Below are 64,950 nucleotides of genomic sequence, written 5' to 3' on the forward strand. Positions count from 1 at the left end.
TAGGCACAGACATAGTTTGCTTTCTTTTTTTGCAATGCCTGCAGCTGAACTGTTGCCCTTCCCTAAAGCAAGAATACATACTATAACAAACCTGCATCCAGAACATTAACCTGGAGCAGCAGTGGAGGTCCCCTGCCATTCCTAGCCTTATAGCTCTTACAGCTCTTCGTGTCTTCACATTTTTCAGTCCTTTAAAAACTTGCTTCTAACATGATTCATTTTCATTTTGTTCTTAGTTAAAAGAAATGAGTTGATATAAATATGGGACTCTGGATTTTATTATTTACCGAACAAATGCATTATATAAACCAATCTTCCCCGAACTTTTGATTAACTCTCAGAATTCCCAGCCAGCATGGCTATTATTGAGAATTCTGGCAGTTGAAATCCAGACATCTGGAGAGCAACTCAGACTGGTAAACAGCAGCAATGACAGACAACAATACAGACTTAACTCAAAGCAATCAACAAATTGAAAGGATGTAAGACCAAAACAGTCTGGAAATCGTTCTTCATTTCTAGACAAGCCTTTAGCTCTACATGGTAACTTCAAGCAAATTTGCACCAAACCCCTGAAGAAGTAAACAATCTACAGGTAGTCTTCACTTAACGACCATTCATTCAGCAACCGATCGAAATTACGATGGTACTGAAAAAATAGCCTCACAACCTGTGCCTGAAATTACGACTGTTGCAGCACCCCCGCAGCCATGTGATCAAAATTCTGAGGATAGTATAAGCTGAGAAGATAGCGTTCTGAAGGGAGCCACATAGAAGGAACTATTGGCGGAGAAGCTGGGGCCAAAAGGGATTCACAAAGGCAGGCAGCCACTTCGGCCAGGCAAAAAAGGCAAAGGTAGGTGCGGGGAACTGGGATAGGAGGCAGTTGGGTGAAGGAATATAGGCTGGGGAGAGTGGAGCTTACTATTGGCAGCCTTGCGCCCGTGCAGGTGGAACAGGACACTTCGTGCTGCGCAGGTGGGCTTTCTGCCCCTCAAGGCAGGGTGCAGGGCTTCCAAAAGGGCAGAGATTGGGGGAGATAGGCAGGGGGAGTTGAATGCAGTGTTCAGGGCTGGGAGGAACCAAGCCCGGAATGGCGTGGATTGGGGTGGCTGCTCAGGTTAACAGCAGGTAAAATTCACTTAATTATGGCAAGGGGAACTGCTACTATTGCCATTGCTAGTTGATGCCATGTCCCTTTACAACCGCGTGGCTTGGTGATGGAAATTCTGGGCTCAGTTACCGTCGTTAAATGAAGACTACCTGTATGTGTTCTATATTTTGAATAATATATGATAAAGAATGGGAGAAGATAATGGCAAGAGCAAGCACCTAGAATTGTCAGAAGCCATTACAGACATATCTATTTCAAGGGATCAAATAAATTTTACTAGAAAAAATTATTAAGATCATCCACTGTTTGAAAACATCTTCAGAAATGATAAAATAGTAAAATTTACTAGAAATACGATTTAAGTCTATATGGCATTTCAGTGATAACAGTGAAATTCAAATGCTCATTCCAGCCTAAACATCTCATTCCAACTTTAGTTTCTTCAGATCCCCTCCATCTTCAGTTTTCTTTTCAGCTAGTCTTTTCTTTAAACCTTTCATTTTTCTAGTCTGCAGTTTATCCAAGTCCTGTTTCTGCATATGAATCCGCCCGTATTTTGTCCCAAAGACATCATGGGAGACATTCTTCTTCTTCTTTGGCTAGAAATACAAGAAAATGCCCATTAGCTAATCTAGAATGACAAGCGGTTTTTTCAAAATGCACTCCTTGTCTAATAACCACTGGAAAATGTCCTTCCATTACAACTTAAATCTAATTAGTTAATTAATCTAATTCAAATTAATTAGGAGAAACAAAGGTTGGAACTCACAAGCCAGGAAATCTGGGGAATTGTGCTGAAGCTCCATTTGGGGACCAAGTTTAATTCAGCTCTTCCTAACTCTGCTGCCTTCCAATGTGCAGATTACTCCCAGAATTCTCACTGAGAGCCATTCAGGTTGGAAAATTCTAGGCTTTGAAGTCCACATAATAGGAAGGCAGTCAAATTGGAGAAAGCTGGTTTAATTAGCAAAAACTCCAAAAACAATGATTTACGGATTGCAAAAGGAGACTAAATCTGTCATATCAGGTCAGTTCTTTATGATATTACCTAAGCACATCTACAGAGAGCCAGTTTGGTGTAGTGGTTAAGGCACCAGGTTAGAAACCAGGAGACCGTGAGTTCTAGTCCTCCCTCAGGCACAAAGCCAGCTGATGACCTTGGGCTGGTTATTCTCTCAGCCCTAGGAAGCAGACAATGGCAAAACACTTCTGAAATCTTGCCAAGAAAACTGTGGGGACTAGTCCAGGCAGTTGCCAGGAATCAAGACTGACTCAAAGACACATTCACAAGCACATCTATATCTCAACAAAATAAATGGTGGCCACAAATAAGCCAAACAGCAATCATCCCTAAAGTCCCAGTTTGGGATATAGCAATCTTTAGCAGATCCAAAGGACATTTGCAATATAAAATAATTCATAAAGGACAGTAAGAAAAATGGGATAGCACTTATATTAGTGGATTTAATTAACTACAACTCTTTACAGTTCTACTTACTTAAGTAGCTCTGTTCCATAAGCAGAAAAATGTTTTCAGTTATGTATCACCCTTAGGTTACATGCTTGGGGCAGATTTTCCAGGCATAAATGTATAGAAACTCGCCTACATACCTTGAGAGCTTTAGGCTGCTTTAGCGATAGCTTATAAAGATCATCTGATGCCAAATGTGTTCTCCTTATGACCAAATCTAATGAGGGTCCCATATCTTCAAGTTCAATCCTTGGTATTTTGCAACCAGACTTTTTCAACAATACCCTTGAAAATGGGAGAAGGAAAAAAAAACTTCTTGCTTGATTACTTCATCTGACATTCTAAATCCTTGTAGCAATCTTCCTCTAGACAGTTCAACACAAAATACTAATAGATCAATTGTATGCAGTTCATATCAATACCAAATGCCAATGTGCAAAGCTAATTCAGGTCTATGTTAATAGTATCAGTGGACAAATATTTACTAAAGTCAACTACTGTATTAAAAATTCTGGAAACGGGTAAGCAGACAGGAGTACCCCATAATACTCCATAAATGTTGCATCCCAAAGGAGTATCAGCAGCCACTTTCTCCATAGATTCATTCTGGAGAAACACTATGAGGAATAGTGGCCATACACTTTTGTGATGTAGAAAATACTGCTCCATCTACCATAGGGATAATGTACTTTGGCTTATTTTGCAGAAGTTAAGTATTCTGAGGATAAGGTTAGTTTATAAACTTGCTATTTATTGTAATACATGTCCTTTTTTTGGCTATACACATAATCTTCAAATGGAACAATTTCATGAGATCAAATGGTGCTGAAAAATATTATTAAGGAGGTTATAAAATGGAAATTGAAGACGTTGCTCAATGCTTTACTTTTGTATGAAGATAGAGGACATTATAAACAAACACTAAGCTAGATATGGGTATAACTTTACTGATCAAACTTTACATAAAAGCTATTATTTGGAGCCATCTGGTGTAGTGGTGAAGGTGCTGGCCTAGAAACCAAGAGACTGTGAATTCTAGTCCCGCCTTAGGCAGGAAAGCTGGCTGGGTGACTCTGGATCAGTCATTCTCTCTCACAAGGTTGGGTTGCAGGAGTATTAGGTATGTTTGCTGCCTTAAGTTGACCAAATATAAAGGCGGGATTAATAACAACAACAACAACAACTCCTTCTGTCTTGAATTGAAAAGTGTCAGCAAGCTATTTTATTTGATGCTTGACTAGAGTCTACATTTGGAAAACAAGGTTACATCCAGTGATGGACATACAGATTTCTAGACCTTATTTGCATGTCTTGCTTAATCATAAAATACACCGCAACCCATAGAACTTTCTTTTCTTCCTCCTCCAAATTTGTATGCCTCCAAATCTAAGGGCTGTGTAGAAAAAGGAAAATTTATTTCCACATCATTCTGCTGTGCCTGGAAGACAGGTGGGTACTGTCCTTCCCATCATATGCCCATTTTACCATTGGTATCATTCAGTTCTGCCCCTTTATTTTGAGAATACATACTCTCTCCATCTACTATTACAGCGACAGAGAGGTATGACATCCAGTTGTTCATCAGTTTATTTTTGATCCATATTTAATTTCAAAACTAAGGACTTGGTGTAATCCAGTCTTCAAAATAGTAGACCAAGCATTTCATAAAAGAAAATGGATTGGATGAGGGATATATAACCTGAGTAATTTCTTCTCCATTCTTGTTGAAGTTACACAATTGTAGCCTAATGGCAACTAGTTGCAATTAATATACTTTAATATTAATATTAAAATATTAATATGCTTCTCGGTTCATCAGTCCCAAGTCCTGCTGCACACACCAGTTGTTCAAAGAACGCGTATCTGTGCCACATTCTACCAAAGCTATAGATTGACTATAGAAATAAATATAGACATCACTAAGTTTGAAAAGAGGAAACAGCTCATACAAAGTAACAATGACTTCTCTGTATTCTGTCTTTCTTCACTTGAAAGTAAAGCATATTATTTTTATAACTTTATCAGGAACCCTGTTCTTATTGCTTTTGAATTACATTCTTACTCTGTAACACTTAGCCGATTGCCAACTACAGTTAATTTTGAGGACACTTATAAGATTAATTAAAACGTTTAAAAGTTTTCAAAACCTGGATTTCCCTGTATTGTGCAACCTGCTAAAGGCAGCAGTTTCCAGACATTCAGACTGATACATATGCATGATTTGTTTCGTTTCCTCTGTAAGAAGTTATTATGCTTTCCACTGAGATGGTTAATCAACCAACATTATTTAATAGTTCTGATATTAATGGGAGATGATAAAGATTCATGATCGTGTACTCTGATCTTATTTTCCTACCTCCTTCTTTTATTTTACTTTACAAGAGAGAGGGAATACAGTAAAACTCCAGGCTTCAGACTTTAGACAGTTGCATAACCACATAAGGCTCAACTCTTATGATTTGCTTCTCTACAATATTCCAAAAGAGAGTTCTCCAAGTCTGGGACATTCCAGATGTGTGGATTTTAACTCCCAGAATTCTTACCAATGTATGAAGAATTCTGGGAGTTTGTCCCAGTACATATAACAGTAATGTGCTTTATATTCACAGAAGGTAAGTGGCCCTAGTATTTAAACTAGAACATATATATGTGGACGGGTAGTCATAATAAACCAGAACTGATATTATAGCAAGGCAGGGGGAATTTGAGATTAACAGTTTATAAACAGGCCTTGTGTCTATGTTCAGCTTTAGCAGAAATGCAAAGAACAGCAAAGTAGGGAAGTCAGTGTTTAACAATCAAAGTGCAAATAACTCTTCATTGCACTCTATCCCAGACGGTTGTTGAAGATCAACAATACAAAGTTAACACAGTTAGTCTAGAATAATCCAAAATAGGTAATTAAATCTAGAAAAACCTTCAAGGGTAGGATACAGTGGGGTTTTAATGCAAATAGGCGGCATTAAGCTCTGGGTAAGTGCAGTAAAGGTTAGTGAATATTAACACAGTGGGAGCACAACATTGACAAAACCAATCACAACTGGACAGCCTGAGCCACATGGTACATTGTACAAATAATAGTGTACATCCTGGTTAACCGAAGGCTACTTTGGTGTGGGCATTTTCTGGGGAAATTGTGATTTTTGGAGAAAGAATTTGCTTGTGGGTATGTGGGTTCATGCGTACATGCATTTGGCTACTGCTGAGGATCCATAGTTTTTATCATCATGCTTAGCTTGAAAATAAAATCTGTAAGTACAATTACAGTACCTATAATTTTATGTTTCTTCTAAGCAGTTGAAGGTTTTAAGCAACGTTTTTATTTGGGTCTTCAGCCATTTCATACAGAGGGCAGGTGTACTGCACAATTCAACACTTTATAACCTGTAGGATAATATTCTGGGAAGCTAGCCTGAACAGATGAAATTAGGCCTTTTTCCACCTTAAATGCCTCTCCTACATTGCTCCAATCCAATTAAACAAAAACACTTCCGACCTCTAATCCTAGCCAGCGTATGACTGCACATCGTGGTGCATATCCAACCACCACACAGACTTACTTGTAACTTCTCATATAGATCTTTTCATCCACTGCTGTGAAGTGCAGAACGTGTTCTAAGCCTGCCAGACGGATACTGGGCACAACAGGGCCTCTGAAAAAATCTAAAGGGCGAAAAAGAGCAAGACCTGTTGAGCAATCTTCCGTGACACAGCCAAAGTTTTTGAATCAACGTTGAGCCAAAATGATTCAAGTCAAGCCATTCGGTCTCTCAGTTGTGTATGATTACATTTACTTACAATGTAAGCACAGGGAGCCCTCGTTTAGCGACCACAATTGGGATCAGTGACTTGGTCGTTAAGCAAAGTGGTCACTAAGTGAAAAATCATGTGACTGCAACTGTGCTTATGGTTTTACTTCAGCTTTCATTTGCTTTGCTGTTTGGGGTATGACCCCAAACAGCCGGGTGAGCCCAAACGGTGGGGAAGGTTTCCGGAACTTGACTCATGAGGAAGCCGAGTAAAAGAGCAAATCTTATAGCTCTTTTCCCCCCCTCCCCGCCCTTTGGAATGCTCACCCCGGCGCTGGGATAATTAGCAAGAAGAGAATTAAGGTTTGCATTTACATTCATTGGAGAGGAAGGGATTACAAGAGAGTAAGCAGGCACGCAGTGGGGAATACAGATAGAAAGGAATGCGCTAGCGCTGGCCCTTTGCCTAGCGTGCTCGCAGCTCTGAGCCAGGAGCTGCTTAGGAGGCAGACGAAAGCCTCTAGCGTGAAACTGATTAGGTCTTGCCTGGGTTCTAATCAACTAATTAAGGTCACAGAGCTGAGTGTGTGGTTAGCATTTTTAGGGACTGCTGCGCTGTGGAGAAAACCAGCTCAGGAAGACAGAGCTTGTTTAAGCAATCTCTCTTCCCTGTGAGAGGGGAAAAAAAGAAAAAAAGGGTCAGGCACAGGATTTGTACTTACTGACTGTAACGGCGAACATGTGACTGAGAGAGACACTGTTAAGGTTGCATATGTGGGCATTGGTTGCAAAGTTACTTTTTCATCACTGTAGTAATGGTCACTGTCCAAGGCAGTTGCTAACTGAGAACTACCTGTACTGCATTTGAAGCCCCAACAATAGAAGCAGTCAAGACCAGAGGATATGTAATCCTCACTTAATGACAGTAATTTGGACTGGAATTTCTGGTTACTGTTCTTAAGTGAGGACCGTGTGGGTTGTTAAGCAAGGACCTCATGTGATTGCAACTTTGGACTTCCTGTCAGCTTCCCCACTGACTTTGCTTGGGGAAGCCAGCAGGGAAGGTCGCAAACTGTGACTGCGTGACTGCGGGATGTTGTATTAAAAATATTTTCAAACATTTAAAACAAAGTAACTTGTCATTTTTTTTATTTGTTTGAAAATTATAGGGGGTTTTTTCATGAAAAATATTTTATGTTAATATCTAATGGATTTAATATTGTTATTTTTACATGATTCACTAAATAAATATTCTACAAATGCATCCATTTTAATTTTTTCATATGGTGAATATAAATAATATAACCCATACAAATAAAAGCTCTTTTGGGGTCCTCCATAATTTTAAGAGTGGGAAGGGGTCCTGAGAGCAAAAAGTTAAAGAAACACTGCTCTATGACCCAAGCACGCTAACTCAAATGGCTTACCAACAAGAAGGCTTTTCAACCTTCTATGTTCCTCGTCAATGTCAAAAGCATCACCTGCAAATATCAGCATGGGCTTTGTTCCCTCTGGACACTTGCTGTTCTATTAGAAAATTCAAAAGATTAAAAAATAAAAATGGTTGGCAGAGGACCAAGAGAAGGAGAAAACAGCATCTCAGAAGGCCTATCATCTGGTCACCCACAACAGGAACAGAATGCTGGATAGGCGTTGCCAGCATCAACTGGTAGCTCAGAATTTCCTTTTTTGGATATGTTGGGACTACAAGTCCCAGCTGTCGACTGTACTGACTGATATTCTGTGAACTACAACCCAACATATTTAGTGGGCATCATATTTAAATAAGCTGTTAAAGTCAATTAAATCAGCACACCCAGCAAATTAGGTACTTTAAAAGTTAATTAAGTCTTCATAAAAACTGAAATGACAGACACCATATTAGAAGAACATTTCTTCTAAGACTCCGCACTGTGAAATGTACGTGTGTCGTCTAAAAACAAAGCAGCGCTCCTGTAAGTTGCATATGGTTCAAAAAAATATATAGGCAGACTTAAGGTGCTGAAACGAATGTGATCATGTAAGTTTTTTATTGACAGCACCACTGGTAAACGCTGCCCTGTGAATGTCAGCCAAAAGTAACAGCTCAAATATCCAGGAATTCTTGGAACAAGTAGAGCGGCTGATGGTGTCAATCAAAAGCAGTAACCCATCCCAGCTGGCTAGGCTTGCCGGCACAATTTCAAGCCACCTGGATTGCAGCAAACTACGCTTCTGCTACTTCCCCCTCGTCACTGCTAACCCCACAGTCAAGTTTCAGAAGCAGATTCTAGTGAAGTACAGCGAGAACAACCAGTGGGAAAAGCTTCTTGGACATTCAAAGCGGGATGCACACTTTGTCAGATTATGGTCACGCTGAGTTTCAAGTAGTATCCCTGATTTTTCTGTTTGTATCAGTTTAAACAGAAAAGTGTTTAGCAAAACACACACACACACAAAACACCCTACATATTATACTCTCTTCAAAATTAAACAGACAGCCAGTCTGGTGTAGTGGTTAAGGCACCAGGCTAGAAACTGGGAGACTGTGAGTTCTAGTCCCATGTTAGGCACAAAGCCAGCTGGGTGATCTTGGGTCAGTCACTTTATCTCAGCCCTAGGAAGGAGGCAGTGGCAAACCACTTCTGAAAAACCTTGCCAGGAAAACTGCAGGGACTTGTCCAGGCACTCGCCAGGAGTCTACGCTAATTCAAAGGTACAAATAAATACGATCAAAATATATTAAAAGATTGATCAAACAGCAGTTTAGAAGCAGAGACCAGGAGAGAGAGAAAAAATTGAGATTCCCCCAAACAAATTTAGTCAGTAAGCATTTGTTATGACATTTTGGAACACATTACCTTGATATCGCTGAGGGCTACAAACTTCTCAATGCCCAGTTCAACCATATCCAGAATGTGATAGTCATACATACGACCTACCAAAAAAAGTGGGAGGTAATTAAATTTTGTCTTTAATCAATGCAATACACTTCCATTTTAGAATCGAATGCAATTTTTTAATGGTAACAAAGATTACACATATAGCAAGATGATAACAAATACAGTTCTTCATGTCTCCTTATGATACCTGTGAAAACATAGCTTTCATGTGCTTTTCCTGAAACAGAATTAGGAAACCTGAGAACTAACATAACAAGACTAGCACCATCTTTTACTCTAACTCACTGGACATCATAGTAAGTTACGCTAGGAGCAAACCATACTGGCCTGGTCTGCTCATCAAGCTAATCAAAGAAATCACATTATGGCTTATCTTTATGTGCTAATCAGGTCATAAATGACAGAGAAACTCTGAGTACTGAAGATTTTAGACAAAGATAGCCAAGCAGGTCTATCAAAAGCCTGTCCTCTATCTGCACAGGAGGAGATGAGCTTGTGCTGGCTGGCCTTGACCACAATCCCTCCACTGACCCTTCTGCTAAATTCCATCTTTTGGGCTCAAGGCAAGAAGTGACTTGCTTTCACAAACTGAGATGCTCTTGATCTACTTCCTCCAACCCACAATAATTACATAAATAAAGCCCAGACACATTACCGATGATCAGATTATTAGGCCTCTTCTTACTATGGGATCCAAACAGGAACAAAGAACAATCAGACTTCTTGGAAAAGAATTCCTAATAATGTAACATCACAGAGTTTTAAATATATTGAAATGTCTTGCAAAGCATATACACATAAAAAAACAGGTTTCAAGGCATAACTTGAGAAGAATGAGTGGCTACTACACCATTGTAAATCTTACCAAAAGAGAAGACTCCATTGGCTTACAAATCCCAATTATACCCTGTCCTTATTTAGTGACTGCATTACATTCCAACAACTTGGTCGTTAAGTGAAGTGGTTGCTAAGTGAACATGTGACCAAGAGAGACACTGCAAAGGTTACTAGTTCTCTCCTAGAGTTCTGTACCTGACCTGCTTTATTTTCTTTTTGCCCCCTCGCACGGTGGAGAGATTACCTAAACAAGCTATCTCTTCCTGAGCTGTTTTTCCCAAGCACAGTGCTTCCTTAAAAAGTGCTAACCACAAGTTAACAAGCTCAGCTCTGTGACCTTAATTAGTGGATTAGAACCCTCTGCTGCCTGAACCTGACCAGACCTTAATCAATTTCACACTGAAGGCTTTTATTGACAGGCCTGCAAAATTTGGTCCTAAATGCACGCATTGGATGGAAAATGAATTTTTTATTACTATTTATTACCATTGTATTAGGTAGTCACTAAATGAGGAGTGGTTGTAAAAGCTAATCTATTCTAATGGAAAAGTAGTATGTGCGCTGACTTATCAACTTACAGACAGATCATGGCAATCTTAAAATGGCCTGCATCACCCCTGGGGCTTTGACCCTGACACTGGAAAAGTGCCCCTGTCCAACCTTGGCCACACAACTGATGGTTTTGACGATCAACAGTACATGGAAGTAATCTGCATGCTTTAAGTGGATGGAGTGACCAATTTTTCTCTCCAGAGCAGTATTTTTCAACCTTGTCAACTTTAAGATGTATGGACCTCAACTCCCAGAATTCCCCAGCCAGCCATGTTGGCTGGGGAATTCTGGGAGTTGAAATCCACACATCTTAAAGTTGACAAGGTTGAGAAACACTGCTCCAGAGGCATCTTTCCATGCCTCATGATCTTTAAGGCTCCTCAGTTCTCTGGGGCACTTCTTCTTGAGAGAGAGTGTGATTGCTAAAAAAAACCCAGTATGATGCAATCAAAACACCCTATGAAGTACTCTGGATCAAAAACAGAGTTTGCAGTTACCTTTTTTCAGAAAATTAGAAAGATTAACTGAATAGAAATTGTTATCACAATGTATTACTTACAAAGCACCTAACACTTTTCTAAAGACTTTCACAGAGGGCTTTCAAATTCTAGTTCCTTCTGAGTTAACATATGCAGCTGCAATGAATGGCAGCTTCAAACTGAGAATGAACTCCTCTCAAGTTTATTTGCCAGAGTACACTGACCTCAGGGTAAGCCATAAACCAAAGCAATAGGACTATTGTTCCCTTTTATTCATAACTGTTCCACACCCATAACGTAACCCACAGAGAAAAAAATATCATGTAAAAACAATACGCTCATTTTTTAGCTTATAATCAAAACACTGCTTTTTCAAGCTACAGTATGTTCCTCTAAGGCATGGAAGCTGTTCTTAAGTCTTAGGAGATGTTGTCAGGAAAATAAGAGGCAGGAGAGTATTGGGTATGTTCACCATCTTGAGTTCACACACACACAATTAAAAAGCTGGATAAAAATATAACACCACCACCACCACCAGACACTGGTAAATGTAAAGGATCAACTATCTCTTCTGCGACAGACCCATCTAGAGGCAAAAAAGAGTATTACCAGAGAATCAAGAAAACAACCAACGGCAGTATTTATTTTACTTGTTTCCATAGTCCAGTTTATATATCAAGCTAACCCACAGACATGACTGAAAAAGAGCTTCAGCTTGGGAAACCTAGAAATCATTGCTTTCATCTTAGATTAACTATAATTTAAGTCACTCAACATTTATGCCATTTAGAGTCTGATTAATCCTGGCGTGTTTCAAACAAGTTACAGTTAGTATCTGCTTTGGGCTCAGTTTAAGTTATTTGCTAGTAACTTAAACCATAAGCAAAATGTTCAAAACTCCTTATCGCGGCTGCACCAGAACAGAATATGCAATGGGCAGGGGCACAAATATCTCTGTCTCACAGCTGTTTGTTTCCAGCATTGTAACTATGGTTAAGCAGCCTTCTTCAGCTCCTCTCTCCCCAAGATGTTCTGAACTCCAATTTCAATCATTTCTTCTAGAGAAAGAGTTGTAGTCCAAAGCATCTTGGTGACATCAGACAAGGGAAGCTACCTGAGCACAACGCTGAGGACAGACACTATGGACTGGACGTTCTGTAGCCCAATTAAATTTCACATTGTTCCAGAAAGTTGCTGTTTGAATTTATTTTACTATCTCACATACATAAACCTAATACTCACCAGGGAGGACTGGTCTTCAAAGGGTCTTGTAATATTCTTTCTGAAGAACAAACAGAATTTTTTTAACTCTTTGATACCTGCTTTAACCAACCTGCAAACCAGCCAAAGAAAGAAGCCAAAAAACCTAGAGAACTCCTGGTTCATATTATAGTCAGGACCAGAAATATTGGAACAAGGATAACCGTTTTGGCATTCGGCCTCTGTACACCACCACGTTGAAGTTGAAAGGAAACACACCCAGATGGGAGCAAAGTGAGGACTTTCAGCTGTAATTCAAGGGGTTTGACAAAAGTGGGGAACTAACCATTCAGGAAGTACAGCCAGTGGCATGCACACACCCCCATCATTGGTGGCTCATATGTAATGGAACAAATGGCTGACAAGCAGCTGCATGGCCAGGTGTGGCCCGTTTCCTGGGTACCCCATGACCAATCAAGCAGATAAAAGGCCTGGAGGTGGTTCTGAGTGTTACATTTGCATTTGGTAGCTGTTCACTGGAACTCAACATGAGGTACAAAGAGGTGTCCATGCGAGTGAAGGAGGCCATCATTAGGCTGAGAAAACAAAATAAACCCATCAGAGAGAGAGCAAAAACACTGGGAGTGGCCAATAGAAGAGTTTGGAACATCATGAAAAAGAATTAACTGGCAAGTTCAGCAACAGCAAAAGGCCTGGAAGACCACGGAAGACAACTAAAGTGGATGACCGCAGAATTCTGCTCATGGTGAAGAGGAACCCTTTCACAACATCTAGGCTGGTCAAGAACACTCTTGAGGAGGTAGGCATATCATTGTCAACATCTACAGCCAAGAGACAGCTTTATGAATGTAAATACAGAGGCTTCACAACAAGGTGCAAACCACTGGTAACGGTCAAGAACAGAAAGGCCAGATTAGACTTTGCCAGCAAACACCTAAAAAAGCCTGCCCAGCTCTGGAATAAGATTCTTTGGACTGATGAAACCAAGATTAACTTGCACCAGAATGACGAGAAAAGTATGGAGAAGGAAAGGAACAGCTCATGATACAAAGCATACCACATCAACTATCAAACATGGTGGAGGCAGTGTTATGGCATGGGCATGTATGGCTGCCAGTGGAACCGGGTCACTGGTGTTTCTTGATGCCCTGACTGCTGATAAAAGCAGCAGGATGAATTCTGAAGTCTCTAGGGCTTTACTTTCTGCTCAGATTCAGCCACATGCTGCCAAACTGATAGGACGCTGCTTCATCTTGCAGATGGATAATGACCCAAAACATACAGCAAAAGCTACCCAAGAGTTTCTCAAGGCAAAGAAGTGGGATGTTCTTCAATGGCCAAGTCAGTCACCTGATCTCAACCCAATAGAGCATGCTTTTCACTTACTGAAGACAAGACTGAAGGCAGAAAGACCCGCAAACAAGCAGCAGCTGAAGGCAGCTGCAGCAAAGGCCTGGCAAACCACCTCGAGGAAGGAAACTCAGCATTTGGTCATGTCCATGGGTTCCAGACTTCAGGCAGTCATTGACTGCAAAGGATTTTCATCCAGGTACTAAAGGTGATCCTTAAGTTTGTAATGATGTTCTTTTGTTCCATTACTTATGAGCCACCAATGATGGGGGTGTGTGCATGCCACTGGCTGTACTTCCTGAATGGTTAGTGCCCCACTTTTGTCAAACCCCTTGAATTACAGCTGAAAGTCCTCACTTTGCTCCCATCTGGGTGTGCTTCCTTTCAACTTCAGTGTGGTGGTAAACAGAGGCCAAATGCCAAAACAGTTATCCTTGTTCCAATATTTCTGGCTCTGACTGTATATGCTAAGCAAACTATGGATGCCTCCTTTTTTAGCTTTCTAGTTATGCCCGCTAACAGAAGAAGCCAGTGGGTGCTGTCTGAACACAGCATGGTTTGGCGTGATGTGCAAACTGATCCTCAAGTGAAATGCTGCTGCTTTTTTTCTCTGAGAACTGCTATGCCATTCCTTTTTGATGCTGGTCATCAGGGCCACCTTACCAATCCAGACAGCGACTAATCAAATGTTCTTGGGCACTGTATCAGCAAAGTGTTTGTCCCCAGTTTCTGATATACCTCTTCCAAACATGGGAGTCCTCTTACAATACCAAGCTGTCACTCATTAACAAACATAACTCTTTGGAAACGTATTTGTGCTGCAACGGAAGGCCCTTGCACATACCCTCCAGATGTATTAGATGATAACTTCCAACCTTCCCAGTCAGCAGAGCCAATGGAAATTATAACTGTATAGACCCAAGAGTATTAGATTGGGTAAGGCTGTTACACACTGAATGATTTGCTTGGTTATGTACACCTTCTATTATGCAGCATTTCATATTTTCTTGCATTAAACATAAAAATCCCTCCACTACCATATATACTCACGGATAAGCCCATCTGCGGATAAGCTGACCCGTCAAATCTTAAACCAAAATACCATGAAAAATGTGCCACCTGCGGATAAGTCAGCCCTTGAAATCTTCATCCATTTTAATTGGCTTACCTGGGGGAGGTGCATTTTTCATGGTATTTTGGTTAAAAATCCAAGAGTCGGTTTATCTGAGTATATATGGGCACAGTACTTTAAAAAAGTACTACTGTATATACTTGTGAATAAGCCTGTCTGCAGGTAAGCTGAACCCAATTTTTGGGGTGTGTTTTGGAACCTAAAATCCTCAGCTTATTCATGTATATACAGTATATAAAATAACCAGAATATGAACAATAATATTTGTGTGTTACAGATTGTTCACTTCTGTAACAGAACTACTGGGCAAATTATCTTGAAATTACTACAATATTTTAAGTATAACATCTATCTTCAATCAAAATACATTCTTGGAATAATACTTAACATCTCAGAAGACTATTTTCTTAAAATATCTCTCCTGTTTTGCCAAGCACTAAATACTTAGAAGCTTTCTACTTTTCATAGGTTGTACTGGTTGACAAAACAGGGTGTATGTATAATTATGCATATGTGTATTTGCATGCATCTGTATTTATCTGGGTGTGTATGTATATATTAATCTATGCAAAGCATTCAACAAGTATGTTTTGCACTTCTTTTTGAATCATTAAAGTAGCTGCACTTCTCCCAAGCTTTGGAAATAGTCCCTGGCTGTTTCTGCATGCAGAGTTCCTTCATTTGGAAGAAAACAAGAGACACGGCTGCTTTAACAACTGCAAAGCACCTCTTTCAACTGCTTTGCATTACGCTAGTACGAATGTGTGAATGTGCATGCATATGTATGCATGTCATTCGTGTGTGTGCGCGCAATTATATAGAGCCAAAAAGATCCACATCACATTTGAATACCTGAGAAAAACACATCAGTAATATATCACTTACTTTTTATATAGGACAGCGAAGGGCTTTTTCAGGGCATACTATAAGGAAAGAACAGCTGAGTTTAGAAGTAGTATTTAACAGTGAAAATTTTTTCAAATAAATGTTTTAAATAAAAAGGAAATGTATTTGTTTAGATCAACTTAGAACAAACAAAGCCTATTTTAATGAGTGCCTGAGGGACTTCTCCAGGCTTTAAGCTCGCTAACAGGCTTCCAGTAATGGATCTATCAAACAGCTCTGCTAATCCCCTGCTGGCTCCTGTAGCAACAGTGAGGCAGAAACAGTCCAACTCACTACAAAGGCTTCTTCTGAATCAGACCAATTACATCCTCCCACAATGGTGATGGAACAGCAACACTGTGTTAGCATCTGGATCAGCATCTGGTTCCCTTCACTGCTGTCCCCTTCTCATGTTCTGAGAATTGTATTAAATGGGTGATGCTTTACTGTTGGAAGTCACTTTCATCCTACCCTTGCCGAATTGGAGAACCCTTCTAACAGAGTAAAAAATGACCTATCAGCTCCATGGATGGTATCCTCCCCTGGAATGTTTTAAAACTGTTTTTCTTTTCCTTCTTTTACCTACTTTTCTTCCTCCAGCTCTAACAACATGGCCTGTTTATAATGGGAGCCCTTTAGAGATAAGTTTCCTTGAGCCCTCAAGATGGAAATCCAAATAAATTAAGTGAATACAGATATATTTAGGAAAGGTGGGGAGAACCAAGAGACAACACTGAGAAAGAGCAGGTCTCAGGACATCCTCTAAAAACATCTGTAATGGCTCCGCACAGTCTAGATTTGGGCTTGCAGTCAACACAGTTCCAACATGAGTAAACAAAAGTTAACATTCCCACAGGTTTCATAAACTAATTTATAGCATACAACTGCTAGCGAACATATTTATCTTATTAATTGCCTTAGAAGGGAAATAAGAAAAAATCTGGAGAACAACTAAAAATCAAATGATGATTGCTTAACCATTGGATTTGTGCTCCAGATTTTGGCTTTAGAGGAATTATTTACAGGATATGTTTTCTGGATCAAATTCCCAAAGAAATGACAAGACATTAGTTTTAAAGAAATTTCTAAACATACTTACAATATTTTTGAGTACTTCTGCTACTGCTAAACTTGCATTTCCACCTTTTATGAGCATTGCATTTTTGGTATTTTCTGTCAGCTTTGGTTCCCTTTTTTCAAGAAATCTTTTGGCTCTCTTCGTTTTAGGCTTTCTGCCATGACAGTGCAAAAAGAAAAATCAAACAAACCAAGAATTAAGTTTCACAAAATGTTTAAACACAATCTAGAATGCTATTATTTATTACATCCAGATGTGCCCATCATAAAATGGCAACTTACAAAAAAATACAGAACTGATATAACCAGCAGAACATTGATGAAAACTGAACCTATGGATGAAAAGGGAGGAAGATGTCCAATGCACCTTAGAAAGTTCCTAAGTCTGACTTCCTGCCTTTTAGCATGACCCACTGAAAGCAGACATCCAGAAGTCTAAAAGATTAGACTGGTTCATGTGAGAAGGATCTTTCCAGCAAACGCCTGTTCCTAAATCATATATGACCCTAGAATTCAACAAACATAACTTGAGGGAGGTTAGAAAGTGAATGCGCAATTGGTATGTCACCTGTTTGCTTGGTTCAATTTGGTTACTGTACAGTGGAATCAGTGTCTGAAAATGTTGCATTCATATGTAATGTGAAAGCTAGCCTTAATGCTATATAGAGCAGAAAGGAGTTGGTGAACAATGTGGGAGCCAGCATGCCACATACAGGCAGAAGCCCCCAAGAAAGGCTGGGAGGAAGCATAAACTAGAACTCAGTTTTATTTTGTTTGCTTTCATGCTTGTTACATGCAAACCCAGAATTATGTTTAAAATAAAGTAGAGATTGGTAAATAAGCCAACAACCAACCCTGAGTTATTGGCTGTTTGGCTAGCTTGTTTACCAGTTGGACAGAATTTATTTGAAATCACAATCCCCAATTCACACAAATACCAACTCAAGAATTGGGCAAAATAAAATTGAATATTGTTATTCTTCCTCCCATGGCCCCCTCTCTGTATATGAAAAGAAAGAAAAGAATGGAAGGCTTGTTCAAACTCCTTCCATTCATGCAAATAATTAAAAACTCATTTGCTATTTTAAAGCAACAATTTTTTTTATACTTTAGGAAGAGACTATTTAAATGCTTGATAAATTAAAATTAAGTTGCAGTATTATTCCTTTCTAACTGACCTACGTTTTATTTCTCTCCAACTAAGATCCTCCATATTTACACTGCAAAAATGAAAAACAGCATATCTTAACCTGGTTTGATGTAGTGTGAGCTCTTGCCTTAGGTGTTATCTACCTAAATCATCTGTAAGATGCCACAGAACTCTATGGATTCTTGCTCCTTTTAACTATTTAAACTATTCAACTGTTCCTTACTGAAAAATATTCAACATAATTCAGCACAATATTTAGCCTGAAACAGACTAGTGTTCTACTCATCTGAAAGTTGAGTTGGAGTGTCAATTACTGTATTTCTTTCTACACTTACCCTAAACCTTTATTTTTTGAAACCTCAGCAAAATAATTTATTAAATTTATATTCTGCCTGTCTCTCAGCAACTCTCATTATTGTGATGCTTTTCTTGCTTTTTAAAAGTGCATTAAAACATCTCACTGATTAAAAACACCCTTTATGGCTTTGGGGGTGGGGTGAAAGGAGTGAAGGTTGAATGATTAATTTAGTAACTCCTAACTGTAGACTTTACATATATATTATGAAATTATCTTTGGATCATAGTTACTTAATTTTTATATTATACTTTTCAGTTCACTGTTTTCACTGCAAGAGACTTCAAAAAAACATAATAAAGTCAGTTATTAGTATTTTCCTCTGCTGAAACATATAAAAATAGCATTATTCCCTCTTAAAGGTAGTTGAACCACTCAGCATTCCTCTACACTCTCTTCATTCCTCACCTCATTCAACTCAGCAAACCAATGTAATAATCTAATTCAGGATTCCTCTTTTGCACATTGAAAAACAATTCTCCATCAGAACTACCACCAATCCCTTCAAGAATATTATTAACTTTATTTGATATACCAGTGAATAAAGTAGAAGCCAAATTTGGAATCATCCAAACACCAGCATGGAACCAAAACATCACAGAAATAGAAGGCCAGAAACAAAGTAGGATACAGAAGGCACTTCCAAACAACTCTCAGATTACAGGGTGCATTTCATAGCCTGCCTGTTGTTCAATTGGCACATTCTTTCCCCAAAGCATGGAGCAGCAAACATACCTGTACCACTGGTAGTGGCATCTACCAAATGTTCATTCAATTCACCTCATTTGAATTGTAACTGCAACGTCTCAGTGAAAATACTCAAAACCTTAACGCGGAAGTCTTAAAATTAAAAAACGTTCCTTAAACACTGCAGTTCAGCTGTACCCCACCAGGAATTTCACTGGACGCCTCTTAAGGAATGATTTTTTTACCCTTTTCAAGATACCAAGCGGTTTTCTCTCAAAGCGTTATCAGTGAAGATGGTCGGAGTTGTAGTCCCACACCAGGCTGGGGAAAACTTATCGTCTGGTTGTTTCAGGCTGATATATTTAGGCATCCCACAAGCAAATTTCTACCAACTGACGATAGAGCGGCAAGAGTTCGCGATGCCCCATGAAATCTCATGCCATAATAATCCCAAGCTTAAAACCGGTTCTTGGTTTTTTTCGCACCTACTGGATAAAAGGCTGCGCATGTCACTTTAAAGATACAAAAATGCTTTTTTTTCCTACGAGCCCAGAAATACTTTCATCTAAAAACCCCAAAGGGAAAAGGACTCGAGACAGACCAGCGCTGAAACCTCCGTACTTACACCACCCGGTCCAACGCCTCCATCTCCACGGTACCGGACAACCAATTACACCCACGTGGACCGGACACAGAGAGACACCGGAACAGAGAGACACCGGAAAGACTTATAAACCACATTGTGACATCATATCCGCCATCGTTTGAACGTAGAGATAGAAAAATGAAAGGCCCTACGAAGTGGCGGTTCGCAAAATTCGATAAAAGTCACAGATATTTTCTTTGCCATTTATTGGCAGTTGCAATCATATTATATGGATAGTTGATATTCTAGGTAGGGTCAGTGTTCAGCAACATAGCTTGAATTTATCTTGCACCATAGGTGAAATTGGATGAAGTGGAAAACAACTAAATAATTATAAATGCATACATTAAATCTAATGCATGTTACTCAAAATGGAACGTTTTGAGAACACATTTTGAATCTTGTTTACTGTAGAGTATCTTATCTCTTCAGTTTACTGCTGTTATGTGAATTTTTCAGAAGTCAGTCTCTTGAATTCTTGACCATTTCTTTCTCTGTTTAATGTACTTTGAAACAGACTTCTGAAAATAAGGTGTTTTCCACTCAGGCCTATTCCAAATCAAATGCATACATTTTAAGAGTGTAGCACTATATAAACTTTTAATTGTGTTAATTTTTGTGGAGTTTCTTTCTGCCTGGGAGTAAGGCTGATAGTCACATTTTTGCTTGGTTCTTGCTTTCCCGATCCTTGACAACTTTCAGATATATTTTATTTTCTTCCAAGCCATGTCATGTACTAAGGAAGATGGGTATCCAGATGCATGGGAGGGGCATGAGGCTATGCTCAGTGGCACCATCTCAAACTGAATGGAAGGATCTGAAGAAGGGCCCTTCTTGAATCAAATTCAGATAGAATGTAAGCAGAAGCTTCCATTAGGCATTTCTTCTTGACATGGAAAGGATAGATGCAGACTGTTGGGATAGGATCAATCACTTACAAGCTCTTGACACAATTATATAACCTATTCATACACAATTTGAACCTTATTATTAGAAGCAAGGAATTAGAGCCAAGGGATTCATGCTTTGTACTGCATTATCTCCAGATTCTAATTTCATTCTGCTTTAACTTTTACTTGGGGCAGTATTTTTATGTTACAGAAAGGGCAATGGAGTCTAAACAGTCTCCTAGTCCTAACCCAGATAAAAGGTTAAAAAACTTATAAAGCATATATCCTTGAGATTCAACATCATGCAATCTATTGCCCAATCAAGAAGCTGAATCAAGGAGTAGTATCTTTCTCACAGTGGCTAATGTGCTTGCTATTAAGATTCACTATGCAGAGAAAGATTAAATTGTTTGCTCATGAGAAGGAAATAGTCTTTGAACATAGTCCTCATCAGACTTTCTGGTCACCTGGAGGTAATTGTCAACAATTTTCCTTTCCCTTACAGCAAAATATGAACAAAAATGGAATACAATATTCACAAGTAATGTGTTGGGTACAGTACCAATAGATCAAGAAATTTGTCCTCTGAGTTTGAAAATCTTAATCCACATAAAAATATGAAATGGAACATTTTGATTTTAAGCAAGTAATAGGAAACATTAATTTTAACCTAAAAATTATGGAGGCAAAACTGCATAAACAAACAAAAGTCCCAATAGAAGAGAATATATGTAGCACGTTTTGGATTAAGAACCAGGAGTGGATCACTGGTGTGTTGTTTATTCGTTTAGTCGCTTCCAACTCTTCGTGACTTCATGGACCAGCCCACGCCAGAGCTTCCTGTCAGTCGTCAACACCCCCAGCTACCCCAGGGACGAGTCCGTCACCTCTAGAATATCATCTATCCATCTTGCCCTTGGTCAGCCCCTCTTCCTTTTGCCCTCCACTCTCCCTAGCATCAGCATCTTCTCCAGGGTGTCCTGTTTTCTCATTATGTGGCCAAAGTATTTCAGTTTGGACTTTAATATCGTTCCCTCAAGTGAGCAGTCTGGCTTTATTTCCTGGAGGATGGACTGGTTTGATCTTCTTGCAGTCCAAGGCACTCTCAGAATTTTCCTCCAACACCACAGTTCCAAAGCATCTATCTTCCTTCTCTCAGCCTTCCTTATGGTCCAGCTCTCACAGCCATATGTTACTAGGGGGAACACCATTGCTTTAACTATGCGGACCTTTGTTGTCAGTGTGAGGTCTCTGCTCTTAACTATTTTATCGAGATTTGTCATTGCTCTTCTCCCAAGGATTAAGCGTCTTCTGATTTCCTGACTGCAGTCAGCATCTGCAGTAATCTTCGCACCTAGAAATACAAAGTCTTTCACTGCTTCTACATTTTCTCCCTCTATTTGCCAGTTATCAATCAAGCTGGTTGCCATAATCTTGGCTTTTTTGAGGTTTAGCTGCAAGTCAGCTTTTGCACTTTCTTCTTTCACCTTCATCATAAGGGTCCTCAGTTCCTCTTCGCTTTCAGCCATCAAAGTGGTATCATCTGCATATCTGAGATTGTTAATGTTTCTTCCAGAGATTTTAACTCCAGCCTTGGATTCCTCAAGCCCAGCATGTCGCATGATGTGTTCTGTGTACAAGTTGAATAGGTAGGGTGAGAGTATACAGCCCTGCCGTACTCCTTTCCCAATCTTAAACCAGTCCGTTGTTCCGTGGTCTGTTCTTACTGTTGCTACTTGGTTGTTACACAGGTTCTTCAGGAGGCATACAAGATGACTTGGTATCCCCATACCACTAAGAACTTGCCACAATTTGTTATGGTCCACACAGTCAAAGGCTTTAGAATAGTCAATAAAACAGAAATAGATATTTTTCTGAAACTCCTTGGCTTTTTCCATTATCCAGTCTTTATAGCATTCTAGAAGGCCATCCAAATCTCAGAGGGGAAGATGTTCCAAAAGGCAGGGTTCATCACAGAGAAGGCACAAGAAGTGAAGAGGTTTGAACCTGATGATCACAACTACCTCCTACATATGGGGTTTCAGTTGAGTTTCATAACCTGTTCATTTTGCTCCTGTTTGTGCACATGTGTAAGGAGGTTGCTGCTTGGAAGAAAAAATACAATTTTTTTAACCATAGTTTGTAAATTATGATAAGTGATTTAACATTATAAAAGCAAAGGCAGCTATATTGGCCAAAAGCAAAAATCCAAGTCCTTGTTAGAGTTGTATCATTATTTTATCAATTCAAGATCACAGAATAGGACACAAGCTTGAGTTCTCCAGAATTCTTCACTAGACAAGACAGTAAAGAAATAATTGGGAGAAGGTGAGAGAAGGGAGTCGGTAATCAAATAAAGGCTTCTAGGTTCAACAGAAGCCTCTCTTTCTACTCTCTACTTTGCTTACCATCTTGTTTGACAAAGAGATGCAGAGAACTTGGGAAACGTTTTAAATCAATATCACAAAAGGAATGTGGGCCTAACCAAAGTTTCATAAAATAATTTGCATACGAGTTCAGAGTCTTTCTAATGATAATATGTACAAATCAGGTATCAGTCAGTATATTCTATATAGTGATTGCTGCTCAACCGAACAGCTTATATCAATCTGGAGGCTCTTCCGGGACAATGTTCTGACTGTTCCCTGTAGAAGGATTCTCTATGTTGGGATCTGGGGTATCCAAAAGAGATTCAGCACCATGGTTTGCAATGTCAGGTGGAATCCTGGGTTCCAAATTCCAATCCATGTTTCCGTTGTCACTGGCTTCTCCCTCAGACTCTTCGGCCAGCTTGTCCTGGGATTCAGCTGTTTCATCATCTTTTTCATACAAGAAGTTGCAAATCATGTTTGGTCTGCTGTATGAGAAATCTTTGTCCCTAAGCTCTAGCCATTCTATGCCACCTCCTGCCAAATAAAATAAAAAAGGGGGGGGGAGAGATAGAAAGGAGTTAGTAAGAATAAAAACTATATGTCATTTTATTGAAGATTCAGTTTCATCCCTTTGTATTCATATCTTGTCCTTTTCTTATCTCCCTCCTCTTTTCTGGTTTCCCAGAAATGATGTCACTCTGTAAAATGTCACATGTATTGAGAATGCTACACAGCAAAAATCAACGATTACTTGGATGCTGCTTATGATTAAAAGGATTCGTATTGAGATAATACTGCATTAAGAAAATTTTATCTATCAGTCTATCAATCTATCTATCAAATTTAGCCACCACCCATCTCACTCAGAAAGCAACTCTGGGGGGAGTTGTGCATACCACATGACTGCTACGGTGAGCTATTACAACAAAACTTGAGGAAAAACACCACTTCCAAATTTAAGGAATCACGTTAAATAGAACATTAAATGGAAATGTTTGTATCACGTTGACATCCAATGCCAGGTCCCTCTCATGATGGGCAACAATGATCTGAACTGTACTAATGGCAATTGTTGGTTAATCTGTAATAGATCTCACAAGTAACGTTAATATGGTTCAATGGAGGTAGGTGGGACTCTTGCTCTTCCCAGACCTGCAAGATTATTATTCTGTCTTCAAACAGAACATATACTAACTCTGCATTTTCTCAAATTGATACTATCAGTTTAGGAGGTGGGAACATAAACAATCTTGCACATTTTTAGTAACTGATTTATAAATATTTACAGCTCGGATTATGAAAGACTCGTTAAGATCTCACCAGGATCACAGAAAGAGACGAGCTGACCTACAATTTGTGTTTACAAGCCATGAAAATAGAAAACTAGAGCAGTCTGTGTCTGTTTCATATACTGCACTAAGCCACAAAAGGATTATTTAGCTTTGGCTTAGGATGTTCCACAAACCTACCAATTATGGTTTATAAATTATGGTTTATAACAATATATTCTGCAATATAATATTTATTCAGTAAATCCCATTTAAACTATCCATGAACCCAGTCAGAGTATGTAAAACCTGGACAGAAAAGAGCAAGAAAGTTATATATAATATGAAGTGATCTGGTGGATATATCTAAAGAGGTTTCTAGACTGTGGAAACAAAAAATAAAGTTTCAGAAAAATAGGATGAATTTCTCAAGAATCACCTGTGTTCTCTTCCCCTTCCTTTTTCTCAATCAAAAGTGTCCGAGTCATATTTAGCTTCTTCATTGTGTGGCATTTATATTTTAGTTGCAATTTTTGGTTGCCTTCCACATCTACTGTCAAGAAAAACAAAGCAGAATATTTGTTCTTTGATTTTTTTTAAACCTTATTTGGGATTCTGAAAAGTTAGAATACAAGTATTGCTTACCATGATCATGGTTTTCCTCAAACACTACACATGTCCCAAGAGTATCTGAGGATGAGAGTAAACAAATTGCTAAGGGAAAATATAAACTTCTTTTAGAGAGCCATAATTACTGAATTCTATGAAAGTATAAGAAGGTGCATGTACAAATTCAAAATTTATTTATGGTCCAAGACCAAACACAATAAAAGACCAGTATACAGTACAATATCTATAAAAGAAAATTTTTAAAACTGCAAGAAAATCCTAGAATATTTAGCAGCTAACAGTTAATAGCATTGAGGAGGAACCTCAATGCTATTGATAAGAATGTTGCAGCCTTCTTAGAGGTTTCTGAAGAGTGGCCACCCAGGAGAAGGGTAGCAGCCTCCTGGTCACAATGGCAACGAGGGTTATTAACAATAGGAAGTATTAAACTTGATTGCCATCGGGTGTACAATGGACATTTTAATAGCATGTGTGAGACAGATTCTACCCCCGAGTCTGAACAGAAACTAGCTTGGCTTTCAGATGGGAGGCTTCTATGTCTACTGGCTATTGCCCTAATAGGTGGCAACCCAATTTGGGCTAATATAAATAGCCTCCTATGTGGAGCATGTATAAATATAAGGGCTAATTACAAATGTGGCCAGTATAAGTTTAACCTCACTATCCCCAGGGTGAGTTGCTTATTCATTGTGAAGCTGCTGACACCAATATGTGTTGTGTTGTGTTGTATTGTATTGTATCCCCTTAATTTTTAAAAGCAAACCTGAATTTAAACATTGTTTCTGCATGCTTTTCATTAGTTTAATTTTAAATTAGGTCACCCAATCAAGATTTTTTAAATAATTGAGGCAATTATTAATTTGAGATATTAAGTAAATTTTTTGATCTGGTTACTGACTAGATGAGGGGGGTTCCCTCTCTTTTTGTAGAAAAAAAATTACAAATAATAAAAACAAAAAAGGGTTATAAAGTTTATTTCATGGTTCTTTACATCATGGTTTATGGTTAAACAGACAAGGTAATCATTAAATTTCTTACCTTCATATTCTCCAGCAAAGACATATCTGTCTATTTGCAAAATAGGTCTCTCTGTGTCAATTCCCTAAAAACATGAAGAGAGAAGCACATTTGCCAGAAAGGAAGTCAGTGAATTAAGCATAGCCTAAGCCTGGTGAAATCTCTAAAACTGATAAGGGGACACATCATACAAAATGTCTTCTGCATGGACAGACTTATATCACTGCCATTTGTAAGGAGCGTGAGTATTTAGACATCGTGAGTGTGTATCTGCCCTGAATATACTTCCTAGCATGAACATGCTTGGGTAAAATCGGCCTTTGGTTGCGTCTGTATTATTACTAACCAAAATTTACCAAACCTAACTGGTTTTAGCTTGGCAAGTGTGGCTGGGAAGGGAAGGTACTGGGCAGAATTCTGATGGAAAGGGTACAAGAGGTGACAATAAGCTAAATTTGGATTTAGCAAGCAGGAGGTGAGATGAGCACAGCTTTTTGTTCTTCTGCAAGTCACTGAGAAATCTACAAATGGCAGAAAGTTTGCTGTACGTTTGTTAATTTAAAAAATAATATAACAGATTTAAGTTATAGAATGCTCTGCATTATATGGAGGTTAGTTGCTAAATGCAATAATGGTATATGATGGAAGTAAAGCATCCATGAGAATAAAGAGAATACTTAGTCAATCATCAAGCAGAGAGTAAGGCAAGGATGCATGATGTTCCCTTGGTTGTTTAATTTACTTATGGATAAAAGTATAAAGAATACTTGTGATCATATTAGAAGTATGTTGGTTGCTGAACATCTATGTACTTTTGTATACAAATGATGCTGTTTTGTTGGCTGAGAACCAAAATGGTTTGCAGCGCATATTAGATAACTTGTAAGAAGTTGTAAGAAGTATGGATCTGGAAATCAATGTATCTATGACCAAGATAGCTCTGTTTGCTAAGGAAAATGGTGTGAATGACAACGTTGTATATAAAAAAAGAAAATACTAGAGCAAGAATCTGAGTTTGTGTACCTTGGTAGAATGTTTACTAAGCATAGGAAGATGTATGGAGAAATTTTAAGATGTGCAAACTTTAGTTAAAAGGTAGGTGGTCTGGTGCTATGAATGAATACTTGTTGTTAAAAGCAAAAAAGGCTGTGTAAAAGATCATGCTTCTTGCCACTCTGTTACACAAGAAACAAATTAAACTACTCCTGACATTTCAAAAGATTTTGAATACAATCAATTATTTTTAATAAAAAGAGACATTAATCTGTAGTATGTTAAACACACTCACCAAAATCTTGCATTTATTCTCACATTTTTCCAGAAAGTCTGAATCAATTATTCCAGACAATTCTACCACAAGTAATTGTTCCTAGGGGGAAAAAATTCCAAACATATTTTAAATAATGCATTTAAAAGCTCAATCTTTAAGCCCATCTTATATACCCACTTGCAAATATACATTATTGTCACAGCCATTTGTTGAAGAGAATGCACCATACCCCAATCTTCTTTTCTTATGTTGCAATATGGGTGTTTAAGCATGACTGTGGCACTATGAAAAAGCAGCCATCCACTGCTTTCTCCACTATTTCTCTCAAATGTAAAGAGACTGGGATATACCAAAATGCTGTGGAAATAATTTGCATCTTCCTCTGGTGCTTGTTTGCCCTGGTCACTAAAGAACCAAATGAACTAACATGGTGTGGGGATTGGCACCAGAGAGATCCAGGTTCTGTTTCGGCCATAAAAGTTAACTGGGTTATTGCAGGTAGTCACTTTCTCTCAGCCAAACCTACCCCCCCCGAGCTGTCGTGGGGGAAAAATAGGATGGAACATTATGTATACCACTATGCAACCTGCTTTTAGAGGGATATAAATCTACCAAAAGAATAAGTAACTATGGTATTTCAAGCCTAACATTCCCTTCCCGACAAAAAGCTGTTAGCTTTCTGTACTGCCTCTGCATATACAGTTACAGCATATACGACAAACGTAGATTAATTCATTAGAATATATACCAAAACCATGTTCTGTCATTCTATATGACACCATTAAAATGACTAGAAATGTGCAGTTTGCAAAGGCATTTCTTTCTGCTTTGTTCATAAACTGAGATAAGTGTAGTAAATATTTTAAGCTACCAAGTAAATGAGCATAGAGGAAAAATATAAATGCCTTTAAAAGAAATTCTTCCCATTAGTCTGAAGTAGTGATACTACTCTGGAAGCCATCCATACTCATGGAGAAAATCTATCCATGCTTTGCCTGCATAGGATCCTGGCTCAGCTGTCAGATCCAGATTCCTCCCAAGCTGTAGAAAAGGGTTCCACTTCCAGAGAGCAGTGCCCATTACAGTAACTCTCTTTCAAGGCCCAGCCAGCAGTGGTGGTTATGGGAAGCAAAGTCCAGAACATCTAGAGAACAGGTTGTGAACAGCCGGAGTACTACAACTGTCAGATACAAGGACGATACGCAGCAATGCTCCCTATAAGGCCCAGCACCTCCTTATTGATGAAGTGGGGTTTACGGTGATGTGGGGATTCTCTCCCGAGGAAGAAAGAGGCTGAAGATCCGTGCTCCCTTTCGTAAAAAGCAAGCCACTTTATAAGCGGGCTTCCAGGCGCTCTTATTTTGCTGCACGTATTGTGTGGCATTAATGCAGCGGAACTAACACATTCAGAAGCCTTGCGTGGCTGCAGGGTAATCCGCAGGCGGTGAAATCCCACGCTCAGCAATCCCGAGAGGAAAAAAGTTCCCCTCCCCGACGGTCATTTGGACGCTGCTCAGAGGCATCTTGCAATGCATGCGATTGGGCCGCACTGCCCCGAATTCCCCACAAATCATAAACCCACCTCGACGTCCTCAGTTACCCGCGTACTGCCCGCCGCCTCCATGCTAACAGCGCCGCCGCAAGTTTCACGTGACGTTCCCGCCGCCATCTCACGCACCGATCGTCCTGCGGCACAAGCGCCGCCAGGCGGGCGGATGGGGAGTTTTCGGGGGCAGCTTAGCGCTGGCGGGTTCGCGCGAACCTCGAGCTGAGCAGCCTCATTTTACCATAGCTTGTTCAAAAACTAGTCTGATTGAGGAAACAGTGGGTCACTTCCCCAGGGGTAAGCGTCTGGTGCGTAGAGCAACCAGAAGCACTCTAAATTCGCCTGAAAGGGTGCAAACGTTGTTTTTTCCTCTTCTAAGGTCCGCTAGAAGCGACTTTCAGCCCAGAGTTCTCCCTCGAGGTACAAGTGACCAGGATCAAATTATCCTACTTTGGACACATCTTGCAAAGATCCAGCTGTCTCAAAAAGACGATAATGCTGGAAAAGGCGGAAGGCAGAAGAAGAGGACGACCAGTAGCAAGGTGGATGGACTCAGTTACAGTAGTGATGAAGACACCGTTGGAAGAGCTGAAGGATCAGGCTAGGGACAGATCATCATGGAGAACATCTATATAGTCACGAAGAGCCGACAATGACTAGATGGCACATAATCAGAAGCGGCTTCCCACTTTTTTACCTTTAGGGAAGGGTGGCTGAGTGCTTAAAAAACCTCCCTCCAACATTCTCCTGTGCTTTATACTTTGTTCTTTCCACTTCCTATCATTTTATTTACACAAATCCACTTTGTAAATCAGTTTCATCTGCTTCATGGATGTATCAGTGATTTGCTGTAACAAATTTACTGGTGAACATATATAGGGTGGGGAACGACTCTGCATGTTAGCATCACCAGAGATGAGGAAGTACTTTTGCAATTGTGTAGCTGACACTGTTTCCACAACATAGTGATTGACTTTTTAATCTTTTAAAATTTAAAATAATGGTAGTGTATATGACTTTTGGTGGGGACGTGGTGGCGCTGAGGGTTAAACCGCTGAGCTGTCGATCGGAAGGTCGGCGGTTCGAAACCGCGCGGCGGGGTGAGCTCCCGCTGTTAATCCCAGCTCCTGCTCACCTAGCAGTTCGAAAACATGCAAATGTGAGTAGATCAATAGGTACTGCTTCGGCGGGAAGGTAACGGCGTTCCGAGTCGTCATGCTGGCCACATGACCCGGAAGTGTCTATGACAACGCCGGCTCCAAGGCTTAGAAACGGAGATGAGCACCGCCCCCTAGAGTCGGATTCGACTGGACTTTACGTCAAGGGAAACCTTTACCTTTACCTTATATGACTTTTGGGCTTTTTTGAATGTTTACCACATATGGTAGAATATTCCTTCTGTCTCATGACAGTTCCAGCATTTCTTACTATATGATTTGGCTATTTTACCAGTTATTGACAGAGTTGTATACCATCTGTAAAACATTTTATGCCAGTTCTCTCCCAATCACAGCTTGGAGTAAATGTTATAGATTTGTTCCATAATTCTTCCTATTGTTTTATTGGGACTGTTTCTTTGAAGTGTTGCATCCAATTTATCATATATGCTTTTGTCTGTCTCTTTATCATATCTAAGTAAAAGTTTATATATATGGCCTAATAGGAGATCTTGATTCTGTATGAGCATTTCAAATCCTGTCATTTTTAAAAATGTTCCTTATTTTTGAGGTCAGATTTTATTCTTCTAGTAATTTGTAGATACATCAGCCACGGTATGTTCTGGCTTTCCACAACAAAATGAACCACATAATGGATCACATAAACATTTTAACCTAGCGTGTGCAAATTCAGTACTGGTGATTACTTTGAATTCTGAACCAGATTCATTCAAGAGGTTGAACTAAACATTACCCAGCCTCATTGTAGCTTAGCCCAGCATGTCTGGACTAGAAAAAGGAGTTGATGAAGTCATAGGCAAACTTGTGGTGGGAATGAAGTTAGCTACTCTGTAGAATGTGCCAGCTCCGTTATTAACCAACCTTAACAGAAATTCAGGCCTGAGATTTCCTCAGATAGGAAGCTATCCTGGAGAAAGGTTAATTAGATATTTTTTTACAAATCCCTATTTAACCTTTCTCCAGCATAGCTTCCTTTTTAGGATTTTTAAGATTTTTTTTTACAAATCAGTACAGCACAGGAGCACTATCAGAAAAAAGTTATAGGTAATATTTACATATCTTTCTCAGTTCTCTACTACAGGATAAATAATCAAGTCCCCACCAATTTTATTAATGACTATTCTAAAGCCTTTGTGTGGACCATAACAAATTGTGGCAAGTTCTTAGTGGTATGGGGATACCAAGTCATCTTGTCTGCCTCCTGAAGAATCTGTATAACGACCAAGTAGCAACAGTAAGAACAGACCATGGAACAACGGACTGGTTTAAGATTGGGAAAGGAGTACGGCAGGGCTGTATACTCTCACCCTACCTATTCAACTTGTACGCAGAACACATCATGTGACAAGCTGGGCTTGAGGAATCCAAGGCTGGAGTTAAAATCTCTGGAAGAAACATTAACAATCTCAGATATGCAGATGATACCACTTTGATGGCTGAAAGCGAAGAGGAACTGAGGAGCCTTATGATGAAGGTGAAAGAAGGAAGTGCAAAAGCTGGCTTGCAGCTAAACTTCAAAAAAACCAAGATTACGGCAACCAGCTTGATTGATAACTGGCAAATAGAGGGAGAAAATGTAGAAGCAGTGAAAGACTTTGTATTTCTAGGTGCGAAGATTACTGCAGATGCTGACTGCAGTCAGGAAATCAGAAGACGCTTAATCCTTGGGAGAAGAGCAATGACAAATCTCGATAAAATAGTTAAGAGCAGAGACCTCACACTGACAACAAAGGTCCGCATAGTTAAAGCAATGGTGTTCCCCCTAGTAACATATGGCTGCGAGAGCTGGACCATAAGGAAGGCTGAGAGAAGGAAGATCGATGCTTTTGAACTGTGGTGTTGGAGGAAAATTCTGAGAGTGCCTTGGACTGCAAGAAGATCAAACCAGTCCATCCTCCAGGAAATAAAGCCAGACTGCTCACTTGAGGGAATGATATTAAAGGCAAAACTGAAATACTTTGGCCACATAATGAGAAGACAGGACACCCTGGAGAAGATGCTGATGCTAGGGAGAGTGGAGGGCAAAAGGAAGAGGGGCTGACAAAGGGCAAGGTGGATGGATGATATTCTAGAGGTGACGGACTCGTCCCTGGGGGAGCTGGGGGTGTTGACAACCGACAGGAAGCTCTGGCGTGGGCTGGTCCATGAAGTCACGAAGAGTCGGAAGTGACTAAACAAATAAAGAACAAACCAATTTTATATGGTCCCATTATCAATTGGTGGCAGTAATGTGCTAAAATCAGTATCTGAAAATAATCAATTTATATTATCTTTTAAGGAAGCCATACTTTCTAAAAAGTTATGCAATTGCATGTTTTATCTCTCACAATCAGTCTTCCTTTTGCCATCCATACAGGCCTCATAACTGTCTCCCCATTTGCAATGCTTCACAGCTCATGAATGTGTAGGAACAGGTGTCTTGAGATGGGTGATGTAGCTTTGGTCAGTGGCGCAGAATTTATGTGGGGAACACCCTCACCAGCCTTGATCTGCCTCAACTGTGGTTTTCTGCTTGATGTGCTGTTTTGCTTTTTTTAAAAAAAAACAACCCTTCAGGTCCTTATCAAGTTACTGACTTTAGATGGAGTCCAGCTACATGAAAATTCTTCATGTGGATTCTGGAGTCCATGTATATAATGTTGTAGAGGCCAGTTGCAAACCTGAGCCTAAGTGTACTGTACAGTAGAAGCCACAATGAGGGTAACGTAGTAGCAAATGTATAATGATGTCATTGCATGGATGACATGAATTACTATTTGTCATTTTTGCCTGCCTCCCCCAGCTCGTGCATATGAGATTCTGTGTCTAGGTTCACACATCATGCTATATGGTACGATTTGGTTGCTTTATACTGTGGTTGAACCTAGCCAGTTGTAGTTTTTCAGCAAATCATGGCTTAATACGCAAAAGAAAACTTAATATTTTATCCCAAGCAGTGGCTAAATCTTTGGGCTATCCAGTTTTAAATTCCAAAAGTGTTTGGGAGTGCACAGGAGCACTCCAAAGCACCTGTTGGTAACTCTTTAAAGCAGCTTCATCCTATACGCACACCAAAGTATTTTTTCCCTTTGAATCCAAAGCACTGAACAACTCTATTAAACATCATTCCTAACTTTTGTACATTCAGTTTAGATGGTTAATTAGGTTGATTTAAAGTGTTTGAAAACACATGACTTTTAAAGTTCTATAATACTTTCTGTAAGCAGTTGATCTTGTAGATAAAATGTTTTGTGGAAGATGGCTTTTACATAAATGTTTATACTGCATGTCAATACAAATGATTGTTATAAGGCACTCCCTAACAATTCTTGGTGTAAGGGAACATAGAAGAGACTTTATTTAAGGAGCACCTCATACTCCCAAGACAGGTTCTGGAAGGAGTTGCAACAAGCCTTTGTGGGCAGAGTTCTGAGAGTGGATCTTGCACTAAACTAAACCCACATAAGGGCGTATTGACACAACCAAGACATTTCTAGTCCCAACGTGTAGTGTAAACTCAGCAACACAATCAATTTAAGGTTAAAACCGATCATTCTAAGTATCTTAGTATCATTAGTCAAAGCATCGTCCACTGCCTCAGGCGGTGTTGCACAAGCCCAGAAACACAGGCATTTCTTGGCTAGTAGCCTTGTACTGCCTAAGCTTGCTGCCAAAACCTAGTGGCCAGAGTCGTCCTCCCGGACACCAACTGGCTAGGGACTGGGTATGAAGGGGCCACTGACAGAATGAAGCCTCTAATACTCTATAGTGGAAAGGCAGGAACTGTATTCCTCAAAATGGTAGCCCCCAATACTTAAGGGTTAAGTGCTGCCAGATACATTTATAAGTGAGATAGCGGCTATTATTTGTGTAGTAACAGTAACAATGGGTTGCCAGTTTCCAAACATTTGACTTATGTTTCTTGGACTTTTGGCTAAGATCAAGTATAGTGATTGAATTTTAGAAAGATGAAAGTCACCCCTTGCTTTTTGGCATTTAGGAAGTCTAATAAAATTGTGTAAGCAAGCAGGCTCTGTGGTCAGATTCATTTTTGCCTCGCATTAAAAGTTAATTGTGCTTTGCTGATTGTTTTATTTTTGGGTCTTATATAGGTGATTTTGATTAAATTATATGGCTTGCATATATTATTTTGTTTTGACTTAACAGATGGGAAATTATATGCCACTCAGTTCTGATTGGTCTGTAAGACTTGTAAAATAAAACTGTGCAAGGAAAGTCACATGTGAAAGCGCAAAGAGCTACCCAGTCGAGTGTAGACTAGTCCAAGTAAATATGTTATAGCAAACAAAAGGTAAACAGTAGAACACACAAAACAAGACTTTCCTCCTAACCCACTCTAACATATGTCTGTAAATTCAGCTTTGAAGGTTTCAGAAATTTTTATCTCTGAAGGGAAACCCAGTTTTTAAAATTATAGATGGTGGTAAGAATCCCATGAAGCTTTACAATGTTCTAAAACTGATTATACAGTATTACAATTTGAGATACTTATATTGTATTAAATTAAAAACCAATTTTTAATAACAACTTTCATTCTTAATCATTATGCTTTTTCATTGAATAGAAACAGAATTCTAGTTTGATTAACAAGATTAGCATTTCCAGTAGGTTTAATCTTGGATCATGTTGACATTCAGTAGCACACAAGGATTATTGAGCTGATACAGGCAACATTTGTTGATTCATATCAAGGCTTGGTTGCTATGAATGCAGACTAGAAATATGTAAGTCAGGGTAGTAGCATTTTTACTATTTGCAACAGCTTAGAAAGCAAACTTTTATTGAAGCATTTATGATTTCTGGTACAGATATATCTTTGTACATTTTAATGATCCATGTCTAACACCAGAGATAAGTTTTAAACACCAAACATATCCCCCTCCCCTTTTGTTCAGCCTACTATTCATGAAGATCCACTGAACTGTTTTCTTTTTATCCAAGGCTCATGTTTAGTTCTGCATTTTCGGTATTACTTAAAGGAATATGCAGTCTAACAGACCTCAAGTCAAAGAGTGCCATTCACTTGGAGAGCTCGTTACAAAAAGCATTTGAAAAATTGGCCCTTAAAAATCAAAAGCACCATGAACCATTAGGTGCTACACAGAAACAACATTTATTGATTTTGGTAGGAAAAAAAACATGTTCCAAATTGCTTGATTTCCAACCAAGCAGGTTTAGTAACATAGAAACACTAAAAAATGTTTCCTTTACAAATATAAAAGGAAAATATTTGTATTCAGATAATTGAAAACATAGCCAAGGCCTAGAATGTCACATCTGTAACAGACTTGCTGGTCTCAACAGCTGAAATCCCATAGCATTTCAAATGACTGAACATGCTGTCTCAGAAACTTGCATTTAATATCCATGAAGCAATACCTGTGTCTATTTTGTTACTAATGTACTACATATAAGTGTTTTACATGACTGTATCTAGGCTCCCCATATTTGCTTACTGCGGCGAAATCACCCAATGCCTTCTACACCGTGTAAAAAAGAACTGCATATTGATTAGGAAGGAACACAGATGAAGTCACAATATTGCTAAGTTTAGCTTAAACATCACATGCATTGTCATCACAGGACATCACAGTGTGGAAGGGCCCGTGTTTGAATTAATATAAAGTTAACATTTGAGCCAGCATATTTCACAGTAAGAAACGGCAGCTATTTCGTGCAACAGTTTGGAATCACATTCTACCGTTATTTACCAGATTTCTCTAAGTTACCATTAAAGCGCGCCAAGCTCCTAACAGATTAGTTTCCTAGATGCCAAAACTGTGTATGAAAACTATGAAAAGTCTGGAGCCAGTTGTGTCCATAACTGTCACAATTTTGTTTATACGCTTAAACAGATCTCTAACAACTTCTGCCAATTGCTATGGGTTGCCTTTGAACCAAATACATGGAGCAAGAATAGGTTTTGCCAAAAATTAAAAGACCAAAGTAACTTGTTGACAAACACATTTTCACCCATAGGTGAAAAGTTAGTGTGCTAACCACAGCATATTGCCACTTCAATTCTTTGTAGAACTGTATGCAGATCCAATGTGATAAAAATCATTAAATATTTTTAAAGTGAAAATATCCCGCTAAGTGTAACCAGTTTTGTTCTACCAGTTTCAGCATCTTAAACGGTGAGCTTTTTTCTGAGTTGTTGCAAAAAATGTGTCAATTAGAAGCCACACATTCATGAATTGATTTAAAATTTAAGTTACAGCATATAAATGAAAAAAAATTAGGCAACTAACTCTTTTAGTTAAGTCTAAGGGAGATTCTAATGAGGACGAAATCCTTGTCTGTGGGGAATTTTTGGTGATACTTGGAGAAAAACTATGCTGCATGTAATCCTATTTGAGTTGTTTTTATAAATGTTGTAGGGTCTCATACAGTAAAATGTTTCTACATGCGCTTCAGTTTCACAGCAAAAGTGAAATAGAATATCTAAACACAGAAGAGAGTGTTCATGCAATATATCTAAAACTCTGTTATAATAATGCATACAATTGAAAATTATACTATGATTACATCTAGGGCTTTCTGCAACTACGAGGTGGATATGAAAAATATGGCCCCTGGTATCATTTACTAGAAAGCAACCACCACCACCTCTATTGGGTATATTTTTGCGCTTTTTCTTTTTCATTCCTCTTAATCAACTTTGCTGCTTATTCTTGGCAAAACTGGTAAAAACGAAGTTGTAGTCATTAAACTGGGCGATCTGGCGATCTAGACGCTTAAAACCTTCAATCTTCTGTGCTGAAGAAAACACGGTGCGACATTTTGAGCTCTAGAAGAAAGGAAAGGTACTAAAATCTTGGAGAAAACTAATCATGCACTTAAAATAAGCTTTGGAATATTACAACTTGCAGAAGTAACTATATTCAACTATATATCAAAGTGTGCTCTGGCACCATAAACATTATGGCATGAAGTGTCATGTACAAGAACTCAGTCTGTGAGCTGGGTGACAACAACTATAGTTGGTAGGTATAGTTATTTGAAAGAGAACAAGAGAGTGAAAGTGTAGGAATAAATATGACAAATGTTTTGCAATAATTTGGGATTGGTAAAATTATGTAGAAGAAAAATCTAGAGTTAGAGCAGCAAATAAGTCCAATATGAAAGGATATAAGTAATTTCCACAAGGGTGAACTGGGGGTGCAAGATAAAAAGCACAAATAATTTAAAATGAAATTAACATGGATTTAACAATTAGACTCAGGAATTATAGAACCCAGGAACAGCAGTACAAAATAATGTATCCAAGGGATTAACCATACTAAAGAACAACTCAATTAGAATTGAGCATGTCCCCTGGCTTCCAAAAACCACAGAATGTATCAGCTGGAAAACATGTACAAGGTTTTATTTTCCTGAGACAGACCAATCAGATGAATAAACAAGTAGAATATAAGGATACATGCACTTGACTATAGCAGCAATCTTCTGGATATGTAAAACTGAGATAAACCCTTTCACAAATCTGTTGCATAAACAAGCAGGCACTTCTGCAGATCAGCAACTTATGGTTTTACAAGATTGATTCAAAGTCAGAAAACTATATTAAGTAATTTTAAAATGAGCAATTACTACTACCTTAGAACGCAGTGATTTGGCAGCTATTGTTGATTTCTGTGAAACTGGTCATGGTGCAAGCAACTTTAGTTACGATGCCATAGAACACCACTATTTCCATAAACCATATATTTTAAGGGTATGCGCACTGCTTGAGAATGCATACGCCTCAGAGGTTGCATTACACTTACCATAGTATAAACCTACAAGGATTGCATTAAATGAGGTGGCTATAGCCATAAAATCTTATGGCAAGTAAGTCAGTTACAGTGAGATTCAACTACTTTCCTTTACTGATAAAGGCTTTAGTCAATGGAAGGAGGGATGATTCCCCTTCTTAACAATTACAGGCTCAATTATTTGTTTACTTCTGGAAAGGATGGGGACTGCATATGATTTGTACTCCAAAACTATACCCTGATGGTTCTAAATACAATGAGAATTATGTAACTTTTTAAAACACACATCTATAGGACCTGTCCCGTATTCCCAAAGTAAGAGATATTTACCTGATTAACAAAGAGAGTTGTCACAAATTTTCCTGGCTTAAAAATGTCTATGACCTTCCTAATTAGGTCATCATAGGATGTCTGACTTATGTTTGTTTCAAAACTAACGTATGAAAACTCTGGTTCTGGAGTGATGTGAATAGTCCAATAAGTTCCCTGGAGGGGAGAAAAATAAATGACCAATATTAGTCATTTCAATGTAGTAACAGCATTTACACAAATACTCAATGGAAAATAGCAAAAAATATGATACTCACATCTGTTTTCATCCCATTCATTGAATACCCACAAGGATTGAACATTGTAGCATCAATGACAGAACCTGGTATCAGGTCACGAATTCCACTCACCTATAAAATAAATGAGATTCATATTGATGAATACTATTTCAGGAGATTCGTATTATGCCTGACAGAGTTACTTTTCATTCAGATCATGGTACTTTTCCTCTCTCAGAGAGGTAACGAGATCCCCACCGAGATCCAGGTAGCTCCTACCCTACTGGTGTTTTACAGGGCCCTGGCTCTTTGCCCAGGCTTTTGGCCTTCTGAGTATGTAGTGTGCGCATGTTTTCTGTTATTGCCCGTTTTGCCATCGTTTTTGCTCTTTTTAAAAATTGTTATCGGGTTTTATTTTTTTACTTTATTGTTGTTTTTTTACTTTGTGAAATGCCTAGAGTTGCTGGGAGTTAGGTGGTATACAAATTTAATAAAGAAATAAATATTTTAGGTATTTAGCTACTAGAAGTATGTGATTATTAAACCCATTTCAGCTAACATTGTCAGTTAAGCACTGAACACTGTTTTCCCTTGTATGCATTTTATTAATTTTGAATTGCATAAATCATGTTTACATGAAACGTATATGGCAGTGGAGTGAGGGAGAAGGAAGCCTACAAAAAGTGACTGTTCAGTTGTTAACTAGGCGATAAAAAGCCAACCAAAGTCTCTTCTACAGTAACAGATACAGCTCTTGTCAAAGCTAAACAACAGTAGCTAAAGGTTCATCTGACATGAAGGCTTAATTGCCCCACAGCTATGTTAGGGAATTTAGTACTTCTGTACTTTCTTTACCAGAAAAGATAAAATCCATCTGAACTGGAAACTAATGCTTAAAAAAATACCAGTTTTGATAATGTGGAACTGAAATAAGAGCAATATTTAATTAGAAGACTAGGCTCATCCACTGCTTTAACTCAGTTGATTTATTTGTTTTTAGGTAAAACTATGGCTTAGAGAGCAGTCTGGCATAGTGGTTAAGGTACCAGACTAGAAACTGGTCTAGAATGATTAACTTAAGCAAATAATTTAGCAAGTTAAGTAAACCCATCATCTGGGGTGCACTCAAATTTGGACTATGCAAATCTATCTTTATGGAGCTGATAGGCAGATGGTATCAGCTTTCCAAAGATTTTATTACTTCAGATTTACTCAGATAAATTATTACTTTACACATAATTCATTGGAAGTCAAGCTTGCTAGAAACACCTGAAAATGAATGGCTATTCAGGACAAAAAGTTCTATTCATAATTCACTGACTTAATCTAATCTATCTTAATTATCATATTTCAAGACTTACACGAGTGACATCATTTGCAGTAACACCATCTTTCATGTAGAACTGGTCCATAACTGCTGGATCAAGCTCGCTCATCAGAATTTCCAATGTTTGATCTGGCTGACTGATTACTCGACTCTCTGGGAAATCCAGAGTGTACAAATACCTGTTTTAAAAAATGCGTTTCAGAAAAAAATATCCTAACCTGGTATATCAGAGTTATACTGCCCCAAATGTTACACTGATAGAAGCAAACTTACCAGCAGTCAGAATTCATACGGCCCATGCAGTATGCTGCTCCATCTATGCAAGATAAATAAGGTGAAAAGAAGTCTTACAAAAAGAACTACCATCTTTTCCTTATTTTTTATTTCATAGAGTGAATCTGACTCTATGAACATATAGGTCTATATCCCATCCTATAACTCATACAGAACACATGGTACAGCTTTTTGTACCAATAAATGCTTTTAATGCATTATTTTCTGGTTTTAGATATTCACCACTATGCCTTCCTTATCAAGAATTTTATCCTAGCTATTTACTACTGCAGTATGTTATGGAGAAGGAAATATAGCCATACCTTACTTATTGGTATCAAAGCAATCTACTGTATTTGAGAAGTAGCACATAGTTTCTTGTTACAGATGTATAGCATTCTCTTCCAAAGCAGGAAAGGTGCTTTGGGTCTGGTGTGGGTGCACCTACCCTGCCTCTCAGCGGCTCGTTAAAGAAGCTATACCTTTTTTTGAGCTCATACAGAAGCCACATGTTAGGGTTTTTCTTAATAGGGTACAGAACACAAAGACTGCATTTGTTTTTCCCACGAAAACTGTTTATTGTTCAAAATTAAACTCTTATTCTTTACTTCTAGAGTTAATGCCAATTCTATGCTTGTTTTTTTCCTACCTATCTTATTCTATCTTCCTATTACTATACATTTACAACTATTCCTATCTTATTTAATCTATAAATTTCTGTGTCCATGGTCCTATCTCTATGGTTTGTAACACTATGTTTTGCTATCTTAACTATTTATTAGCTCTTCAAATCTTTCCTTTCCCCCCAGATCTTCAGCTCTTCTAGCCAATCTCAGTCCACCTGCATATGAAAACCCTTTTCACTCCTCTATAGACTTGCGAATGGGCCTTTCCCTCCCTCCCAGCACTCTGTTTGTGGAGCTCTACACCTGGGCTGCTGTATACAGTGGGCTTGCAGACTCTGGTCAGGCTCTTTTCCTTGTATCTCTCAGCTCTGCCTCTCAGCTGGTCTTGTAGCTCCGAGAATTGCTTTTTCTTTTGCTGTCAGGAGACTGCTACTGAGGTGCTTATCGTTGGGTTGGAGGTTTATCTTTCCTATATCTCTGCCATCTCCCTGGCTTGACTCCTTTGACATACCCACGCTTGCTTTCGGTTCCCTTTTATGAGACAAACCCTCCAATTAAGGAGAGGCTGGGGCTGTTTTAACCCGCCTTCCCAGGCAGCACCAAAACGCTGGATCCAGGAGGAAAAAGAAATGCCTACTCAGTCTGGGTGATGAGTTCACTCTTCCACACATATCCCAGGAAAATAGGTCTTTGAGTTAACAAGGCAATGTCACTGTCTCTTTAACTCAAATAAGGGGTTTTGATGTGAACCCAGCTTTTTTAAGGAACAAACAGGTACAGCAAGTGGGCTCATGCTGGATCCAAAGCATCTTTTCCACTTCAGACTGAAATATTGCACACCTCTACTTCTCACCTGTGCAGTCATTTTCTATTCTATCAAGTAGAAGAATCTACTTCAACAAAATGAATGCCCCACAAACATTAGCATATAAACCTATTACATATATATCATGCCAAAAGCAAGGTATGACTGTGTATTAAATGATTATGCTTCAGTTACAAATGGCACTTTCATTCTTACTATCATAAGTTATAGCAATAACATTGTGTTGTTGTTGCCCAAGTAAAAAAAATTTGGATAATTGTTTTGGAAAAGTTAAATTAAAATGCTGTACTTGACAGAACAATGTTCTACTTTATTATTTTTATTTATTATCTTTCAATTTAGACTGAAACCTAACATTACAATGGCTAATTTCAACAGTCTTCTGTGCTTAAGTTTTATTTACATCTTACCATATTGAAGATACATGAATAAATTTACTTACTTGGAAATATTTCATTAAGGAACTCTACTTCTTCCTGGAAATTCCTATGTGGGTACTCTTGGTGGGAAGGCTTCATGAAATTCTTACGTGAATAGAAGAAGCTCTGAGGGGAACCAAGAGTTCAGATAAAATAAATGTGTTCTCAATTTCTCCTTTAGTGTAAAAAGGAATTATCTACAAGGTTTTAGCATAGTATACATATGTAGTCATGCATCTATACTTGAACACATGAAAGCAGTAATCCCTTAGAAATTCCTGTACAATCAAATTTGCTACATAAAAGATACCAGTATAGAGTATAAACTTTAAAAAGTGGCATCTTTAGAATACAGTTTATTCTCAACTGGACAAAATTTTTCTAACTATATACTATTTTCATCTTTCACACAACATTATGATTTAAGATTTCCTGAAGTCCGACATACTATCTCTCCTATCCCCAGGATTCCCATTATAGTAAATGAAGAAGCTGAAGAGGCAGAAACACACGCTCTGCTTAAGCACATCACAGTGTGGTTTATCTTTGCTTAAAAACAGAAAAGGTAGATGGTTGGGATAGTTATACATACTTGGTATGGTAAACAATTCTGCAAACCCAATAGCTTTTAAAATTTCTTGCTTCAAACAAGGTAATCTATTTTGCTATTATGAAGCTTGCAAACTGATTTGTTCATGGCATATTTGTATAATGTAGAACAGAACTGATATTTAAGAACACACTGAACGAATATACATTATAAGCATTTTTTCAGTCAATTTTTTTTTGAGTCAGGAAGTATGTAATAGCACACTTGGATATGAACAATGTTCTTAAAGCATTTATTGTATGGTCAATATGCTTGCAGTTTCAAGAGGAGCATGGAAAAAGAAGAATCAAGAAGTTTGGTAAAATACAGGCTTCCAGTGGGGATGGCACACTGAATGTTACTGCGGGCGGAGCTGACAACATAACTTTTTTCGGGTTCAGGCAGGTTTTCCTGAAGCCCAGAAATATTCTCTGGATAAAGAAGAATACCTGGAATCATCACATCTGTCCTCCGGATGGCTGCTTGCAGCCAAAAGATTGCAAACAGTGTATGGCATTCAACTGGTAAGAGCCAGCTGGGAAGCGGGGACTTCACTTTCCAAGCCATGCTTTGGCTTAAAGGGACACTAAGACCAGCCACCCTATTTCTAAATCACCAATTTGTATTTTTTTTTTAAGTATATGTACCCCAAGAGAGGCTTTCTACAGCAAGGAGAAGCTGGTTCTCTTGGTGCTTATCGTTATTTTTGGGAATACTTTTTAATTTTTTTTTTTAAGTTTTGGATTTCGTTTTCCTTCCAAATACAAAGGAGGATTGAGAGTATGCAATTGTCTTCCTGTTATTTTTGTATTAAATTTGAAGATACTAGCATTTTCCTACATGTTGGATCAGCTGACTTGAACCTTCAGCTTTCTGTTCTCACTTTCCCTTGAGAACTGCCTGCTATCTCACTCTCACTTTGTGTAAACACACTTCGGAACTCTTCTGTATCTTCGACTTTCGCTGGTTAAGCTCCTGGGGGTGCTTATAATCTACTGCGTGAGAAAGGGAGGATTTCAAGCAGATTCTTTCTGACTTCCACCAAGATTTTTAAACAGATTTCTTCTGACTTCTATCAAGCTTCTATGCAAGATACCCAGGATATTGTGGAAAATACGAGATCTAAAATGTGCCATCAGATTGGGGATGAGGTGGATGAAACTGAGGAATTTAGGAATGATAGAAAGGTTTTTTTAAGAGTGACATTGGTGTTTTATCGAGATGCTGGATGAAGGTTGGATAACGGAGTGAGAGAAATCCAAGGGAGACACTGATCTGCAAGCCACAAGTAAAACCGATCTCCTGGTGGAATGCCATGAAGAGAACCTGGAATCTTTGAGGGGGGCAGTTGGGCTGTTTGATTCTTTCAAGATCAAAGCTCTGTGCACACTGTGGGGATATGTAACTGCTCTGGTTTATTCTGAAGTGGGACAAGGGTTGAAGTACATTTATCTGATTTCCTTTAAGGATTTGATTGATGTTATTCACTTTTAAAGATATGGAATTACTGTTTTGAATTGTCTTCGTTCTTTGGGTTTATTAAGATTGGGATTATCAAAATTGTTGTATTATTAAGTATAATAGCAGACAATTTATGTGCTTTTAAATTTGATTCTTATAGTAGATAGAAATGTATAGAATAGTGGTAGGAAGGGAATAATTAAATATATATCTTTTGGAGGGGAGAAAGAAGTTTAGGAGGTTTATATGAATTTTTTCTTTATTTTAATATAAGGGGGAGGAGTAACTCTACTTAGTGATTTTTATTATGTGTTGGAATGATTTATAGAAATAATGTGGTGTTTTGGTTTAATATAGAGTAAGGGATTGATTATGGAAATTTTTGTATATGCTTGTTGTTAAAAGTCAGAAGCCACATCTTTTTGTACATTTGAAAATTTTTTCTCTTGTCTTTCTGCACCTTTTTAGTTTTTTTTCTTTGTAGTTTTTTGTAGTTTTTATTCTTCTCTTGAAACTTAATAAAATTTACTACAAAAAAAAACTTTAGTAAAATACTGTACATGCCAATTACCTTAAGGGAGTGTGCTCTTAGATCCTTCTTTCTCCTCCTGACAGTTTTGCAAGCCTCATATTGAAGCCTCCAATGGTATCAGCTGAGTGTCTCCTACCATCATTTAAAGCCAGCCTATTTAATTAGTATCCTTATTTCATCTTTACTACGAAAAGTTGAAATAAAAATAAATATGGATTATCTAATTAGTCGTAAGTTGGCATCTTATTATGTCTACAGGTTGCAGCAGTTAATTACCTGATTCAGCTACCTTCAAGAGGATGTTATATTCTCCTCCTTCTTACCCCACCTCCAGCCAGTCAAAAAATCTAAATCCCTCTACTCCATTTTCATGAAGAGGAGCTATCTCAGGCAACCTTTGACAGACTTTTTAGTCTAAAGCCATACTGTGGAAGCACACAGTTTATAAGTCAGAGAGGGGGTAAAATAAATTTAAAAGCTTTCAAGAAGATATTGGGCAAATCAGTCATTTATCACCAATAAAATTATTAGCATCACCGACCAGTGATTTTGTACTGTATGTCATCCTAAAAGCAGGAATCTTTGTGGGCTTTGTGTCAATTAGTGTGAGACACTTGCCAATCCAAGATCCTGGAAGCATTGATACCTCACTGAAAAGTGTTTAAGTGTGTTCCTGCATAAACTCTTGACCACTGACAAAGGCTACATTTCCAGCAACCTCAAGACACCCATTCATGAGTGGCAGAGCACTGCAAGAGTGGATAGCAGGTAATGTGTGGTGCAAGGAAGACTATGAATGAGATATAATAATCCCAGAAATATTAGCTGAGGGGAATTAATCCGAAAAATGCTTCTTACATATTGTTCAATAATGAATTTCTAGAAGCACTGCTCAGCATTTAATACTGATATATTTTGTAAATATATACCACAAAATAAGTCAATATACCATCTAATATATAATTGATAGTTAATAACATTGAAGACTTCTCAGGAATTTGTTTTCTTACCTGAATTGAGTCAAACCCACAGTACTCTCTAGCAAGCTCTAATAGGGGAACCAGTGCCTGCAGTAAGAGGGTGGTACCACATGTCTTCAAAATGAAACGTCTCTTGGAGACAAACATGCTACTCTCACTGAAAAATACAATGATATAATTAATATATTTCATATATGTATGGATTTTGGAAATTCAGAGTCTATTTGATAACAGTTTCTTAAAATTGTCCTTTCTTACTCTGCTTTAAGCACTTAGGAATTAGAGACACCAAAATGTTGGCTTAGTCAACACAGACTTCTGTTCCTTTGAGAACTCTGTAGGTGTGAGAGATCTCATCTCATCTGATACAAGCTCTGCCCCCATTATTCATTCATGCATAACACACACACACACAAAAGGGCAAACTTGCATTACACTATACCAACACTGTTTTAAATCAAGTAGATTTCTTGCACAACTACTGTTTGCGTAAGTGGTGCAACGTAAAACATTCCTTTGCTTTTTTCTAGAGAAAGAAGTTCCTGCAGGCTTTGATGCTTTCATCAAAATAATAAAAGCAGCACAGTGCTGTTCTGATATAAGCTCTGCCCGTTACACATTTATGCATAACACACAAAAACGGCAAATCTGCATTATGCTACAGCAACACTGTTGTTGTCATTTGCCCCCCTCGAACCCTCCGCCCCAAGTGGGCAACTTTGATTAGAGAGGTGAGTGTTTTATATGATACTGAGGTAGGGAAATGTGTCCTAACACTTTAAAAGAGGCTTCAAAATACAGGTACTGGAGTAAATATTAGAGACAATTCAGAATAATGGTTAGAACATTAAACCCAAGTTTGAATCCTCATTCAGCCACGGAACTCTTTGGATAACTTGGGCTATTAATTAATTCAACTGAACCTATCTGATAAGACTGTTACTGAGATAAAATTAGGGATGACCCATGTAATCCACCTTGAGCTCTTCAAAGCAAGAACAGGTTGTAACACAATAAATAAAAGGATATTCTTTCTTAGATACAGCTGATTATGAAAGATACCTCTATAAACACAGTTATCATGGATAAAGCACTACATCATGATAACCAGTATCAAGTTTAAAAAAAGAGGCATAAACAAAGAGAAAAAAAGATTGTGACATATGGGAGGGCTAGCACTCCAAAGCTGTTCTCCAATTTGAAATTATTTCTCTAAGATGGCATTTCCTACAGGTCTTAAACCCTCCTTTATTAAGTTAGAATTCTTTGTCTTAAGAGTATCTCACACAATTACACAAAAAATGTTGCTTTAAAATATTTCAACAGATTCTTGAAAAGCCAATTACTTGCTCGCCATTATACTAGCAACTTGGCTTATTCTGTAGTAAAAATGTACTAGTTGTGATATACAGCTAATGTCTTCTGGAGGAGCTGTAAGAAATACATGTTGCACTACTCTGTTTTCAGTTATTTACACTGTATCTAGTATTACAACAAATAATATACTGATTTCAACCTTTGGTTCTGTAATTCTATCACATTCTTAATTCACTTAACCATTAGCATGTGAACCTAGTATCAATTAATAATTGATCAAGGTGCTGTGGATAGTTAAATAGTAATATTTAACAATAAATTCCTCTTGCTGCATGTTACCCAGTTCTGACATCTTTCACTTCTTTTTCATGCAATTGTTTATGGAAAAACCAAATTTACTTCATTGCTAGAATACATAATGATTGTTTTTATCACATGCTACAAGACACATGAATAGGTATCACTAACAAACTTCAAACTGCATGAGTATTTTAAATATTCAGAGAATATTTAATTCAAAGAAATCAAATTCAAAGAAATCAAATTGAGACATTTTTATTTTTATCCTGCCTTTATCATTTTTATAAATACCTCAAGGTGGCATGGGTATCTTGCACTTGCAGTGATGTCAATATTCTTTCAAAATATTTAATATGTAATATCATACCTTAACATTTAATATTAATTTTAAAATTAACATTTAATATTGATTTTAATATTTTAAAAACAATAAAATATTTGATATATTAATATTTTAATAAAGCCTTGACATAGAGATTATATGTTGAAATAGAAGTCTTGTTTAATTGTCTGTGCAGACACTGATGCAATTTGAAAAAAAATATCATTAAGTATTTGTCTACAAGGTATAAATGTGGTGTTTTTAGGATCCCCCCACCCAATAATTGTGAAAAGGACGTATACCACTATATACAACCAACAATTAAGGAAGGAATTTTTTTCTCTACTCTAACCTGTTTTATGAGTCTACATGAAGCGATTTTATTTACATGATGCGGCTACTTCATATAACATGGAGAGGAACATTTTCTCCTATTATAATTTGCTACTGAAAATTCATTTCCATTGCCATTTCCAAAAAATAAGAACACTGATGGAGGCTAAGAATATTTAAAAAGCACTATACAAAAGGATTAAAATGTAAATGTTACTAATAACTAAAATCAACTATCAACTGCATTCCACACAGAAAAATCTCAATTTTATGGACCGAGGGGAAAGTTTTGTGCATGAACTCCAAATGTCTATTAAATACAAAATTATATAACTTTTAGTACCATAATTCATATATTATACAATCTATTATAATTTTTAATTGTATAATTACACAGATGAAGCAAATTGATGCAAATGATGTAATAAAGTCAGATAACTACAACGACATAAATTGTGTCAATTGTGTCTACCGTTTAGGAAAGAACAGATTTTCTCCATTAAATGGGAGTGAAATCCAAATTACATTTTGTCTGCTGTATCTGAAACATACTGTTTGAGTCTGTAAAAATGAGGTTTTACTATAGTCAGGGAGCAATGCAAAGAAAGTCCTTTGTCTGCCAAATAAGTAAGCCTCCGACAGCAGAATACTTTGAGAAGGGCGCATCCTGTAGTTCTTATTGGTCAGACAAGTTTGTAACAAAAAAAGCAGTTTCTGAAATAGTCCAGTCCTAAGCTGTATAGAATTTTAAAACTCAGTGTAAATCTTTTAAATTGTATTGGTTATCATCTGGCAACCAGTGCAGATCTTTCACTGTCACCAAATTTCCCCAGAACAGGTTAAACCTCAGTCCTCAAGGGCTGAGATCAATAACTCAATTCTGTTTATATTTAACCTCATTGTATTGTTCCTCATCTAGATCACTACTGAATTCAGTCAGGCTTTAATGGTACTGTTCCTTAGAAATGGATGATAAAGACAACAGCCTACTCTAAATCTCTATATGATTCCCCCTCCCCCTGCCCAACTTTCATGTAGATGTTGATGAAACAGCATGGTGGACAAAATGAAAACCTGTGGAATACTGTGTATTAGTTAGCGGTTCCCATTTTTAGACATTTTCTGACAAAAAGGCCTGGAGGCCCCAGAGACAAAATACTATCAGAAAATTGAGGTAGATACAGTGTTAAATTCTACTGGAAGTTGCACAGAAATCCAGGGAAAGTACCCAGGCAATTCTCCCCCAGTCCAATAACCTATACCCATTTTCAGCATAGGTTATCCTTCAAAGCAACCATCATAAACTCAGTATATTCTTGCCAAAAACTGTTTAAATATGGGTATAATCAGTATTACCCAGATGTGTCAGAAACTGCAGTACTACTTCTTTTCAGCCACTTTTCCATAAACAGAAAAATTCAGTCTGCTTAAAAGTGTATAGTTTACCATACCAAGAGAAGATCTCTTCAATAGTGCTCTTATAACTACCTGCTTGAGGCAGGGGAACACTTCCTACCAACATGGAAGCATTTATCAACACAATGGGATCAATCACAGGCCGGGATATGGGACATAGACTGCATTGGTCGCACTTCTGGATGATCTCTGGCAGGAGTGGGATGGAGGCAATGCATCCATCCTGGCTCTTCTTGACCTCTCAGCGGCTTTCAATACCATCGACCATGGTATCCTTTTGGGTTGGCTCAGGGAGTTGGGGTGGGCGGTGTAGTTTTACGCTGGTTCACCTCCTTCCTCTAGGGCCGGTCCCAATTGGTGGTGATAGAGGAGATGAGAGATCCGACCCTCCACCCGTGTGGGATTCCGCAGGGTTCCGTTCTCTCTCCTCTCCTATTTAACATTTACATGTAACCACTGGGTGAGATTATCCGTCACCACAGGATGAAGTATCATCAATATGCTGATGATACTGTTATACGGTGTATCTCCATCCCGGGTGAGGTAAGTGATGCAGTGGCTGCCCTTTCTCAGTGCCTGGAGGCTGTGGGGGTCTGGATGGGGAACAACAGGCTTCAGCTGAACCCTGGAGTGGCTGTGGGTTGATGGCTCTTCTGTATCTGGGATGTTATCATCTTTAGTTCTGGATGGGGTTGCACTGCCCCAGACAGACCCAGTGCCTGGGGGTCCTTCTGGACTCACGATTCCTGCTCGAAGAGCAGGTGGCACTTGTGGCCAGAAGGGCCTTTGTGCAACTTCATGTTGTGCACCAGTTACGCCCTTTCCTGGATCAAGATGCCCTCCAAACAGTCACTCATGCCCTGGTTATCTCCCATATAGACTACTGCAATGTGCCTACATGGGGCTACTCTCGAACAGTATCCAAAGCTTCAGCTGGTCCAGAATGCGGCTGTGCGGGCAGTTATGGGTGCCCCAAGATCAGCACATGTGACACCACTGCTGCATGAGCTGTGCTGGGTGCGTTTGCTCCCGGATCTAATTCAAGGTGTTGGTTATGACCTTTAAAGCCCTACATGGCATGGGGCCAGGTTACCTGAGGGACTGTCTCATCCCCATAACATCGACCCGTCCCACCCGGTCATGCAGACAGGGCATGCTATGGACCCTGCTGGTAAGGGAATTCCACTTGGTGGGGTCCAGGAGGCGGGCCTTCTCTGTAGTGGCACCCGCCTTCTGGAACATTCTGCCCCCAGAGGTGAGGCAGCCTTCCAGCTCCCAGCCTTCCAGAAGAACTTGAGGACCTGGTTCTGCTGCCTTGTTTGGGGTGGGAGGGGCAATAGTTCCTCCTGGGGTTGGCTGGTATCATAGAGCTCTCCCCAAAGAATGAGATCTTCGCTCCTTGGATTTTTTATCTATTTTATTATTTATACTGGTTATTGATATTATAATTTATATTTTTATGGTTTTAACTGATTTTATTGTGAACCGCCCAGAGTTGCCCTTTTTGGGGGAGATGGGCGGTGATATAAATTTGAATAAATAAAAATAAATCCTAACCAGTTAGGAATGCCTAGTGTTGAGCAGCTGGTATTCCTCATCTCATTCTCTTCATATCCTGAGATTCACAGGCTAAAAAGCATTCACAATAGCATGACAAGCAATGCTGACATTACATCTCAATGACCTGCCCCAATATTGGTATTAGACTGAAATGACCCATCAAGAATGCCACAAATTTTTAAGTGAACTACCCTTCTGCTCCCTGCCATGTCGAGTAAAGGAACTGCAGTGCTGATTTTCCCATGCAGATACAATACAGGAAGAGAAGTATTCTTCACTGTCTCCATTGATATGAGTGGAACTTCAACAGTATTGCAGGTGAGATGGGAAGACACTAAAACTTATCCAAGAAACCATCTGGATCCATCAAGGTACTTTACCGATCTGTTTTAAATGGCCTTCTACCCTTTCAGGCATTTGTACTGGCCAATGGCCATAAATCTAAATCTGACAAGGGAATAAGCTCTCCACGAAAACTGAAAATACTACTTTGGAAAACATAAGCATTTTAAAGACCAGCTTTTACTAATTTAAAACATGTAGCATAACAATGTGATGATCCAGTATGAAAATAATTTTGTGTACTACAGACAGCTGTCAAATAAAACTTGAATTTCAATATTGAAGGGACTGCCATCTTCAAATAATGACTATATAGGGTTTTCATTGCTTATGAATTGTTAAGTGTTTTTTTTTAGTAAATTTTGATCTAGCTTGGAAGACCTAAAAGCAAGCATCTGCTCTTATTGTAATTTGACCCCTCCTGATGGCTGTTCTTTACACTTGTTCTTCAAACAATATACTAAGTGCACTAATATGAAAATGAGGACTACTAAAAATTGGTTATTTGAGTAAATACGTATAGGATTATTGTTTATGTCAGTATAAATGCCAAATAGTTACTTTGTAAGATTAAAATTAGTTAAAACTTAGTTAAACTAAAACAGTAAATCCAGTTTTGATTTAGCATGAAAGGAATTATTGCACAGAGCCAGTATGGTGTAGTGGGTAAGGCACCAGGCTAGAAACCAGGAGACCATGAGTTCTAGTCCAGCCTTGGGCACAAAGCCAGATGGGTGATATTGGGCCAGTCACTTTCTCTCAGCTCTAGGAAAGAAGCAATGGAAAACCACTTCTGAAAAACCTTGCCAAGAAAACTGCAGGGGCTTGTCCAGGCAGTCTCTGAGAACTCGACACGATTGAATGGATTAAAAAAAAATTGCAAGTATTTAAGTTTTTCCTAATTCTCCAGGAAAACACCGCCATCTATTGTGGGTGAATGATCAAGGTTAATATCCAAGGAATAGTTTTAATGCTCTATAGATACAAAATTTAATGGGAGAAAATCCAATTATCACTGATTGCATTAGGGTACTTTCTCTTATCCCATTTTTACATGTATTCCTTCAAAAATTCTCCTGGAATAGATTTTGAAGATGCTTGCTCAGTGCTTTCATTCCCATCCCAAACTAAATGTAAAAGAAAATTAACAATCTTATCTGTCATTTTGGTAATTTTTAACTAAAATTAAAGTTTGATTTAATTTTGCTATTTATTGTGTTATTGAACCTTTGATTTAATCAAATATCACCATCTAGTAAAAACTTACTACCAAGCTAATACTTATCTGAACCTGCTTCAAATAAGATTTCTAATTCCCCTCTCTACATCAGGTAACAATTAAGTCAACAATTTATTAGGAAAATACAGTGGGACCACATTTTACACTGCACACTTTATACTTTTGTAGCAAATAAATTAAGTTTTTTTCTGTAGAACTTTAATACATTAAAAAGAATACCATGCTGTGTGCAAGAATTTTATTTAGTTACCTGAGTACATAAGCTTCCTGCTTGTCAGTTTTTGTCACACTAATGATCAAACAATGCACATTCTCCAGAAGTTTGTCCCACTCAAACCTGTCAAAAGAAATACAATAAAGCCAATACTAAGTGAACATCATAGTAGTAATATTGTATGCTGAGTCATGTTATTTATGCTTTTAATTATTGGTTGTATTTTTATTTTGTTTTAATTATTAGCCACCCAGAGTCATGTATATGAGATGGGTGGCCATATACATTTATTACATAAATAAACAAAAATAAATAGAGGGCATTATGTACTGAATCACAAGAGGTCAATCTACATTCCAATACCAAAAAAAGGAGACTTAACAGAATGTGCAAACTATCGTACAGTATCTAGAGATTTAGCTTAATCCAATAGTAATATAATTATCAACCTCATTATTACTTGAGAAGCCTATGTTGAAGAAAAAAAATTATACTGGACAATGTGGAATCAGAAATTACTATTTGAATTTGTGAACTTACTTGAATTTTATGGATTCTTCCTAGTTTATATTACCAGCTTCTTAGAAACCATTTTATTTTGAAACTGGCATGCTGAAATACTGTGAGAAGATTTCCAATAAACCAAGTTTCATGCCTATTTTTGACCTTGCCTAATGCAAGTATAGGACATACGCAGCTTTCAAGTGTCAAAGATTTAGGCACTGGTAGCAAATCGAAATTATGTTATAGGACTGGATGTCACCACCATCGTTCAGGACCTCAAAGGATTGAGAAAAATACGTCACTAGCCAAAATTTAGAACTATATTCACTTTTACTAATTCTAACATATAGACACTAATTAACTTTGGATAATTTGATCAAGTATATTGTGACATTGTACTAGTTAGACCATATTATTCAAACAATATACAGTTGCAGGAACAGAGCTATTCAAAAAACAAAACTCCAAAATTAGCTTATTAACTTTGCCAATTACTTTCATAGAAAGCACATTCCCACTTATTTTAACACTTGAAAAAAGCCAGTCCAGTTTTTATTTTGGGACTGATGGACAAACATTGCAAAAAAGTCATGGAACTGTTTTTGTACATAACTGCAGCAAGATTATTGTATGCACAAAGATGGAAAGATTCGGCATTATCCACAATGGAGGAATAGTTGGTGAAAGTGATAGAACCTGCCAAGATGGCTAAACTGATCATGCAGAGGGGGCACGCTGCAGATCCCATTGGTAAGAGAATTCTGTCTGGTGGGGTTGAGGCAGGCCTTCTCTGCAGTGGTGCCCACCCTCTAGAACATCCTGCCCCCGGAGGTGAGGTTAGCCCCATTGCTCCTAGCCTTCCGGAGGAATTTGAAGACCTGGCTCTGCCACTGGGCTTGGGGCAAGGAGAACAGTCATACTTGGGGTTGGCTAGTGCCTTGGAGTGCCCCTCCTATGCAAGGACTGAATGAGATCACAGGCATCTGGACTTTACTTACATTTAGTAGCTATGTGAAGTTGTTTTAAAGTGCATTTATATTGGAATTTTATTATATATTATTTTTTTATTATTTTGTTGTAAACCGCCCAGAGTCCCTCCAGTGGGAGGAGATGGGTGGTGACAAATTTGATAAATAAATTGACTTCTTTGATCAGAGAAAAGACAATATCCACATTTATTACTAACTGGAAACCCCTTATAGACTTTTTGCATAAAACACACACAAAAAATGAACTTATGATTTATGGTTTTGATGACTAGACAGAGTAAACTATAGAAAGAACAGGGGTATGTTGTAATCACAGAGTAAGAGGTAAACTTCTAATTGTACTTATAACTGCTGTAAAGAAAATCAGAAGCTACTTCTTTGTATCTTTTTTCTTTTCTATTTTTCCTTTACTTTTTCTCCCTTTCTTGCAGTTTTAGCTTTCTCTCTGATATCTTTCTCTTACATTATATTAGTTTGTATTAGTTTTTTATTTAAAAAAAACTTTGATAAAATCATATATATAAAAAAGAAAAAAGCCAGTCCATGCTAAACAGGTTTAAAGCATTCTGATTCTGAGATAAAGCTGGTCTAAACTTTCTAAAAGGAAAGAAAGTATAATTTAAAAAGGGGTATTACTCAACATCCCAGATTATCTGGAATAATTCATAGTTCCTCAGAATTAGATGAAAAGAACTATACAGTTCTCTTGATTACATTCAAACCCCGTTACCATTCTATGCAGACAAGACAAGCCTGTCACACTTCACAGCAAGCCAAATACCTTTGTCATGCTCTTAAGGCGGAACGGAGGACAAACTATGTTGTCAGAAAGAACACTAATTTATTTTTATTTTATTTATTTAATTTTTATCCCGCCTTTATTATTTTTATAAATAACTCAAGGCGGCGAACATACCTAATACTGCTTCCTCCTCCTATTTTCCCCACAACAGCAACCCTGTGAGGTGAGTTGGGCTGAGAGTGTGTGACTGGCCCAAGATCACCCAGCCGGCTTTCAGGCCTAAGGCCTAATCCTTTGACTATCCTGTTTTGCAGGAGTAAAAAGTAGAGTACCTCGGTGCTTCCCCGTGATTGTACACAGGAAAGAGAGCGAGCTCTATTGTACTAAAGATCACAAAGGTATTACTGCACAGGCCTGTATATTTCCTTCCTGTATTAAGCAAGCTTACCCTACTCTTCTAGAGTTGTGCACATACCAGAAAATATATTTTGTTTAATGCATGAAACAAGCACACTGTGGCTCTAAGTTCAACTGACTGTTCCAGATGGATCATGGTCTGGCTGAACTGAATCGCAGAATATTTTGGTTATTTGGATTTTGCACACCCTTATGCTCCTCCTTTACATAATGATCAACCCATAGGAAATGGCAGCTAACATCCCTATCTACATTTCCTTGGCAGGAGGAACAGTAATGTTTAAAGGTCTACGCAATTTTGGCTGACTTAACAGCTTCAGTCTGCAGTCATTAAAATCTTAGAGGATAGGGGTGTATATAGCAGTCTGTGATTTCAAAACTGGCCTCTGAAGCACATCCCTGCTTCACTGTTGAGTCTTGCATAACAGCAAGATATCATGCGCTTTCTTAAGTTTCCCCAGGAAACAATAAAGAGAGGGATAAGACCTAATTTCTCAGACTAGGCAATTCACAATCCTTACCAGGCTCTTAAATAAAATAAGGGGACAATGAATTATGTGGCAAGGTACTGGACTGGTATCAAGCTGCCCAGGAACATGAAATCATAGTCATTTCACTGCTGCCAAACTACAAAGCCCAGCAGTGTTCATCACTGGCCACCCTGGAGGGCTGTAAGTTCCCTAACCCTAGAATATAGAGAAAAACGCATATATTATGTCTGACCAAGATTGCCTAGATCTATTGTGTATCTCTGGAAGTTTGAAATACATCTGTTTCTAATATCAGATGAAAGGGGTGCTTGTTATTCAGCAATTATGGAAACAGCAATGCTTCGTGGAAACAACTCCATGGTTGAACCCTGGCTCAAAATAAGGACTGAGTAATTCAGGACTGGAGTACACACAGCATTTTCTTTGACATAGTTCTTGTCATACAGACATCAGAAATATTTCAGGACACATTTCAACATACTACATCTGTGCTATGAACCTTGGGATGGCTACCAATTGATTTCTGAGTATGATTTAAAATGCTGGTTTTGACCTATAAATCCCTTTATGGCTTGGCATTTGGGTACCTGTAAGATTTTTCTCCAACCTGAACTCATCTGGTTAGGTTATCCAAGGAAAAACTGTCCTTACTTCCCCACTTCCAGGAAGGGAGCTAAAGCCAGAAGGTGTTCTAGTTAAGAGGTTTTTTTTTTTTTTTAACCTTACTGTTATTTTTATCTTGACTTATTGGACGTTATGGTTTCTTTTGTTTTATAAATACACACAAGTTTGGAACCAAGTATTGTATGCACTAAATCCACTTATGAAGATTAGCCATGTTTTGTGTGATTTATACAGAATAAAATTTCCTTAGTAATTCAAGAGAGGCGTGTATACCCAGGGATAAGATCAGGCAATGGAAGTTCTCAAACAAACGATTCTCAATATGGAATGGTGCTCTCTGAGTTTGGTTGTTTGCTTGCAGACGTTTCATTACCCAACTAGGTAACATCATTAGTGCTGTGATGGCATTGATGGTGTTACCTAGTTGGGTAATGAAATGTCTGCAAGCAAACAACCAAGCTCAGAGAGCACCAAGGACTCCACAGTTCAACCCTGAGTTACATATATTCTCTTCTATTGGGATTGTAAATATAGATTTGCAAACAAAATATAGTAAGATGTCACTCAGAGCTCAACTGGGTCACAGTAAAATTTATTCAAGCTAGCATTATATTTGGATCAACTTACAAATAATGTATTTCAGAGGGGCCTCCACACTACTGCAGTTTAACATCATACTGTCAGCAGTGTTGGAGAGTAAATACTGCAAAATCCCATCTGCTGGAAAGCTTTGTCCTTATAAAGATGGGAGTAGTGAATCACAGGATCATGTTCTGTTTTACTGTAATTTTTACCAAGACATTTGTAATGAGCTACTAACAACTCTTTTTAACCCATTTCCAGGTTGGACAGACAGACTATGTACAGCTTCTTTTGGCAGATATAGATTCCAGGAAAACTTGCTGTCACAAAATTTACAACTGTAGCCTATAGGATTCATGTATTGTTGACAGTAGACTAAGCATGAGTACAGGCCTTCTACTATATATGCTATACTGTATTTTATATTATATACCAGGGTTTCTCAACCAGGGTTCCATGAGAGGCACTAGGGGTTCCCTTGGAGATCATGATTTATTTAAAAAACTATTTCAAATTCAGGCAACTTCACATTAAAGAGTTACATTTCATTTTTAGTTTAAGAATACTGTTAATGCACATATACAGGCCTACATATGAGACAAATATAATAATTTTGTAACTTCTGGCCTATATCTGAGCCTGAATGTGCTGGGGCTCCCCAAGACCTGAAAAATATTTCAAGGGATCCTCCAGGGTCAAAAGGTTGAGAAGGCTGCTATATATTGTAATTCCTTTATATAATCTGGGTCTGTGGCCCATCATAAATTTAAGTAATTTCTGTAATAGCATTTGAGGTTTGTATTGAAACCATCAGAATAACACTAGGTGCTTACGTACTTCATGAATGATTGCTTATAGGGAAACACACAGATGCCATCTACAGAAAAACAAAGAAATGGATGTATTCCAAATGCCTTATACGAGTTAAATGCTACCAGAACAATTGAATGGACACATTGGTGTTTGCCATTCTGTATTGTACAATCAAGATCATAGGTGACATTCAGTCAATAACTTTCTCAGCCTAGCTTACCACATAAAAAACAATTTCAAGGCCAAACTTGGACATAGGGAAAGCATGTTCACCATAATATGAATATTGTGGAGAATATAAACATAATTACATATCCAGTCTAGGTACCTATAACTACTCAGTTCCATATATTTTGCTATTTGTAGATTTAGCATTAGCATTAGCACAGATCACAAGCCAGTTTGTCATTTCAGGTGAAACAACTGATTTAGTTAAAAATTGATTTGTACTAGATATATTACAAAATTATTAAATCAGTAATAGATTACTGTAAACAGTGTAAAACTGTCACATAAAGCCAAATAATGCTACTACATATTTGGTATGTATAGCCATAATGTAGTTTGAAGTAAACCAAAAATATACAAACCCATATATTACTGTTTATATTTTCACACAGTAGGCAAATCCATTCATTATGAAACTCTTACCCAATGAGATTTGATATGGCCTTCTAACTTGATTTGTTCTGCTTTCAGAAAAGATTAGAAGTTAAAGTGCAGTAATTACTGCAGGAGCATCCACCTTTATCGGCAGGTAGCTCCTGTGCTCACTACTCTTTGCTAACAAGAATTACAAATGCATAAAGTTACACAGAGTTCAGAACAGACATCAATTTCTACAAGACAGTTTTTTCCTATGCAATATCCAAACTACCCATTATTTCTTTGGTGTTTTTAGCACAGTAGCAGTACATTATTACAGGAGAATAAAAACTAAATAGAAAAGGTACACTGTTCCAATTTCACTTTTATTCTTTCTGCTTAATGTAACTTATCCAAACATGCATATAGGCTAGGCACTGCAATTTTCAAGTATCTAAATTCTATTGAAACTGATTCAAACTACTTTGTATACTTTGCATACATGCAGTGCAAGGAAAATGCAAGTAAGTCTATATTTAAGGCTGTAGAGAATGCAGCCCTTCCCCCACTAAGGTTGGTGGAGTTGGCGCCTCCTCCACATTCCTGAAATGCCCACTAGATGACAGTCCCAGACCCAACCCTTAAAGTAACACTGCAGTCTCATTGGCTTGATCTCTTTAATGGAGAAGGAGAGGCTTTTTCATCTGGAGTTTCAGCCTGAAGCCTCTTTAACTCAATTGCAACCATTTTTTTTAAAGATAGGAGGGGCCTCTCTCTATCCCATTGTATTGCCTACATTCCAGAAGAGCAAATATATAAACTTCCCACCCCCAGCCACTGCCTATATTCATGCTCTTCTCTTGGGAACTACCCTACAAGGGGCAAAACCAAAACCCTAAATGTCTACAAAAACATCCTTGCCAACTTCCCCAACAGCCTGCAAAATTTTTACTGTACTTGGAAGACAGTATAGAGGAAGCCCCTATGCTTACTCATACTTCGACAAAAGGCTGCCATCGGGCATCAGAAAACTAAGCTGGAGCCAGTTTGAACAGAAAAGACACGGGTAGTCTACTACCTTTGTGAGTCTACAAGCCAAGCACCAGAATCCACCCTTAAAGATGATGCTGGTGCAGACACGTCCATGCATGCCCTGCCCACCACTTGTGTTGGCCAACTTGGTGGGGAACGTGCTCTTTGATCGTTGAGTTCTTATACGGACAAGCAATTCACTAGCCATCTACCAATTCGGTTCCGACCACTAACATGGCGAGAATCGCAGTGGCTCCCAACCTTCCCCGCAGGCTCAAGTACCCCTTTCTCCAAAGGGGACAGACTTATGTTCACACCCCGTTACTAACAGGCGCGCAGCTAAAGATGAAGCTAGTAAGCCACTCGGGAAAGCCACCATGCACTGGTAAAAAAAAAAAAAAAGGTGACGACCGGCAATCGCCGAGGCCTGCTTTAATTTAAAAAGACAGGCACGAAAGGTCACGTCCCGCCCTAGCAAGGTCACACCTCCGCCCTTCCCACCGTGAATTGCCCTTCTGCTTAACTTTCCCTCAGAGCTCCGGCCTACTGGGAACTTAAAGGGCCTGCCAGCAGCCGCCGCACGCCGAGGCCTGCACGCGCCAGGGGAACGTTAGTGGCGGTTACTGAGGGGGCCGGCTGGCTGGCTCGCCCCCAGCAAGGCCGCCCCGGTGAAAGTCCCTCCCTCCGGAGCAGGCGGGCCCCGTCCCTCCCTCGCTTCGCGCAACGTAACGCCGTCCTGAATGGAGCAGCCGCCATGCCCGCCCCCCTTCCCCGGCCATTAGCTTCGCTCGCTTCCCGCCCAGCGGTTCGGCGTGACGGCCGCTCGCCAGGGCATGCGCGCCGCCGGGCATGTTCCCGCACTCGCCCGGCTAGAGCCTCCATGTTCCGCCCTCCCGCCCCCGTTCCCACCGGCTCCCCTGCCGCCTCCCAACCCACCTGGGAATGGTACGGAGGTCGCTGGACCCCTTGCTCTGGTGCGGCTCCTGCGGCGAGGGCTGTTGCCAGGCGAACCACACCTCCAGTAGCTTCTCAGTCCCTTCGAAGAAGTGTGCACCGTTCTCCTCCATCATGGTGAGACAACTCCGCAAAACCAACAACCACAGAAATTAAACGACAGACACCCCCCGACCAAATTGCCGCCGCCGCCGCCGCCCTCCTCACCTACACCAGCTACAGCTGGTATGACTGTTGCTTCTAGGCAGGGCCGCGGCGCCTTCTCGGTGTCTCAGCCCGTCCCAAGCAGGTTTTACCTTGGATGGGGCAGTAATCTTATATTAAGTTATAAGAGAAAAATACATATATGTATGTGTGTGTGCGCGCGCTCATATATATATATCAGCGAGCGGTTGCAGAAAGGGTGGAGGGTTATTAGGGTCCTTCGGGGTAGGGGAAGGAGGGAAATGGAAGGCAAGAAGTGCGAAGTAGGCAAGCGTGCAGGCGATGCGGTTCGGTTCCTTGTATTCCGTGTGTTCCCGTTACAGAGAAAAGCATTGAGCGAGCGCTAGCTAATGTCGCCGGCCATACTGTGGAAGCGAAGTAAGGGGAGCCACGCAGAGCTTTTATAACAGCACAGGTACTGGAGGCTTGCTGCTATTGGATTTCCGCCCGTTAGGCCCGCCCATCTCCTTCGCCGATAGGGCAGCCTAACTGTCTGACAGACACTAGTAGCTCGTCCCAGCTTGTTGGATGTTCCAGCTCGTGCGGTCTCCGCCGAGGTGCGCTATAGATGGCCCCGACTGGCACATGTGAGAGCTTGAAACAAGCAAGCAAATACCGGTTGTTAAATATTAAAAACAAAAACACCGATGCAAAAAGAACGAGTGTATGCGTGAGGGTAACATAGTGTTCAAGAGATCTGTTTCTGAGAGAAGCTTTGGTGCCGACTTTGAGCTACAGAATTCCCAAAATCACGATTGTTGCTGGGGGTTTCTGAAATACAGCTGAAATTCAACCACAGTGGATGGGTAGACTAAGACGTGCATGTGTTTGAGAGAGAAATAATTATTTCTAATAAATAGGAGAGAAAGTGTGTTAACTGATGGAAGAGTGTGTATTTGTGTATGAAACTTCCTATTTAATTCCATGACGCTTCTGAGTAAAGAAGCAGAAGCACTGAGTCAGGCTGCGTAGATCATTGAAAGCAGTACAATGCTGTATAGGGAAGCTTAATGTTTAAGAATTTCTTCTTTCCTTTAAACCAAAAGATTTGTTTCCTGTTAATTTTGGTTTGGTTTTTTTTGCTGCTGTTTTAGGGTGTTAATTAGTGTTTATGGTGATTATGTTTTTATATTTTGTAAGACACCTTGAGCAGCTGTTTTGCAATGAGGAATATGGGATAATAATAAAAAGTCAATTGTGCTTAACTGAAAGGATTGTTTAAGAATTTTGCCTTCTTTAACTAGATTAACCGGACATTTATACTGTTGGTACTATCAAAATCACTAGAATTCCACTGGCAGTGAATAAATAGTCCCGCAGTTTAAAATCCTGCTAGGAACATACTAAATAGTCACTTAAAATCCCATTATATATCCTTTGGTTCTGCAAACCATTTTATGTTTACTTGGAGGACAATCCTGTTGTATGAAATAGTGCTTACTCCTTAATAAGTGTATTTAGGATTTCAGCCTGTATGTGATTTCTGTACCCTTTCAATCATAAGTGTAGAATCACTGAGCCTGCACATAATTTCTAAGGTCTCATTAAAGACGGGGGAATTCTTCAGTACCATGATACAGAAACATGTTTATGCAGCACAAGATGGAGCATGAAGCCTCCAAATGTGTGTGTGTGTGCTCACACTAAAAGTAAAGGTCCACAATATGGGAGGAAAGTAACCATGCAGTATCTTGTTGAGAATTTCCATACTGAAGCTATGTAATGACCCTACAGAGCCACAATTCAAAAGGATTACCCATTGATTGTATCCTACAAATGTGAACCTGTATCCACTTTTCATGTTATTAGAAAAGGGGCGGGGAGGCAAGGAAAATAAACTTTTGACAAAATAAGAACTGCAGAGTAAGGGTTAATGTCTACCCTAATTAAATTTATTGGGATAATTCATGCAACTGAGCAGGGAATATAACCTCATAATGTATTTATTTCAAGAATTATAAAATCAATCATAGCTTCATTGCATCCTTAAAAAAAACAAAATCCATAATTGAATAATATCTTTATTGGAACTAACTAAATGACATAAAATGAGCAAGCTTTCCAGCAAAATGTTACAGAATCAAGTAAGATCAACATTTTATAATAGGTATTTTAGCCACAGGGTCTGCAGTTCAAACTTGTTGTCAAAATAAAACTTGCTAGTGGTATGTATAGTGCCAAATTAGTCCTGCCGTTTAGGGATCAATGATTGTTCCTGCAGCTCTGAAATTACAACAGCCATTTTGGCTATCCTAACAAAGATGTTACTCAACTTGGATTTTAGTTTTTATTTCAAGTTAACAATAAAGCAACATGCACAATGTTCTCTGGATATAGGTTGGACTAGCTGTTACTTCGAAGACAAATCAGTAAGCAATTTTGTTTATTTGTTTAGGTCGTGCAATACAAGGGGTTATAATTCTCTATCAATTTTCAAAACAATGATTGCTATCTAGAATGAATTAGCAATATCTGATATATAACATAATATATCCTAGGGTAATCTGCATAGGAAAAGGAAAATCAAAAATAGGTTTATATATGTACATATTTATTTTTACATTGACACACTCCCAAAAGGTACTGATTTACAAGATAAACACTAACACAACCACCTAATGAAAGTAGAAAATCATGTATCATAAAAACACTGTTATTACAATTATTATCAATGTTTCCCAAGTGACAAGATCTCAAACATTAAAGGCTCTTCTGAATCACCTTTCTAAATATTGCATAATCTGGGGGTCCTCCTGGACTCACAACTCCTCCTTGAGGAGCAGGTGGCAGTCGTGGCTAGGAGGGCCTTTGCTCAACTTCATGTTGTGAACCAGTTGTGCCCTTTCCTGGATCAGAAAGTCCTTCTTTCAGACACTTATGCCCTAGTCAGCTCCCATATGGACTACTGCAATGGGCTGTACATGGGGCTACCCTTGAAAAGTATCCAGAAGCTGCAACTGGTGCAGAATGCAGTGGCATGGGCAGTTATGGGTGCTTCCAGGGCTGTGCATGTAACACCTCTGCTGCATGAGCTGCATTGGGTGCCAGTTTGCTTCTGGGTCCAATTCAAGGTATTGGTTATGAGTTTTAAAGCCCTTCATGGCATGGGCCCAGTTTACCTGAGGCACATCTCATCCCTATTACATCGACCGGTTCCACCTGGCTCAGCAGAGAAGGCATGCTATGGACCCTGTCAGCTAAAGAATTTTGACCCATGGGGTCTAGAAGGACAGCCTTTTCTGCTGTTGCCCACACCCTGTGGAATATCTTGCCCCCTGAGGTGAGATTAGCCTCCACTCTTCTGGCCTTCCGGAAGGACAGGCTCTGTCAATTACCATGGGAATCCAATAGTGGTGTGCAGCTCTGGGGGTGGTTGGTACCATGAGGACGCTCTCTCTCCGTCTTTTTAACTTTGTATATTTTTTGTATGGATTTTTAATGGTCTTTTGTACTTGTAAGCTGCTCAGATCAATCAATCAAATAATAAATAAATATGAGGGACAGTACCATGTGGATCTCTATGGGAAGACTATCCAGAGGGTAGGGGCTATCACTGGAAAGTACTAATTTCTGGCTTTCCCCCCCAAATCTCTCATGGGGGAATACTCCACATTCTCACATGTCAGGCAAACTGAATATGTAGGTTCAGTTTGAAACAGATTGTCCTGCAGATCCTCGGGCAGCAAGGTTTATAGGGTTTTATCAGTGAAAAACAGCACTTTGAATTGTACCTGGGAGCCTAATGGAAACTATTGCAGAGCCTGCAAAACTCGTATTACATGCGAGAAGTAGCTTTTACTTCCAACTGACGGGCTGCTGCATTCTGCATGAATTGCAGCTTCTAGGTATTCTTCAAAGCTGACCCCATGTAGCCTGCATTGCAAGAATCTATAAATGTATACATGGTGATAAGGGTGTGAGAGTCATTGCTGTCAGCACCTCTTTCTTCAGGAAGGATTGCAACTAGCACGCCAGCTGAGCAAAGCCCTCTTACCCCCCAATCATGGCCTGTTGGTTTGACTCAGAGAAGCGGGAGAATACCAAGCCATTACAGGAAAGAAAAAAAAAGGTTTGAGTCCTGGGAAAGTTGGTGGCAGTTAGTGTGAAAAGAAACTCAGAACAACTCTGCCTTGATTGTGTTATATACTGTATATGTAAGTTGAAGTACAGAGAAGCTTTGACAGGCTTTCAAGATTCTGTAACATTACCATAACAGCATTAAAGGAGATTCCAAGATTCCTGGCAACTCCTGTTGCCTGAACTTGCCTACCTCAAAGGGCTGATACCACCTCCCTAATCTAGCAGTAGTCATGAGTTGAGAACCCCAGATCATGGGCCAGCTCCTTCAGTGAGGACATTGCTCCATCCAGGGTCACCACTGGAGCAGCCAGAGAACTAGATGGTTTCTGAATAAGCAGCAACTCAGTCTTGCTGGGATTCAACTTCAACTTTTTCCCAGTCCAGATCCTGACAGCCTCTATACACTGGGCCAAGACTTTCACCATATCATGAGCCTGGCCCAGGGTGGAGATGTACTGTATAACTAGGTATCATCAGCATATTATGACCTTTCGCAATGACATCATGTAAATGTTGATGAGACAGAGAAAAACTTAACTGCTGCTGATTTGACCTCTTCCCACCTCTCTGCCAATTGGAATTGCACATTTTGGAAGAAACAACTGAACTTATAAATTTTGCAGGTGGTCCAGAATGATCTTATGATCAATGGTATTCTTGCTGCTGAGAGATCCAGAAGGATCAGGAGGGGAGCCTTTCCCGCATCTAGGACCCAACGTAAGTCACCAGCCAGCACAAACTAATGTCCTGGTTTGAACCCTGACTGAAAAGATCCAGATAATCTGCTTCTTCT

The 64,950-nt window shown here is 38.9% G+C and overlaps 3 protein-coding genes across 5 annotated transcripts; all 3 read right to left on the reverse strand.

The window, feature by feature from the left end:
• Positions 1-256: 256 nt before the first annotated feature.
• RPF2 (ribosome production factor 2 homolog) lies at positions 257-19,648 on the reverse strand. 2 transcript variants are annotated; one of them, XM_063311131.1, is made up of 10 exons: positions 19,567-19,648; positions 16,772-16,904; positions 15,673-15,710; positions 12,327-12,366; positions 9,872-9,953; positions 9,175-9,251; positions 7,762-7,861; positions 6,146-6,248; positions 2,726-2,870; positions 257-1,713 (listed from the first exon to the last, which is right to left on the reverse strand). In XM_063311131.1, the coding sequence occupies exons 1-10, from the start codon at positions 19,587-19,589 to the stop codon at positions 1,537-1,539; spliced, it is 918 nt and encodes a 305-aa protein (XP_063167201.1). In that variant the 5' UTR covers positions 19,590-19,648; the 3' UTR covers positions 257-1,536. The 2 variants fall into 2 exon arrangements, with proteins under 2 accessions (XP_063167201.1, XP_063167209.1); XM_063311139.1 differs by having other exon boundaries at positions 16,772-16,900; positions 19,567-19,631.
• A 3,042-nt stretch (positions 19,649-22,690) lies between these two features.
• GTF3C6 (general transcription factor IIIC subunit 6) lies at positions 22,691-28,718 on the reverse strand. Its single transcript, XM_063311150.1, has 6 exons — positions 28,617-28,718; positions 27,053-27,133; positions 25,786-25,849; positions 24,763-24,807; positions 24,557-24,667; positions 22,691-23,383 (listed from the first exon to the last, which is right to left on the reverse strand). The coding sequence occupies exons 1-6, from the start codon at positions 28,701-28,703 to the stop codon at positions 23,082-23,084; spliced, it is 690 nt and encodes a 229-aa protein (XP_063167220.1). The 5' UTR covers positions 28,704-28,718; the 3' UTR covers positions 22,691-23,081.
• Positions 28,719-34,350: 5,632 nt separating this feature from the next.
• On the reverse strand, positions 34,351-60,460 carry AMD1 (adenosylmethionine decarboxylase 1). Of its 2 annotated transcripts, XM_063311233.1 has the most exons (10): positions 60,081-60,460; positions 59,856-59,999; positions 52,177-52,263; positions 45,127-45,253; positions 41,558-41,660; positions 39,664-39,706; positions 39,425-39,569; positions 38,103-38,195; positions 37,846-38,001; positions 34,351-36,548 (listed from the first exon to the last, which is right to left on the reverse strand). In XM_063311233.1, the coding sequence occupies exons 2-10, from the start codon at positions 59,987-59,989 to the stop codon at positions 36,414-36,416; spliced, it is 1,023 nt and encodes a 340-aa protein (XP_063167303.1). In that variant the 5' UTR covers positions 59,990-59,999; positions 60,081-60,460; the 3' UTR covers positions 34,351-36,413. The 2 variants fall into 2 exon arrangements, with proteins under 2 accessions (XP_063167303.1, XP_063167295.1); XM_063311225.1 differs by having other exon boundaries at positions 59,856-60,460.
• Between the last annotated feature and the right edge of the window lie 4,490 nt (positions 60,461-64,950).

Source organism: Candoia aspera, chromosome 1, assembly GCF_035149785.1.
Source record: "Candoia aspera isolate rCanAsp1 chromosome 1, rCanAsp1.hap2, whole genome shotgun sequence".
Lineage (NCBI taxonomy): Eukaryota > Metazoa > Chordata > Lepidosauria > Squamata > Boidae > Candoia > Candoia aspera.

Excerpts from the sequence above, each read along its gene's own strand:
- RPF2 (XM_063311131.1), bottom strand. The coding sequence starts at position 19,589 with ATGGAGGCGTTGGACCGGGTGGT. Across the intron at positions 15,711-16,771 it reads CAGAAGTACTCAAAAATATT|TATGCCCTGAAAAAGCCCTT; the intron begins GTAAGTATGTTT and ends CTTTCCTTATAG. Across the intron at positions 6,249-7,761 it reads GTTGAAAAGCCTTCTTGTTG|ATTTTTTCAGAGGCCCTGTT; the intron begins GTAAGCCATTTG and ends TTCGCCCTTTAG.
- GTF3C6 (XM_063311150.1), bottom strand. The coding sequence starts at position 28,703 with ATGGCGGCGGGAACGTCACGTGAAACTTGCGGCGGCGCTGTTAGCATG. Across the intron at positions 24,808-25,785 it reads CTTTGCTGGAGAATATGAAG|ATACTCTTGGGACATGTGTA; the intron begins GTAAGAAATTTA and ends TCTCATCCTCAG. Across the intron at positions 23,384-24,556 it reads GGAAGGGGAAGAGAACACAG|GAGGTGGCATAGAATGGCTA; the intron begins GTGATTCTTGAG and ends TTTATTTGGCAG.
- AMD1 (XM_063311233.1), bottom strand. The coding sequence starts at position 59,989 with ATGATGGAGGAGAACGGTGCACACTTCTTCGAAGGGACTGAGAAGCTA. Across the intron at positions 52,264-59,855 it reads GACCTCCGTACCATTCCCAG|GTTTGAGTGGGACAAACTTC; the intron begins GTGGGTTGGGAG and ends TTCTTTTGACAG. Across the intron at positions 36,549-37,845 it reads CAACTCTCTTTGTTAATCAG|AGCTCAAAATGTCGCACCGT; the intron begins GTAAATATCTCT and ends CCTTTCTTCTAG.